Source organism: Hibiscus syriacus, unplaced genomic scaffold, assembly GCF_006381635.1.
Source record: "Hibiscus syriacus cultivar Baekdansim isolate YM2019G1 unplaced genomic scaffold, ASM638163v2 tig00111088_pilon, whole genome shotgun sequence".
Classification (NCBI taxonomy): Eukaryota; Viridiplantae; Streptophyta; class Magnoliopsida; order Malvales; family Malvaceae; genus Hibiscus; species Hibiscus syriacus.
The window spans coordinates 2347138-2408085 of record NW_024062978.1 but is presented as its reverse complement, the minus strand read 5'-3'; the positions used below and the strand labels follow the sequence as shown (position 1 = coordinate 2408085).

Sequence of the window (60948 nt, the reverse complement as noted above, 5' to 3'; positions counted from 1 at the left end):
AACCTTCAGTCAAATCTTCATTTATTTCTCTTAAACCGACTAAAGCCAATTCACTCACAACGTTGCATATAGAAGGCCTGATAAAGGATAGTGGCAGTAATTAATCAAGCGATTGATTAACTAGTACATGATATAAAGTACAGATACAGGATAGGAGTTTCCTTGATGCCAGAAACGGGATACAGATATACGAAACAAGAGGTTTCTCTAATTAAGGAAAAAAAAACGTGTTTAATTTAGAAAAAAGATCAATTTTAATTGATCCCGCATGCTAATTATAAGGTGATTATGGCAACCTGGAATTGCAGGGTTTCTTTCTTGCTAGGCCTGCAGATAACCCTTCTCCTCCAAGTAAGATATCACATTATCAGCCATTTCGCATGGGGAAGCACAGATATTTCCCTTTTGTGGCAATTCTAACTGCAAAATAGGGGGAAAGGGTTTAGCTTCAATTTAAATGTTGGAATATGAGGTTCAAAGAAAACCAAAGTGGAAAGCATTGTCGTTTAGACAATTATTCTCAAGTATGGCCTTGATCTCTATCGTATTCATATTGCCACAAGAACACACTAGCAACTCAGCCTGAACAGTCTTGATTCTCTTGAAGCCATTTCAAGATTTTTGTCAGCTGAAATTTTCATGTTTGGAGCATAAAGGATATTTAGGTGTATCTTTGAACAAGTACGAGCCTATTCCAAACAACAAGAAAGGTACTCCAACAAAATGCATATACCTCACAACTCAGGGGTGGTTCGTACGGATCATCTATGCCAGTAAAACCTACAAAGAAAATATTACATAAACTACTATTAAATATGAGCTTCTACTAATCTTCAGATACAAAAACCAATGGGGAAATATACCTTTAATTTTTCCAGCTCTTGCAAGCTTGTATAGGCCTTTTGGGTCCCTTGCTTCGCATATTTGGAGTGGCACATTCATGAACACCTGTTTGAAGCATTGCCCAGTATTTACTCAGAGCAATGTAGAACATTCTGATGCAAAGTGCTCAATATTTCAGGTTTCTTAAAAGCACATACCTCAATGAAATTTCCTTCTGGCAACAGCGCACGACAGGCATCCCTGTCTTTTCTGTAGGGAGATATTACACTGGCAACGCAGATGATGCCTGCATCAGCAAAGAGTTTTGCTACCTCTCATGTAGGTGAACCGAAAACAAGTTGAAACTTGTAACCATCAGAATAAGAGAGCAAATGGATAAAGCAAAACAGAACTACGATGAGGAATCAAACAGCATTTACCAATCCTTTGTATGTTTTCCGCTCGATCCTCTGCTTTAAAGCTAAGGTCACGGTTTAAACCATGCCGAACATTATCCCCATCAAGGATGTAAGCCAACTTTCCCCTAGCATGCAAGGCATGGCATAGAGCACAAGCCAGAGTGCTCTTTCCTAAATTCATAGACCATAGTAAGAGAGAAGGAGAAACTGTTGCGTAAGATGGTTATCGGATAGTGCAAAAATCGCAACTGATAATTTGAGAAAATAAAAATGAAGATAAAAGAGACACAAAATTTACGTGGAAAAGCCATAAATAATATAGGATAAAAACCACGGGAAACGGTAGAAGAATTTCACTATGAGAAAATAGGAATTACAACTTCTCTCGATCTACCAAGGAGAAAACAATGATAATTATCTATTGATAAAAATGAGAAAACAACTTTAAAAAAACTCTCTAAATTCTCTCTAGTATTGGAAGAAAACTAGAATGCTTTGGGATGGTTTTGAAGCTAAATGAGCTAGGACATTTATAGTTGAAGCTTAAAGACTAATTTGTAAATATCCTAAATTACAATGACTAAAATTAAGATTTTACCATTATCCAAATTCAACTAAAAACCAAACAAACTTTCGGTGCATTAATATTGTTTGACTATTCATGCTAACTTGCTTGACACTTTCGGTGACATGTATTTTCAACAATCTCCTACTTGAAGATTTGATTGGAACAATCATATCTTCACACCATTCTTTCTACCTTGTACCTTCATGTTGCTTACGTTTCTGTCAGGCCACAGGAGGATCGACACCAGGTAAATTTATCAGCATTGATTGCCTTCATCATGAAATCTGCTATGTTATCTTTGGTATGGATCTTCTGCATATCTATCGTCCATTCTTCCACCTTTTCACGAATGAAATGGTACTGAACTCGTATGTGCTTTGCTCTTGAATGAAATGTTGGATTCCTTGCTAGATGCAAGGCGCTTTGACTATCACAAAATAGAGATACATACTCTTGATTGTGCTCAAGCTCCTCCAATAGCATCTTTAACCAAATTGCTTCTTTACTGGCTTGTATAGCTGCTACATATTCTGCTTTTGTTGTGAATGTAGCCACAACTAACTGCAATTTTGAAACCCAGCTTACAACTCCACCAGCAACTTTAAACACATATCCTGTAGTAGATTTGCTTTTATCAAGAATCAACATACCCATTGATAAGTAAGTTTGATCCTCCGTAACATAATGCAACATTTGAGGTCCCTTTGATGTATCTCAGGATCCTCTTTACTGTATTCCAATGCTTTTTGCCTGGATTTGCCATGTACCGACTAACTACTCCCACTACTTGTGCAATGTCTGGTCTTGTGCATATCATAGCAAACATTAAACTTCACACTGCTGATGCATACGGTACTCGAGACATCTTCATCCTCTCTTATTCACTACTAGGACTCATACTGAAGGATAATTTGAAGTTAATAGGAAGAGGGGTAGAAATTGGCTTACAATCTTGCATGTTGAATCGTGACAAGATCTTCTTCAAGTAATTCTTTTGTGAAAGCCAAATCTTACTATTACTTTTGTCTTGGTGAATTTGCATCCCTAGAATCTTGTTTGCTGATCCCAAGTCTTTCATTTCAATTTCCCTAGCCAGTTGTGCCTTCAATTCTTCAATATGATCTTTATTGGGTCCTGCAACCAATATGTCATCCACATACAACAACAATATAACAAAATCGTTATCGCTGGACCTCTTGAAATAAGCACAAGGGTCTGCATTAAGTATGTTGTATCCAAGGCACATAATGAAGGAATCAAATCTCTTATACCAACACCTCGACGCCTTCTTTAGACCGTATAGAGATTTGTTCAACCTGCAAACCAAGTTCTTCTTTTCTTTTTCTTCAAAACCTTCAGACTGGAGCATGCAAATCTCTTCTTCAAGATTTCCATGAAGAAAAGCTGTTTTAACATCTAGCTGCTCTAGATTTCCTAGATTTTGGATCTAGCTTTGAAATTTCTTGGGAGTTGTACATCACGTACACAATAATTTCAAATACATGGAGGTTTGAATAATCAGATGGTTTACTAGCCCACATCTTCATTGGTGTCTTTAGCTCTATTGCAGTTGATGGAGCTCGATTCACCAAATAATAGGCGGTATTGACTGCTTCTGCCCAGAATGTTTTTTTCTAGGCCTGCATCCCTCAACATTGCTTTTGTATTCTCCTCCATTATCTATTCTGAAACACTTGATCTTATTTCCATAATCAAGTTCCACCCGCACTTTAAAGTTTTTGAAAATTGAAAACACATCTAACTTCTTCTTAATAGTGTACACCCAATATCTCGCGGAGTAGTCAACAATAAATAAGACAAAGTACTTTGATCCACCTAGGGATATAACTGGTGCTTGCCATACGTCAGAGTGAACCAATTTTAGAACACTTTTGCCTCTAGAATTTGATGTGTTGAATTTCAACCAGTGCTGGTTACTTGTTATGCAATGCTCACACAAAGTAAGTGATACCTTTGTTAAGCCCGAAAGTAGCTTTTGTTCCACAAGGACTTTCATTCCTTGTTCTGACATGTGTCCAAGTTTTTGATGCCATAGCATTGTAGAATCTGAACTACATGAGGCAACAGAGGCTTCTGCTTCTAGCAAAGTCTCTCCCTTTAACATGTACAAGTTTGCTGTTATCTTTTCGCCTTTCAGCACCACAAGCGCTCCACGAAACACCTTCATGATTCATTTATGTGTTTCAATCTTGCTTGCATTATTATCCAACAATCCATAGGATAATAAATTTTTCTTCAGGCCTTTCACGTGTCGCACATCTAGAACAACTTTAATTGTTCCATCATACATCTTCAATTTGATGGTTCCCACGCTAACAATCTCTAAGGCATGATCATTGCAACTATACATAGATCCTCCTGAGACAGGTTCATAATGATGAAACCATTCTCTTCTTGAGGTCATGTGATATGTTGCTCCCAAATCAATGAGCCATATATCTACATATCTCTTTCTACCTTCCACGATGGTTGACGCTTCACAACATAGAGTATCCCTATCATCTGAAGTGTTTGCGGTATTGCCTTGTGGATTGGAGTTTTTATTTAGACTCCAACAATCCTTCTTCAAGTGACCCTTCTTTCCACAGTTGTAGCACTTTAAATTCTTTTTGCTTCTCGACTTCGATCTACCATGTTTGTGACTGCTACTTTGGCCACGTTCTGTTGATCTCCCTCTCATCGTTGTCAAAGCTTCTGCTTGTTGTAGATTTACTTGTTTGTCTTCCTTGTTCTTGCGCCGATTTTCTTCTTGTAGAACAGCAGCTGCAACGTCATCGAAGACTAGACTGGTGACATTACTGTTTGTCAAGTTGATGATGAGTTGATCATATGAATCAGGTAGACTTTGAAGTAGAAGTTCAGCACGTTCTTGTTCTCCTATTGTACATCTTAGAGATGTAAGCTGAGAAAATAAAGTGTTCAGCGTGTTTAAGTGCTTCGTCACTGAAGTAGATTCCGACATCCGGAGAGTGTACAATTTCCTCTTAAGGAAAATTTTATTGTGCAACGATGTGGCCTCGTACAGTTTGGTGAGATGATCTCATATCTCCTTAGTTGTCTTCTTCTCCTCGATGCTTGACAATACTTCATCTGCTAATGCTAGATGAAAGTTTGTCATAGTATTCCCATTCATCTCGAACTATTTGTTGTCATCTATGAAATCTACCGACCTTTCACTGATAGCTGCTAGACAACCGTCTTTCCTCATGATGACCTTCATCTTCAATTTTCACAGTGAGAAATTTCTCCCATTGAATTTTTCAATATCAAATTTTGTTTCCATAGCTTCTATTACGGATAACTCACACTATTTCACTATCGTGAATAGTTCTCTAGAGCCTTCAACGAATGAGCAATATCTTCTTACTTTCTTATGTTGGAGGATTCACCTTTTGGTGGCAACCACAAAGACAATAAGCATATATTACACACTCAAATCTGGCTCTGATACCAATTGTTGCGTAAGACGGCTATCGGATAGTGCAAAAATCGCAACTGATAATTTGAGAAAATAAAAATGAAGATAAAATATACACAAAATTTACGTGAAAAACCCCTAAATAATATAGGGTAAAAACCACGGGCAACGGTAGAAGAATTTCACTATGAGAAAATAGGAATTACAACTTCTCTCGATCTACCAAGGAGAAAACAATGATAATTCTATTTTGATAAAAATGAGAATATAACTCTCAAGAAACTCTCTAAATTCTCTCTAGGAAGAAAGCTAGAATGCTTTGGGATAGTTTTGAAGCTAAATGAGTTAGGGTATTTATAGTTGAAGCTTAAGGACTAATTTGTAAATATCTTATATTACAATGACTAAAATTGAGATTTTACCATTGTCCAAATTCAACTAAAAACCAAACAAACTTTCGATGCTTTAATATTGTTTGACTATTCATGCCAACTTGCTTGGCACTTTCGATGGCATGTATTTTCAACAGAAATACAATGTGATAAAGTAATGTTGTTTGAACACACTCTTTAGTTTAGTACAGAGAAAGTAACAAAGAAATCTAAGTTCTTGATTTTGACGATACAGGTTCATCCACAGCTAAAAGACCAATTTTCGATTTTTTGGCAACCTTCAGTTTTTGTTGTTTTAGCATGTAAAAAATACTACTATAGCTAGTATAAGCAAGAAGCCATCTTATATACGCAGGCAAAGAATAAAATAAGGTACAAGTTCATGGAAGAAAAAAAAGGTTAGCATGAATTTACAATTCAAATGTATTGTTTAAACAAACCTGATCCACTGAGACCCGTAATCCATATGATACAACCCTTTTGCTGAAGTAACTCTTGCCGATTAAATTTCCCAATCGGACTTTTGTGCCATACAATGTTTGTTGTCTTGCCATTAGTAGCTATCTGGTGGAGATATTCACCTAGTTAGACGTTTGAAATCAGAACCTTAAGTGGATTCAATTGGAAAGAAACCATGTACTAAAGAAATCATGAATTTGCTCTGTCATCATTGCCACTAACTCCATGAAATGGCCAAAGTGTTCATACGAATATCATAAAACAATGTTTCCCAAAATGAGGATTTCATTACTAAAAAACTATTAATTATCAACACAGCATATAAAGATACTGTAAAATTATAAAATTTCAAATATGAAATCATAAAAATTTAAAATTATCATATATTTTATATTTTTTCTATGCATTTTCTATTAAAAATATGTTTTCGTCACCTGGAATTTTAGTTCCCTTAACATAAAATCTTGTGTCCGTCCTGCTAAAGGTGCGGGAATTCAGATGTATCCAGTTGATTTATTTGGTACTATGAGAAGACAAGAAACCAAGCTAACCCGTGTAAACAATGTAGGCAATTACTTCACTTTTTTGAAAAATTATTACCAGACTTTCAGATGAAGTTTGGGGTGGTTCTTTAAACCTCCTTTTCAATCTGGAATATCTACCATTTCACAAAATTGTCAATGAATTTCACTTGGCTATGACCAATTTACAGCAGAGTCATAAATGTTAATGCTTGCAAGTCTACAAAACCCAATTTAGCAAAGTCATAAATGTTAATGCCTGCAAGTCTACCGATTGTCTTTTAAATATACTCCAAATAGGAATTTTCTTTTATATAGAAGATTTGGTCTTTTATAACTAAATATATATTTTAATTTTCTTTAAAATGGAATAAATATCGTTAACCAAATCTTGACAAGAAAAATAAAATTAAACATAAGATCAACTACGACTTTTTTTCGTTTTCTTTAAAAAAAATATCAGAAATAGAAGCAGCGTCATCATTCGTAATCCGCATAAACGATTCCTCCGTTGCCTGAACCAATATCAACTTGGCATTGTTGCCGCTACTCAACCTCAAAGAAAGCGACAACGCCGGCAATGGAAACTTCACGAATCTAACCTTGTCCTCCGGTGCCAAGCGACCACCATCATAACTGGAGGAGGTAAAACAAATCGCCGGCCGTAACGCCTTGAGTACAACCATCTTTATTATATATTTTTTTCTACACGATGGTTGCAAGTTGAAACAGACAAGCAGGAGGAGTTAACGGCAAAGACGTGATTAACAGTCCAAATATGAATTTGATTTCCTGATTTATAAAATGGAAAACGGACGCGGCAATGGCTGGGATTATATTTTTTAAAATTCAATTTTATTTTATTAAATTTTGATTCCACGTGTAATTCCCTGTTTTCTTCTGCTCCAGAGAGAGATGGACACGTGGACAACGGAGAGTGGAGGAGATCAAAAATTTCAGGTCACGGTCATAATTGTGCAGACTCCAGAATCCAATGAAATGATAAACTATTAATATTTATTTTTTACAAAAATATATTTTTCCATCTAATTAAAAATTACTATTTTTTTTATCATTTTTTAATGTTTTTACTATTTAACATTTATTATTAATAAATATATAAAAATATATTTCAAAACTCTCAATAACTAATTTTTAAATTTATATTTGATAAAATTTAATTATTTAAATTTGAAAGAATAAAATAACATACAATAATTTTTAATTTTGTAATTTATATTTTAGAGTAAATTAAGTGTCAGTTTAAAGGCGTTTTTTCCGAAAAATCACCGGTGATCAGTATATTTATCGATCTAACACCGGTCAGATTATATTTCCCGATCTAACACCCGTAGCAGTAAAGCGGGGTCCTTGCCCCGCACTATATACTGATTTGGCGCCACGTGAGGTATAGTGTGCCCCTATACCGCGCTATACGCTGACATGGCTTACACGTGGGTATAGCGCGGCCTCTGGTCCGCGCTATAGCTGTTTATCTGACACGTGGGGTATAGCGCGGTACAGGGGGCGCTATACCTTTAATTACCCCCCAATTCTCCCTATAAATACCCCCATCATCTATTACTTTCATCACACCATATTCTCTCAAATTCTCTCAAATACTCTCTCTATTTAAGGTATATTTTATAATATTTTTAATATTATGTATTTAATTTATTTAAGCATTTTACTTTATTTAATATTTTACTAATATAATTTTTTTACAGATATATAATGGAAGGTGGTCTACTTCGCTTGGATGGAAATCATATATCTCGACACTTTGCTGATACGGTAACATTTTAACGTTTTAATTTAATTTAAATTATTTGTAATAATTTGTTGATTTATTTAATGCATGATTATTAAATTAAGAATTAATTTGTGTAATTATTTAATTTTAGGAGAAGGACCATGTATTAGATCATTTTATTAGGAATCTTAAGTTAGTGACACCTAGCCGTGTCTTGTCGTATTTAGTAGAGGCTGGATTTGGTTATATAGGTAGATATCAAGGTCACTGTAAGATAGAACAAGACCTTATTTCTGCCTTAGTAGAGCGTTGGAGGCCGGAGACCCACACATTTCATCTTTCGTGCGGAGAGTGCACGATTACACTTGAGGATGTTGCTATGCACTTAGGGCTTTCGGTGGATGGAGATGTGATATCAGGGATCTCGTAGGGTTCCTGGACTACTTTGTGTTGGGATAATCTAAGACGTGTACTGGAAAGTTTTATCGGAGGTAGGATACCGTTAAATTGGTTAGATGCCAATTTTCGGGAGTTGAGCGCAGACGCCTCTGAGAATGAAATTAAGATGTATGCACGGGCATGCATACTGCAGTTGATAGGAGGGTTGTTGATGCCGGACAAATCGCGCAACCCAGTTCACTACATGTGGTTGCGACATCTTAGCGACTTTCGTCTGGCCGAATCATTCAGTTGGGGCTCGGCAGTTTTGGCTTTGTTGTACAGGGAGATGTGTGGAGCCACTGACTACAGGCGTAATGTTATCGGCGGATGTCTCCTGCTGCTGCAGTCTTGGGCATGGTATCGATTGCCCTTTTTATGCCCCGTTGTGAAGAACTCATTCGTATTTCCACTACTTCTGAGGTAATTATAAAACTAATTTTGTATATTAATAATTTTATACAGTGTATAATAATTTTTTTTCCTTGAATAGGTTGTCTACTGATAGGAAAAATCATCAGGAGCTACCTGATGATTTAGAAAAAAATTAGGGTACTAATCGATCAGAAGGCTGGCACACAGATATGAATTTTAATGTTTAAAAATTGATTTTAGATTATAGTTATATAATTAGATTATTATTTTGATAAAAAATTATATAATATTTGTTTTAGTTTGAATGGGTGACATATTGTACTGATGATGTGAGGGCGATGATCCTACCTGAGTTGAGGGGTCCATCAGATGTTTGGATGGCGATGGTCCCTCTGATCTGTTATGTGACCGTCGAGTGGCACACTACTGATCACGTGCTCCAATAGTTTGGTTATTTTCAACCAATTCCGGAAGCACCTCGAAATATGGACGAGTTGTATAGCTTAGATAGACGCGGCAAGACAAATACAAATTGGCTGGTGAGACATCATGAGTGGGTCGTGTTATGGGAGGATCGACATCGGCGCCTTCCCCGTAGAGAGCCCATTTTACTTGACCTCTTGAGTGTTGCTGAAGGTTATTATGAGTGGTTCAACAGTAATGGGAAACCGTTTCTGCTTCCCGATGATGCACGAGGGCATACCTTTCCACGACGTCGACAGAGATGTTCACCGACATAGCACCATCGTCCCCCGACTCGTGGACGGAGAGCAGGTGCTTCCTGTTCATCCTCAGCTGCACCAGCAGGACCTTCACAGCAGCTACCGTAGCCATATATGATGCTGCCGCCTTTACATTACCAGATATCGTCGCCACCGTCACAGATGACCCCTCCTAGAGGCTATTATGGGTCTATGTTTGAAGATCTGACTTGGGGTTCATATACTGGATATCTGACGGGTTCAGCCTCATCACTCATGGCCGCAGCACAGACACCTCATGTATAGTTTTCACACTCAGCGATGTCTGGGTTTTATGAGTTTTCCCAGTTTTCGCAGGCCGGTGGGATAGTCAGTCATACACCTCCAGGGTCCTTATTCTATGGAGGTGCTTCATCGTCATCAGCTCCTCATCAACCTAATGTACCTACTCAGGACGACGACGACGACTGTGATGATGATGACAGCGAGGAGTCAGAACCAGTGATACGAAGAAATCCTCCTCGAGACCGACAACCACTGCCCTGCGGAACACATTCGCGTCGCATGCATCGATAATTTTTTTTATTATATTTGTATTTACTTTATTTTGTTAAATTGTAATTTTTTATTATTTCTCATTTAAAACTTACTTTATTTTGTTAAATTTGTTTGACTTTTTTTAATGTATTTCAGTTAATTTTGTTTATTACCATTTAATATCAGTTATTGTAATTTGGTTATCATTTACCATTTAATTCTTATTGTAAGTTTGTTGTATTTAAAATTATATTCAAATACCAAATTGTTATTAGATTGATAAAATTTAATGATTGTGTTCATTTTTTAATCTTCATTAGCGATTATCGAATGACATTAACTTGAAGTAAATGCAAATCAAAGTACAAGAATTATTATTTGATAAACAAATACATCATTTTCTCATCAATTGTTACTTGATGGCAACAAAAGTGGACATGTTTTTCTAGTGTGTCATAGTTTCTACAATGCCCACATCTTCTGTCTTGTCTAGATCTTTCTTGAATATCCATATCGCAATGAATTCAATTGGATTTTGGATGACCACGCTCCCTCAATAAACTCGGATTTGGTACAATCGGAAGCTAATCTTGAACCTCATCAGGGTCTTTGTCATTACCTATGGGGGGAAACTCAAATTTGTATACCTTAAAAACTTCAGATAGTAGGTATACGGGATCCAAAAAATGGTTATAGTCTTGACGTGTATGCGAGCAAACTGCTATCACATGATAGCATGGATACTTCAGAGCTTGAAAAAACCCGCAATCGCACGTTCTATCCCTTAGATTTACTCTTAACGACACAGCTTTAATCCCTTGAAGAGGTCGCGACAACTCTGTGGCACGAAACATTTCATGCCTTCTAGAGAAGCTTGTTACAGACATTCCATTTGATGCAGCAATTTTTTTCTGTAGATCTGCAACTAATCTAGGGTGATAGACATGACCGCCTTGCATCCAGGTTTGAGCTTGTCCCCTGAGCTTTGCAAAAAGCGCCCCAAACGAAAATATGTAGTCTTTACCAAAGCCGCTACTGGTAAGTGACGTGCACCCTTTAAAGTTGAATTGATTGTCTCTGCCAAGTTGGTCGTCATGTGTCCATATCGATATCCACCATCATATGCGTTCGTCCACATTTCTTTATCGATGAGGCTGATGTAATCGTATCCTTCTTCGTTCTTCACCCGTAAATCTTGAAGCATTGATTCAAACGTTCGAGGAAGTAGTTCGTAACCTGATCAAAAAATGTATAACTTACTAACTTGCTTTCTTTGCAAAATTAAAACGATTGAAAGAAAACAAACTACATCAGTTTCACTTACTCATGCGCATAATTAATTGACGCTCATCATTCTTCTTGTACATTCCATGATAGTTCGCAGCAATGTGTCGGAAACAATACCTATGTTGGACAAAGGGTGGTTGCCACATTAGACCCAAAGACTCCATTGTTGCTTTGATCCCAGCTCCGCGATCTGAAATGACACAGATGTTTTCCCTCGTGATAATATGTGCACGTAAATTTTGGAGGAAAAAAGCCCAAGAATCTGTATCTTCTCCTTCGACAAGAGCAAAATCAACTGGAAGAATGTTGCGATTACCATCTTGGACAACTGTCAATAATAAAACTTGCTTGTATTTTTCATACAAGAAAGTCTCGTCGATCTGGATCACAGGCTTTTAGTATTTGGCAGCATTAACGCACTATGGGTAACTCCAAAAAACCCAGTAAAATTGGCTTCGATCGCGAAGAACTCGATCATTATGGTATGCATAGGAGGTTTCGAAGTCCACAGTTATCCCAGGATTCAACGTCCGTACCAGCCTAAACCAACCTGGAAGTTCGTTTTAAGATGCATCCCATTCGCCATGAAGTTTGACAATGACATTTTGTTTTGCCAACCAAGCTTTTTTATAGGAGACAGTGTACCCATACTGTGATTGTATAGCTGAAATCAACACTGCAACAGCTATATGAGAGCTTGTTTTTACCATGGGCATGATGGCTTGGCATATCATTTCAGAGTCCAAGTTGGGATGATCTTGGTTGACCCCTCCAGCACAACATGTGTGAGGACCATTGTATACTGTTAGTTCCCATATGTTGTTTTTCCTCTTCATTTTCGATACGCGAACCATCCAATTGCATCTGTTTTTGCGTCAGACACAATAGCATACATATTTTTCGGTTGTCGATCGATTGACTCTGGACTGAACATAATTACGTATATTGTAATTTTTTTATAGCCATCACCGCTTCTTCTTTGCTTGAAAACTCCATGCCTAAACATAACTCACCATTATTTATTGATGAGCAATATCCATAGTCACCGAGATGAGGCATATTGGCCCGTACATTGCACTATAATCAACTTCATACATGTGTGCAGGAGGGTCAGTTTGTGCCACATTTCCTGGAACTTCATCATCATCGGAGTTGAATTGCGGTGATTCTGGGTGAATGAATAGTCCAGTCTCAGTACCATCCGCACCAGGCTCACGAAGCGGTTCTTCTGATGGAGATGATGGTTCCTCCATGCTCTCCACATTTAGGTCGAAGAACCTACTACTTGCACGCCTTCCCCTTGAACTAGAAGGCATATCGACATTGAGATCGAAAAAGCTCGCAGTCGAATGCCTCCCCTGGAGCTTGAAGCCATCGTGTCAAATGGAAACTGCACAGATGGTTGCGTCGATGGCATCTCCATATGGTATAAGAAATTTGCAGATGAATGCCTTCCCCTTGAACTGGACGCGGTGTTGCCATACGAATTATTCGTGGACCCACCTCGGTACATATCGTAAGGAGTTGTGGATGAATGTCTCCCCATTATGGCATTAAAATCATTACACATTACTGTAGTCGGGCTGTCAACTTGATCTACTTGTTCAGCCAGCCCATAGTGGGAGCTTAAAGATTGACCCCGAACAGCACACACTTGAAAAAAAGGTGCACACATCTCAATAGCAGCGTCTGAATAATTACTTTGAGCTTCAACCATCATTTGAACATCATCATTGTTCGAAAGTTTAAACGATGTATAAGTTAATGGCAACAATGATGTTGGAAATCTGTACTCCAACGACGACATTCTTCTACTACTTCCAACATGAATCTTCCTCGAAATCTTCGTTATCAGCTCCTTAAGAGTTATGTTTCTCTTTAATGATATTTTAACACGCTCAATTGATACGAAAACAACGTCGGTTTCATCTTCTCGAATTTCACCATCATAATAAACAATAGCTGAAAGTCGCGTCATTCTTTGAGTTTAAAAGTGAAGCAATATTATATCTGCAAAAAAAATAACTGAAACAAATCTAATTAAATAAATTATATATGAACGAAAATATAACACAATAAATTTTTTACACATCAACGTAAATAATTTAAATAATATAATTTTATATTATTACCTGTACCGCAAAACTATTTTAACGTATGCTCATGCTTTTCAATTTTACAAACACAAAAATTAATTGAAAATAATTAGTATAATATTTTTTTCAAATAATCATAATAAACAATAAGTATAATAAAAAAATTTATAAAAAAATTTATAACGAAAAATCGCACGAACTTCTAAATCAAATATGAGAAAATTACCAGAATTATTACTCATTGACGGAATTGTTGTATTAATTTATAAGTTAGAGGAGAGAGATGTGAGGAGATGTGAGAAACTTAACGGGGAGCGAAGGGTATTTATAAGCATATAAGGCGTAGTACCTGCACCGCGCTATATGTAATTATTCAGATAAAGGTATAGCGCGGACCAGGATCCGCGCTAAATATAATTCATACCCAGGTATACGTGACGTATAGCGCGGATCAGGGTTCACGCTATCGTGTAAGTCATGTCAGCGTATAGCGCGGTACAGGGAGCACGCTATACCCCACGTGGCGCCAAATCAGCATATAGCGCGGGCAGGGAGCACGTTTTACTGGTACGAGTGTTAGATCGGAAAATATAATCTGATCGGTGTTAGATCGGTAAATATACCGGTCACCGGTGATTTTTCGAGAAAAACGCCCAGTTTAAAAGGTTATTATTTAAATATATTAAAACGTAATTATCATTAATTTAGAAAAATAAAGAGAACTATTAATACTTTAAAAACTGTATAAGTAATAATAATAATTTTAAAAGTATAGTATTAAAAAAATAATCGTGATTTTTTCAATCCACGTTAAGTTTAGAATTTAGCAACATTTTTAAGTTTGATCTTCAAATTTAAATTCTATTCTACATCACATTCGATTGAGGTTGAGATAAAAATAGATATTGTTTTACTGATGTGAGTTAAAAAATATTTATTTACGAGTTTATAAATTTTAGGCTTAAATGTCTTATTGTCCCCCGAACTATCTCATTTGTACTAAGTTGTCCCTTAAAAGTATTTTTCGAGACATTTAAGCCTTAAACTTCTAAAACCAAACACTAAACTCCAAATCCCAAATCTTAAACCTCTACTATAAACCATGAACTATAAACCTTAAACTCAAAACCCTAAATCATAAATATCCAACATTAAATCATAAAACTTTAGTCTTAAATCCTAAATTATAAACTCTAACCCTAAAACTAAAACAATATTATTTATTATGAATTAAAGAACAATTTATGTATGACTTATAAATTTTAATTAAATTTAAGTTATTTATTCGTTTAAATCTAATGACTATAAATTGTTGTCAAACTTATTAATTTTACGTAGTGTAAGTGGACTCTAACCTTATATATATATATATATATATATATATATATATATATATATATATATATATATATATATATATATATATATATATATATATATATATATAATCTAAGTTAAGTATAAGATTATATCTATTCGAAAATAATTTTCAATCATTTAATATTGAATGTTCAAATCTAACATTTATGATGCTCAAATCTGAGACCTCAAATAATAACATCAATTTTTTACCATCGATATCATTTGGTTCATGCAATTCAAATATATTTTTTGAATCATATGAGATGAGTATATATGATATAATATATGTTTTTTTAAAATTTAGTTTGGGTGCAAGTATTCAAACATATATTTATTACAGTATTTAATTAAATTTATAAACTCATAAATAAATATTTTTTAACTCACAACAATAAAACAATTTCTTTTTACCTCAATCTCAAATCTTAAACCTTAAACGTCTAAAACCAAACCCTAAACTCCATATCTCAAGTCCTAAATCTCTACTATAAACCTTGAGCCATAAACCTTATACTCCAAACTCTAAACCCTAAAACTTAAATCTTAAATCCTACGTCATAAACTCTAATCCTAAAAGGAAAGAAATATTATTTTATTATGATTAAAGAACAATTTATTTATGGTTTATAAATTTTAATTAAATTTAAGTCATGTATTCTTTAAATCTAATGACAATAAATTGGTGTAGAACTTATTAGTTTTACATAGTGTAAGTGGATCCTAACCATATATATATATATATATATATATATATATTTCATTAATCTAGGATAAGTATAAGATTATATCTATTCGAAAATAATTCTTAATCATTTAATATTGAATGCTCAAATCTCTAACATTTATGGTACTCAAATATGAGACCTCAAAAAATAACATCAATTTTTTACCTTCGGTATCGTTTGGTTTATAGAATTCAAATATATTTTTTGAATCATATGAGATGATTATATATGATATAGTATATGTTTTAAAAAAGGTTAGTTTAGGTGCAAGTATTCAAACGAAAATAACATTTCCTTTTACTGACATTATTTAATAAATTTATAAATTTACCTATATTAAAATATATAGTATTTAATATTCTGATAATAAATTTATAATAAATTTGAATTTAAAGGTAATAAAATAAATAAATATTCAAATTAATAAAAACCGTAAGCATTATTAAAAACAATAAATAGAGACCAAACAAAATAGCTGGTCCTGCATATACATTCTTAAACGTTATATAGACCACAACACACCTAAATATAATAAATGCACCTATTAGAGAAGTTCATACATAAATTTTCTCTAGTTGCTTAAACACTCTCATAAATACTCGATACACAACTAAACAAATAATGGTGAAAATATTGGCAAAATATATAAAAACATATTTATTGTATACAAGTTATTAATTTATATATTTCTAATTAAATTTTGATCACTTTATTTATGATATCAAATTATTTAATCTAAGTTTGTATATTATTATAAATTAGTACTAATTTATTTATATTAGACTAATCATGCTTTTTCAAAGATATAATTAAGAATGAGTATAGGTGTCGTTAAAAACTTTCCTAGTCTTACATGGAGGAAAAGAGTACCAATACAAATATTATAACAAAACAACTTATAACAACGTCAAAGTGCCGGTCACTTTCTTACGCTCCCGGAGTATATTGTATGAGAACTACCAATTACGGTTATGGATATCGTCCAAGTGCCATTTCAAAAAATGAGTCCCTTAAATCATGTTTATTCAAAGAAAAACATCTTTATAAAAATTAAGAAAAAAACCTTTAAAATTTTAATTAAGGTGTTGATCTAACATATAATTAAAAATCAGTAATAATATCCTTAATTCGAGATAAAAATTAATAATATTTCAAAACTAATCGTGAACCTTAAGTCGTTAGTGTATAGACTGAACAATGATTTCCTCCACTATATTCACAACAACTATACTTTTACTAACGAGAAACGATGTTGTTTTTGATTTGAGTAACGCCAGATACGACCTAGAAGCAATCATCGCGTACTCTTCTTAACGACGATAAATTAATGAAAGTAATTCTCATTAATACATTTCAAGTGTTTATTGTTCTAGAGAAACTAGAAGATACTATTTTTATAATCCCATTAAAAATAAAGTGTTTGTTGCTTAGAAATATCATTTTCTTAAAAAATATTTCTGAAAGAATTACTGAAAATAAGGTATAATTCAAATAAATTCGAGAATCATAAAATGATATTAAACTGTTTTTAGATATTCGAAGTCAATAAATCATTGTTGGTGCACTTCCGGTAACACAAATGTTACATGAATATATTTATTTTTTGGTAACAAAAGAGGAGCTGTGCTATCAGTGGATAAAACTATTCCTCCGATCCCGATAGAGGAAGTCACCAACCTCGTCGGGCGGGTCATTAAGCACAATGATTAAAGGAGATCTTGTTCTACCTAGATGAGTCATTGCGTCGGCTACACAATTAGCCGCATGGAAGCTGTGGGAGATTCGGCGGAACAGAGTTGGTTCAAAACCCGGAGTGGTGGATGAGCTTAGGAGATATTAATTTCTCCTGACTGATAATCATATCGTTGTCAGTGAATCAAAATAAATCCCCTCTATTAAAAGATCATGATAGATTTAGACTAAAAGAAATGATAAAAAAAATCATGAAAGTCTAAAATACATCCCGTATAAGATAATCATATTTGGACCTGAATTTTTGTTTTCAAAAAACAATATATTTAGACCTTGATCGATTGATTTATTGTGTGCAAATGGATTTTTAAGAAGAAAATGGTCATGGATGTACGTATCATGCTTATTCGTTGACCTAATATGTGAGTTCACCGAATCATTCAAGTTATTGTTTAGTGAAATGTGAGGAAATAGTTCGATATGTGCAATAAGTGGTTTTGAAACAGAACTCCTCCAATGCGACGGAGGTTTGGTATACCAAAATAATTGTACCATTGTAAAAATGGTTCAAAACTTACAATATTGAATCATGGAAAACCTAAAGTATCATCAATCATCCATCCACAGCCATTGAGAACTACAAAATGAATATTAATCATCTGTGGAACTATTTATTTGCCACCCCTTTTCAATCACCAGGAAAAAAAAATCAAAAGTACTAAATCCCAAAAGCATCATTGAATAGAAAAAAATATGTAATTAGGGTTTCAGAGCAAGTACCAAACCAAAACGGGGACTTTTTTCCAAGGCCTTTGTGTCAAGCTCACCAGAGATCGTCAACAATGACTTGGGTACGACTTCGTGCTGCAGCAGTGCTCCAAGCCTCCCATGATTGTTGAGCTTCGCTTTAATCAGTGTGAGATGATCAACAGCATATGCCCCTCCGACAGTAAAAGTGTTCTCATTCGTGGAAAACCTTCGGGTGATTTCACCCACAGCAGCACTCTTCTTCTGCTGGTCCAGGTAATGCACATACGAAGCTTTCATGCTGTCTCCCTTGTCCCCACTGAAAGTAAAAAAGATGCGAAATTAGGGACAAAAATTAGAAAATTTTCACTCTGTTTCACTTTTGATATCTATTGGAGTAAATTTGTAAGTTCACAAAAGCTTACAGAAGTATCGAAGCACACGAATCTGGTTTTGTCACACTAATACCAGCAGTGTACTTCGTGAATTTGCCAGAGGTGGTATCATAACCTGCCTCTGCACCAAAAGCAATAGCAGGTGTCCCAATGGTTGCTGTGACATCAACACCTGGTTTCTGGTTCAAACCAATCGTTGTTGTAAAGGTAGCATGGTCATGGAAATACTGAACCTCCAACTGCAACATAGATGGCAAATTCGAAACTTTAAACATCAAAATCATTATGATGAAAATCATTTCTTCATAGGAGGGACAGCTTTATACCTTGCCAGAGTTATAGTCAGGTACTTTGAATGATGCAATAGTCTTGGTGGATGGAAGAATCTCAGTGAATGTAATTGTTGTTGAAATCTGGACAAGTGATGTAAAAATGTAAGATGCTCCGCAGGATTAGGCTACATGTTATTCAATACTTTCAAAAAAAGGAAGTGAAAATCATAGGAACCCACATTAGAATCAGTATCGAATTTAACATCGAATTGAGTGTTCTTGTACTTGTATAATGCAGCAATATCCCCAGTTGAAAGGCCTCCCTTCTTTAGAGCAGTTGATGTAAAAGCCTGAATATAAGGGGACAAAAAAGAGAATAAATTGGATGAAGATTCACTAATCACAGCAGACATACAAACCACCCAACAATTCGTTGAAAAAAGTACAAACTAAAACTTTTGGCTCGGTTATCCATTGCATTCAGTTGGAATTACACCTTTTGAATCAAAACAAGGTAACATAGAAAACCAATTCAGACAAAATCAGTCCCTTCTCAAGTTAAACACAGCTTCACCCAAAAATACTTTGAGCACATGTGTAAAATGTAAATAAATTAGAAAGTAGCAATTATAATCAGTGTTCGAGTAGAAAGATAAAGCTGACTCCTGAAGAATTCAAGAAAATCACCCTAATATGGATTCCTTTTAGATGGAAAAGAATAAAGAACAAGAATATCAATTTCAAATGAACGATCTACATTAATAATTAGACCTTTTAAATTACCCAAATGCACAATTTATGTTAAAAGAGCTTGAAAAATAACAATTGGATTAAACATATATAAAATTGCATAAAAGTTGCGAAAGCGTTAGTTTTACACCAGTACAGGCCCCTCTCTATGTATATCAAGTCCTAGAAATCAGCATCTCTTTATAAAATAAGCTATCAATCCCTAGCTACTACATAAAGATCAATTAAAATCCAAGGTGCAAAACAGATTATTTTGGCTTACCACTCCAGCGCCAGTGTAACTAGAAACAGTGAACTTCTGATCCGAGGTATAGTCTTTAGTCAACAGATCTGAGCATTCAAAACATAGAGAAATGAAAACAGATAATTAAAACATCGAAAGATCGCACGGTAGAGAAGGAAGGTTATGGAGGACTCGATTACCTTTGGCTTTCTTGCCGATATCGACGAAGAGTGCTGGTCCCTTACTCATGCTTGCACGAAGCCTAGGAAAGATCTAAGAAATTGAGACGAAGAAAAATGGTGAAATCGAATCGCTTTGAAGGACGAACTGCTTATTTAGTGGCGGAGACGAAAATGAAGATGCAAAACATTTTTCAAGTGGGTGACTATCTGCTGTGGCCGTTCTTGGAACTGGCAGTGTTTCTTGACCGTTCGATTTGATTGATACTTTGATCAAATTCAGGCATGTTAGGCTGGATATGAACAAAAACAAATCTAACCAATGAAACAAAAAGTTTAATTAACGATTTAGCCCCTAATGTATAACTATTTTCTAAATCTACATCTTAAAATACTTTTGTCTCAATTTTCCCCATAAACTACCATTTTCATCCCACTTTGCCCCTATAGATGCACAAACCAGCGACCTCGATGATAAATGAATTATTATTATTTCTTAAGGTATCGAGTTTGAGCATCATGAATGTCAAGGGTCTGAACGTTTAACGTCAAATGATTAAGAGTTATCTTTAAATATATATTGTCTTGTACTTATCCCAAATTAATAAAAAATAGTATAGGTGCCCCATGATAACATGCTACATGTCACATTCTTATTGTCAATTTAATTATTTTGGAGTAAATTAGGTTGAATATGATAGTTTAGGGGTAAACTTAAACTAAAATAATTTAGAATGTAAACAAGAAAAGTGATATACTTTTAAGGGATAAATTGTGAATTAAGCCTTTAAAAGTATAATGAAATATGATGGTGAAAATATTGCACTAAAATAATTAAAAAAGAAAATAACCTCAGTGACCGAAAATTCCTTATAATATACGATTTTGACCAACTTTTTTTCGATTTGCCAAAATGACCAACAAAATCGCAATGCGATCTCTAAATCGCAACGCGATCTCCAGTATCGCAAATCAGTTTCCAGATTCGCAACGCGATTTTGACTATCGCATTGCGGTTTTCCAAATTCGCGTTGCGATTTTGTAAAATCACAATGCGAATTTGTAAATCGCAACGCGATTCTGACTATCGCAACGCGATTCTGACTATCGCAACGCGATAATACATAATATCAACGCGATTTTGACTATCGCAACGCGATAATACAAAATCGCAATGCGATTTTCAAAGTGCCATTAGTATCGCAACACGTATTTTATTTTCAAATTCCAAACACGAATATTAATACATCCCGTAATCGCAACTCTTAACCTAAAAACCTAAATCACAACTCATTCCCATCTCCATTCTCACTATCTACGGTGACATCCGTCCCCATCTCCGACGAAATCCGTCCCCATCTCCGACGAAATCCGTCTATCTCCATCTCTCAGAGCCACCCTCACAATCATTCACGATCAGAAATGGAAAATCAACCAAATCAATCACCGATGGTTAGTTTTTTTAATTATTTTTATTTTGAATTTTTTGCATTATTATTAGGTTTTTCATATTGAAATTGATGATAAGTTTACTGGTAATTTCAATAATAGATTAACCATTTCACTTAGATTGCTTATTAAATTCATTCGATTACTGCCAATACTGCTAAACTGTTTAGTCTTTAACCCTGTAAAGTTAGTATTTGTCTTTGTTTTGTCTTTTGGTTGAAGTAATGCAATTCATTCAAGTTTCAATGTTAGACAATGACTATTTGAAACCGAGGATCGCAACGCGAAATGAAAATCGCAACGATAGTCAAATTCGCGTTGCGATAGTCATTTTCGTGTTGCGATTTTCATTTCGCGTTGCGATTATCTCATTGCGATAGTCAAATTCGCTTTACGATAGTCATTTTCGTGTTGCGATTTAAGTTTCAGAAACTATTATTCTTCTGTAAATTGAAACTTGAATGAATTGCATTACTTCAACCAAAAAACAAAGACAAATACGAAATTGTCAGTGTTGCAAATTTAAGTTTAAAGAATAAACTACTACTACTCTTTATTGTTTTTGGTATATCTTCACAGTGTAGTTTTTAATCTAACTTGGTATGTTTATTATTTTTGTAGAACTTTTTTTCGGCTCAGTTGACCTTAAAGAATAAAATAAGCTTAGTCACTACAATTGCGTCGAAGCTTTCACCTGTACAAAGAACATTGTTTGAGGATACTTGCTTCGGGCCATGGCTGAAAGTACAACATCCGGGTGGAGATGCTATGTTGACCCATTTGTGGCTTCAGACCATGACTAGTAATCTACCCGAGAGTATAAAACGTGATAATGAAGAGATATGGTTTCATTTTCCACCGGCGTATACGTGTTTTGGGCGGGAGGAGTTTTGCTTAATCACTGGTCTACGCTTCGGACACGATGATGTAGGTCGATACACTAGTCATATTACCCGCCCATCATGGTTATCCCGGGTTTTTCCTGAGCTATCAATGGAGAAGTCGAATTTATACGTCAATGACTTGACGAGATTATTGAATAAGAAAGATGGTTTTACTCGGATAGATGACATCGATGTTGTCCGAGTATGCCTTTTAGTACTTTTGCATGCCGACTTTTTAGGCAGAGAGGCCAGACAACATATTTCTAAGGACCTAATATTATTGGTAGAGGACCTAAATGCATGGAACCTGTTTCCGTGGGGTTCGTATCTATGGAAAGCTACCTGGAATAAGTTGTCGTCTGCCTTTGATGGCCGCAAAAGTTTGTGTGGCGATGGTTCTAAATACACTTTGTCAGGCTTTATTTGGGCCTTTAAGGTAAGAATTTCTATATAATGTTTCCAAAATTATAATTAATTATTTAATAATTACTAATGTTTGTGCATTATATTGTTTTTGTAGATTTGGATATTTGAGGCTTTTCCCGACATGCAGACATATGCATTTAAAACTTCAAATGATATTCCTAGAGCTATTTCTTGGAAGAGAAAACGGCGGCTGTTGATTTGGGAAGAGTTACTACGGTATATGACAATAAATGATGTAAGTTAACACAAATACTACCATATATATAAACAAGTTATTACTAGTACACGTTTAACTTTGTTTGAGCTTTTATATTGTTAGAAGGCCAACATACCATTATAATGGCTGACACCCACAGAGGTTGAGCTTGCCACTGATTGGTGGCAAGCTAGTAAGCGTTTTTTTGATGGCACGGATGATGAGCAGCCTCCACTTCGAGAGCCATCACCTCACCCAGAGCCATCACCTGATCGACCACACTATATACCTCTACAACGAGAGCCATCACATATTCCGTCACATCATCGAGCCTATTCTCCACCATCACCTCATGATAGGCGACCGGCAAAGATGCCACGACATTTATCTCCCTGTTCTCCACCTTCACGGGATGAGTTAGGGGAGTTACGTGATGAGGTCAATGCCTTACGTGAGAAGGTCGATACTTTACGCGATGACAATGGTGCATGGCGTGACGAGGTATCTACTTTACGTGGTGAGGTAGTGGCTCTACGTGAGATGGTAGCATCATTGCAGAATGAGGTTTATACTCTACGCAACGAGGTAAGTTTAAGATTTTTTATATTTAACTTGATTTACTCGTAATTTCACTTAGATTAACCATTTCACTTAGATTAACCATTTCACTTAGATTGCTTAGTAAATTCATTCGGTTGCTACCAATACTGCTAAACAGTTCTAAAATAAACCTGTGAAGTTAGTATTTGTCTTTGTTTTGTCTTTTGGTTGAAGTAATACAATCCATTCAAGTTTCAATTTCCAGAAGAAGAATAGTCGCAACACGAAACTTAACTCGCAACGCGAAAATGACTATCGCAACGCGGAAATAACTATCGCAATGCGAAGTTGACTATCGCAACGGGATAATCGCAATGTGAAATAAAAATCGCAATGTGAAAATCGCAATGCGAAAATGACTATCACAACGCGAATTTAGTTTCGTGTTGCGATTTTGGTTTCGCATTGCGATTTTTATTTCGCATTGCGATTATCCCGTTACGATAGACATTTCCACGTTGCGATAGTCATTTTCGCGTTGCGATTTAAGTTTTGTGTTGCGACTATTCTTCTTCTGCAAATTGAAACTTGAATGGATTGGATTACTTCAACCAAAAGACAAAGACAAATACTAACTTCACAGTGTTGCAAATTTAAGTTTCAAGAATAAACTACTACTCTTTATGTTGTCCTTGAACATGCACTAAACCTATATGATGTCCTTTTAAATGTTTATAAGTGCTTACTTCCGGAATATTATCTGATGCATTTTGTGAACTATGATAGAGTAATGACTTGGGTGAATACCGTGCAAGTTTGAAACATATTTGTCTTTGTTTTCACTGTTTAATATCATGTCTGTTTATTTACTGATTTATGTATTAATTTATTTTTAGCGGCCCGATAAGGTGGATGCTTTACGTTGATTTTTTCTTGCACGACGGGGTTCACGCATTAGACGGCATGCACGTGCCATTACGTCTCCATTCACCCCAATAGTGCGAAGACTCCATAAGAAGAACCTGTCATCGTTCAAGAGGCCCCTCCTATCGTTCAAGAGGCCCCTATCATCTCTCAAGAGTCCCCTCCCACCGTTCAAGAGGCCCCTGTCATCGTTGAAGAGGTTCCTCCCACCATTCAAGAGCTCGATTCATACGGCGTAATATGTCAAATTATTGAGAAACCCCCTCACGTGCCGGACATGATGGATGACTGTTGGTTTTTGTATGAGTTACCGGCCAATACCATTTCGGCAGATGAAGTGGAGAGGAAACAACTACATGAAACAATTCTGGATAATACCCTTTGGGCTAAGACTGCAGTTGATTTTTATCTACATGAGCGGAGCCAAGGGTGTTACGCTGACATATACAAACTCAACGATGATATGCATTTGTTGATTGATCGGTCTTGGTGGGGTGTGTTATTAGGGGTTGAAGACAAAGGCTATTTCGATGGGGGGTAAGTCTTATATTTTTTCTTATATTTCATTTTGATTAATTTTTTTAAAATTTATGTAATTCACTAATATATGTCTTTTTTTGTGAAACAACATATTGATGCATGGGTGTCACATCTTCTAATAGTAAGGAAATTGAAGAAAAATAAAAAAAATACGCGATATATAATTATATCAACGTCTTTTCACGTAGTTCACTTGAAGAATCAACGACAGAAATCATATGTGTTGGCTAATGGACAAGCTAAACTTTATCCTGAATGGTGGGAGGTCGATAAATAAGTGCGCAATTTGAATTATTACTTATGATTGCAGGTGTTTATCCCTGTTTTGGAACGATTGGCTTCTCGTCGAGCTTCAGCTCCCATCCCTGAAGAAAATAATATATGACAGCATGATAAATTACATATCATTGTCTGATTTGAGAGATATTATTAAGGGATGGAGCTCTGATTTGGCTAAATTCTTGGACGCGATTAATTATTGGACTTATTCTGGAAACAAGAAGCCAAAGAAGTTCAATGTTACAGTTATCAGAGACGAGACCGCGCCACAACAAACGCCGGAAGCCATAGGGGATTGTGGTCCTCTCGTATGCATGTGCTTGGAGCGTTTGATGACAGGAAGTACACAGTTTCTACCTCCCACCGATAGAGATAGAGGTGCAGTAGGCTTGTGGTTTCGGTATTTTATGGCTAGAGCGATATATGCGAGACACTGCCTACCTGCATCCGCATTATGAAAGTGTCCATAAACAATTTGTAAGTCAAATGCAAGTGTTGTTAAGTACCTAGAATTCAATAATAATTTGCTATTTGTTGGTTTTAGATGTGTAAAAAGTGTTATTTGAGCAAATGTTTGGTTTCTGCAGGTTAATCCTGAAGTGAGCTGCGTGAAATTGATGTATAAGTGCATAAACAACTGTCTGGGGTACACTTTTTTGATTGTTTAATTGATTCTTAAAAGTCTGATTTGTTTAATTGATGAGGAAAATAAGAATTATTATCATTTTTTGCTTGTTTAATTGATTTATAAAAATTGATTTGTAAAAGTTGATTTGTTTAATATTGATGTGTAAATAATTTTTATTTGTGCTTGTTTAATTGATTGAAATGTAAAAGTTGATTTGTTGATTTCAATCTGCATCATATTGAAGGCAAAAGACCTGTTGAAGCCAAAATTGCAACGCGAAAGTCAATTTGCGTTGTGATAGTCTAATACGCTTTGCTATTTTCTCATTGCGATAGTCAAATACCAGTTGCGATAATCAAATTCGCGTTGCGATAGTCAAATTCGCATTACGATAGTCAAATTCGCGTTACAATTTTCTCGTTGCGATAGTCAAATATCCGTTGCGATAATCAAATCCGCGTTGCGATAGTCAAATTCGCGTTGCGATAGTCAAATTCGCGATGCGATTTTTGCATTACGATAGTCATATTCGCGTTGCGATTTTTGAGTTACGATAATCAAATTCGCGTTGCGATAGTCAAATTCGCGTTGCGATATTCAAATGAATGTGTAATAAGTGATAACAACTGAACATATCATATCAATGTTCAAACTCAAGTTACTAATACATGCATAACTGAAAATGTTAGAAGTTTACACATAAAATACACATAATAGTCAAATTCGCGTTGCGATATTCAAATGAATATGTAATAAATGATAACAACTGAACAGATCATAGCAATGTTCAAACTCAAGTTACTAATACATGTCTAACTGAAAATGTTAAAAGTTTACACATAATACAACGTTTGCATTTAAAAATCACCTAAGTTAATAGTCCCAAAAGGTGAAGCCGGTTGTGATTGGGATTTTGATTGCCTTTTTCTTGACACCATATGAGCTTTGGATTTTGATGAGGATCCATATTTTGGTAGAAGAAAAGATGATTGTGATGGCACTGGTGATCCACATGTCAACCTTGTATGACCACTTTCCTTACACCGACTACATGTCGATCTCTTCTTCTCTTCACCCTTAGACGGTATACGATCGTGACTTTTTGGTCGGCCAGGTAGCCTTCTGTCCATGGCTGGTGGCAAAACTGTTTGTAAGTCATCTGATATGTCCCACTCAGAAGGATGTGGAATAGGGTAGATAATCTCGACATAAGTCTGTCGATATACTTCTGTAGTGTAGCAATCCATAGCGTATGCTCTTGAATCATCTTGGTTTAGATGAAGAGCAACTTTTATAACATGCCCACACGGATAACCAGATGTTTGTCATTTCATACAACTACACGTCTTTGCATTTAGATCGACAAGCCCATTTAAGTTATTATCCAGTACTTCAAACAAAGTGTTTGAACATGGTTCAACTCTCCATGACGTTGACTTCATAACACGTTTCGTTATCTTTTTTTCAGTCCATGGTGTAACACAATGTTCCAATGTTCCTGTAAATTTAAATAAATAATACTTAGTAAAATATATGATAAGTTACGAATTTAAAGAAATAATACCTGCATGGTTTCTTTTCTTGTAGTACCACTGTTGAATAGAGGCTCGCAAAAACTCCATTAACATAGTAATGGGTAATTTCCGGGAATGATGACTTAGAGCGTTGATTGATTCTGCACTATTAGACGTCATGAAACCATATCTTGCTCCAAGTTGATGTACTCCTGACCATCTTTCAAACCCGACATCTTCTAGTATTTGAGTACACTGAGGCAAAACACGTCTTAAACAATTTATATGCTTATTAAAATCCACTTCCCGATAAGCTTTTACAGCCTTCCAGTATGTCCATTTGTGATTTTTTATACCAGCAGACCTTGATTTTAGATTTCTATATAAATTAACACCACAAAGTCCATAAAAAGCATCTGGGAAACACCTTCTAACAGCGTTGTCAATTGAGTTTGCCCTATCGGATATGATTGTCAGATTGCTAATAGGACCTATGCAATCCCTAAGATTCCTCATAAACCATGTCCATGAATAAGAGGTTTCATATTTGCCAATCCCGTAAGCTATTGGCAGTATCCCATTGTTAGCATCCATGGCTACTGCTAATAAGTTTACTCCAAGGTATCGACCTTTTAAATGTTCTCCATCAACTATAATAACTGGGCGCATGCAAGTAATAAATGAACGAATCTACAAAATCATATACACAAGAAATATAATCATTTAAATGTGAAATGCATGTAACTAACAAAAATGAGTCAACAAAATTATATTGATTTACTAACCGTAGCACCAATGGCGATAAACAGCAACTCAAAGCGTCAATCTCTATCTGTTTTGATATGAGTTACCGACCCAGGATTTTTCAGCTTTAAATTGTGACAATAAGCCGACAGTTGGGCAAACGATGCTTCTGGCGACCCCCTCAACAATTCCAAGGCATAACATTTGGCTCTCCAAGCTTGATAATATGAGATACTAATCTTGAACCGAGCATTCACGTCAGTCATTATTTCATGTCCCCGATATACCCTGCCATTCAAAAACATTAACTCAGCCAGAAAACCACCTAACACCTTTTTGTTTGCCTGTCTATGGTGAGGAAAAACTTGGGTTCTTGAACATGTATGTTTATCAATAAAAGTCCTAACTTGAAACATTTCGCAATCTTTTATCCTCTTTGCAATCATACGCCACGTACAGTTTTTGTCAATCATACACCTTGTTTCGAAACGATCTTTGCTTGATTTGTTAACTTTTACAAAGCTATCTTCAAGTCTTCCTTTGTATCAAAACAATCATCTTTCTTGATACGAATAATTTTTGTGTAACAATCAACTGCTATTTTTACCAACTCTTCTTCCGGTATCTGAAGTAATTCTGGCATATTCCAGTTATACTCCCGTGGCATTTTCTTCGGGGACCTTTCTTCGGGGATTTCTTCTTCTTCTTTTTCTTCTTCAGGTTTTTATGAATTACAGAATGGATGTTCAACATGTTCATTCACAGTCGTAACTTCCTCCTCATTATCATCAACAACATCTTCCTCGACAGCGGCTGTTTCATCATCAAAATTCGGGTATTGACCAATATCAAAATCATTACACGCAGGGTCTGTTTCTTCTTCTGAAACATCATCAAAATCCGAGTATTGACCAAGATCAAAGTCCGGGTATTGACCAAGATCAAATTTAGAATACCGACTAGTACTCACAATTTTTTCTGTTAGCTCATCATCGTCTAACTGGTTAATACGAAAATCGAAATTTGGTGTTGAAAGTTGATTGAGATTTTGATTAGGGAAATGTTGTGGGTTTTGAGATTGTGTTTGGTATTGGAAATGTGGTGAAACAAAATTTTCTTGGTGATGAAATTGTGGTGGAACCATTAAATTTTGAGCACCATAAACTGGGGTTGAAAAACTTAGTTGATTACTACCCGCTACTGACCCAACTTCACTACTTCTAGGTTCAACAACATACAATGTAACATCATCTTACGAAACACTAATATAAGCAATGAATCGTTCAACATCTTCATTGTCGGTTAACAAATAAACTTTACATTTTCTCTGATAAGATAACCTAAATCCACTTAAGGGCTCTAAATTCAATTTATTTGCAACACGTAATATTAGAGTTTCATAAGTTAATTTTTTTAATGACAGTTTTAGTTGAAGATTCATGGGTAAAGGCATATATTGTAAAACACCATGAACGTTCTCCCATGACCCTCCAAAACACAAATCTATCCAAACATGATCAACATTAGATGATTTCATTATTGTAAATTAATTTACTAAACAAATGAGCTGCGAAACTAAAACCTGTTGCCGGATGGGGAAGGATGTCGTTGGATATAGGAACGGATGTCGCCGGAGAGAGTGATAGATGGAGATGTAATGAGTTGCGATTTAGGGATTTAGGTTATGAGTTGCTTCTGCTGCGTAGTTATATACCCAAAACATTTATGTTGCGAAACTAAAACTTGTTGCAAATTTGAAATTCAGTGTTGCGACAGTCAGAATCGCGTTGCGATAGTCAGAATCGCGTTGCGATTATGTATTATCGCGTTGCGATTATGTATTATCGCGTTGCGATAGTCAGAATCGCGTTGCGATTTACATATTCGCATTGCGAATCTGGAAACTGATTTGCGATACTAGAGATCGCGTTGCGATTTAGAGATCGCATTGCGATTTTGTTAGTCATTTTGGCAAATCGAAAAAAATTTGGTCAAAATCGTATATTAAAAGAAGAGAAAATCGCCTCAGTGACCAAAAATACCTTATAATATACGATTTTAACCAACTTTTTTTGGATTTGCCAAAATGACCAATAAAATCGCAACGCGATATCAAAATCGCAACGCGATTTAGAAAATCGCAACGTTAAAAAGAAAATCGCAACGGTCAAAAGAAAATCGCAACGCGAGCTTCCAAGTTCGCAACGCGATTTAGAAGAAAATCGCAATGCGATTGATAGAATCGCAATGCGATTTATAGAATCGCAATGCGATTTATAGAATCGCAATGCGATTTATAGAATCACAATGCGATTGAGAGAGTCGCAACGCGATTTAGAAGAAAATCGCAATGCGACTGAGAGAATCGCAATGCGACTGAGAGAATCGCAATGCGATTTATAGAATCACAATGCGATTTATAGAATCGCAATGCGATTGAGAGAATCGCAACGCGATTTAGAAAATCGCAACGTTAAAAAGAAAATCGCAACGGTCAAAAGAAAATCGCAACGCGATCTTCCAAGAATCGCAATGCGATAGTCTACAGTGTCGTTGTGATAGTTAAAAAAATAGTTAAAAGATTTTTGTTTCTTAAGAATTTTCTCTAAAAAGATAGTATCCGCGCGGACGTGTCGAAGACACGTATTACCACGACCACGACCACGACCACGACCACGACCACGACCCGACCCGAGACGAGACGGCGGCGGCGGCGGCGCGCGAGAGTCCCCCTTGTCCTCTTTCACTCAACAAGGAAGTGCAAAATACAAGCCTTAAATACCATTCCCAATAGTATTTCCAATACTATGTGGGATTGAGCATTACGAACACTTGTTCCAAATATCATTATTCTTCATAAGTTATCATCCATTACAATATGAATTAGTCGTGTTAATGAACCAATATACCTCATTAATATATGGTATTGTTGAACAAAAGAATGATGATGATGATCTTATTAAAGACCATCTAATACGAAAGAATCCAATGCATAACCGATACCTTATTGTGAAACTAATTCACATAGAGGTTGTACGTGAAAAAAAAATCTTTTACTTTTATAGTAAATATCTATCTCAATAATTTTAATATAAAAAATATATTTTTTATTTAATAATAGAATTATTTCATGTATTTATCAAGTTATAATTTTAAATACTTATTAAAATGAATTAATTTATTATCGATAATTCATATTGTAATGGATGATAACTTATGAAGAATAATGATATTGGGAACAAGTGTTGGTAATGCTCAATCCCACATAGTATTGGAAACACTATTGGGAATTATATTTAAGGCTTGTATTTTGCACTTCCTTGTTGAGTGAAAGAGAACAAGGGGGACTCTCACGCGCCGCCGCCGCCGTCGTCTCGTCTCGGGTCGGGTCGGGTCGTGGTCGTGGTCGTGGTCGTGGTAATACGTGTCTTCGACACGTCCGCGCGGATACTATCTTTTTAGAGAAACAAATGTTTTTTTATTTTCAACGTTGCGATTCTATAAATCGCATTGCGATTCTCTCAGTCGCATTGCGATTTTCTTCTAAATCGCGTTGCGACTCTCTCAATCGCATTGCGGTTATATAAATCGCATTGCGATCCTATAAATCGCATTGCGATTCTATCACTCGCATTGCGATTTTCTTCTAAATCGCGTTGCGAACTTGGAAGCTCGCGTTGCGATTATCTTTTGACCGTTGCGATTTTCTTTTTAACGTTGCGATTTTCTAAATCGCGTTGCGATTTTGATATCGCGTTGCGATTTTATTGGTCATTTTGGCAAATCCAAAAAAAGTTGGTTAAAATCGTATATTATAAGGTATTTTTGGTCACTGAGGCGATTTTCTCTTAAAAGAATTTTTCGGTCACTGAGATTATTTTCTCTAATTAAAACATGGGTAAATTACACGCTTACTCACTAAATTTCACTTGCTCTCCTATTTCACTCACCATACTTTCAATTTTTTCAATTTGCTCACAGAACTTTAGACATTAAACTTTTTTTTATCACTCGACCATTTTCTTTCTAACCGTGTGATGATGTGGCAATCAACACTAAAACGATGTAGTTTTGGATTCTATAAAAAAATAAATTTAGATCAAAACGACATAGTTTTAATCTAAGTAAAAAAAAAACTTTTTTCCCATTTTGGCTCTTTCCTTCATCGTTCTTCTTTCTTCTTTCTTCCCTTATCTCTGCATTTCTCCCCTAATCTCATTTGAACCCAGGTTCCGGCCACAACACCGACAACTATTCTGACCACTTCCGACCACCTTTACTGGATATCAATGACCAAATAATGACTTCGAAATTTGCAAAAAGAATTGTGCTACCATAATATATAATTTTTCAAGAGTCGAAAGAAGAAATTAAAGGGATAATACGAAATCCGATTGCATCATACGGTGCTTGAAGAAATAAATCCAAAGGGAAAGTCATTTTGGATCAAAACAATACCACAAAAAAGAATGGATTCTAAGCAAGTTGAAACTAAAATCCAAATGAACAAATCTCCAATCTTCTTCACAATCTTTCCCCATTATTAGAGGGAACAAACCAAAAAATAATGGAATGGAGATATAACCCAGAAAAGATGAAGATTAATTATCTCAAAAAAATAAATAAATAAACACATGCAGTGAATAAGAAAGCAACTAAAAATCAAAACTAGAAAAGGGTATCCTAAAAAAAAGATTAAATAGTTGAAGAAAATTTGTGCCTCAAACTTAGAGAGTGGAGTGGTGATATGGGTCTTTTATGGGGTATTCATTATTTTCGGAGGAAGAGAGAAATTTGTTTCTCTTTCTCCATTGTTGAAAAATGTTTATTATTTTTTTTCTATCAATCTGTTTTAACTTTAAAGATAGTAAACGTGGAGTAATAAGAGAAGAAACAACATAATAAAGAAGGAGGAGAAGGCAGGAGAGGATTTGGGATTTTATAAAGATAGTAATTTTGAAATATAATAAAACTAGAAAAAAAATTCAAAAACCATAGAAATGGAGAGAGAAAGGGGGAAGAAAAAAGAAGAAAGAAGGAAAGAGTAAAAATGAAAAAAAATAGTTTACCCTTTTTTCTGACGTGTCATTTATAATATTTTCAGATGATTAAAAAATTATTTATGTATTTCACGTCATAATGCCATTACAAAATTAACGACGGACTGACAGAAAAAGTTCAATATATAAAGTTCAGTAAGCAAATTGAAAAAAATTAAAAGTACGATGAGTGAAATAGGATAGATAGTAAAATTCAATGAGTAAGCGTGTAATTTACCCTTAAAACATCAATTTAGCTCTCATAAAAAACATACATATCCAATTTAGTATCTATAATTGAAAATTTAGTCTTTATAAAAATTATACATATCCACTTGTTATTTTTAGTTACATGGCTAACAAACCTCTATAATTGTGACACATATTATTCATTATGACTAAATTGATTATTTTTTATGTTAATGGTTTAATTTAATTTTTATGTCATATGCTTAATTAAATACATGTTATAAAATTTATAAAAAGTACTTATAAATATTTTTAAAAATATTAAATTTACATCAATTATAGAAAAAATTTAAGAAAATATATTTAGAAAATTATAAAAAATAAAATTATTTTTTATGAAAGATTGTTTTATCGAAAAATGTTTAGCAAATCAATTGGTGTCAGTATTATATTTAGTCTTCAGTAATATCACATTGATAAAAATATGTTAAGATTGACTTTCAAATAAATTCAATAAATTTAATTTCTTCAAAAATTTTAAATTCCTTAAAAGTAAATCTCCTAACATTAATAAAGTAATACTGTTTAATTAGTTTATAATACATAATTATGTATGTATGTATAAGACTTGTTTTTTGTGACTTAAACACAGTGTTTTGAAAACCGGACCGGAGCGGCCAGTTTAACCAAGAATCGATGCCTAGTCCGGTTCAATCTACACCGGTTGAACCGTTACTAGTGAACCGACCAGAACCGTTGAACCGTTCGAACCGGACCGACTGAAAACTGGAAAAAACCGCCAATTTTGTTTTTAAAAAAAAATTAAACCAAACGACGTCGTTTGTTAAACGAGCCAAGTCGAACTCGAGTATTGCTGAGTTCGACTCGAACTTGAAAACTTTAAAAGTAAGCTCAACTCAACTCAAACTCACGAGCTAAAAATTATCAAGTTCAACTCAAACTCGAAATATAATATTGAAACTTGAACTCAAAAAGGGTTGAACTCAAAAAAAATTTAGAAGCTCGATTGAAGCCTAAAATTCGAGCTTGATTGAAGTGAAAGAATAGTTCACTCAATGCTCACCAAAAGGCTCCATGATTTTGAATGTCAAATTACCTCTATTATTTATAGAAGTTAGTTGTGATGCTCTTCTATGTTTCTTAGCCATGTGGGATTGTTTTGTTCTCATATTTTTACTCTTTAGACTTTTGGGATGATCTTCTATGTTTCTTAGCCATGTGGGATTGTTTTTTTTTTAAAATTAAACCAAACAATATCATTTTGTTATGATTTTTTTAGCCCCAAATTTATTTTTTAATTATAGTTATATAATTATATTTATTATTTAATATGTTTTACCTTAAATATTATGTTGTAGTTGTTGAAAACATTTTGATGTTTCGATATAACAAATTAAGTTAAATGAATTTTAAGATTTTACAAATGATTTTCTAAAAGTATATTCGATTTAATTACTCGAATATCAAGCTATTACTCCAAGCCTTTCAAGATCAATTTTAAACCTTACTAAATGTGTAAATTTGTGTTTTATACTTAAACTATTTTTAAACAAATTTTCACAAAGTATTTTGAACCAAAATCAAGTCTAAAATCAATTTTTCAAGAGCATGCACCGATGCATCAATCCATGCATCGATGCATCAATTAATTTCTTGAATATCGAATGCATTTTATGCATCGATGTACATACCATGCATCGATGCACTCAGTGCATTTGATGCATCGATGCACAAGACTATGCATCGATGCACAAGACTGTGCATCGATGCACTCAAGCTTTTTCAAAACATCGAATGCATTTTATGCATCGATGCACTCTTAGTGCACCGATGCACTAAGGGTCCAACGGTCAAAATATTTGAATTTTACACTGATGCACCTATCATTAGTGTGGATAGCTAAGGTAGTGGACGTAGACTTTGGTTGAAAAAGTCAAACCACTGTAAATCGTTGTGCAATTACTTTCAATTTTCTGCAAAAGCTTCCACCAAAATTTTTATCACCAATTCACCCCCTCTTGGCCGATTCTATCGATCGATTAACTCAACAATAGTTAATTTGAATCATTTTGTTTCACTTGATTTTATGGTTTTTAACTTATATATGTTATGACTTGCTTTTGAATATGACTTGTGATATAAAAAATTATTTTTTATTAAATATTTATGACGTCGTCCGGTTGAACCAGTGAACCGGTAGTATAGCCGGTTCGCTAACCGGTCCGGTTCTGAAAACTATGCTTAAACATGAAAATCCATTAGAAATGATTGAATAATGAGAAATGGTAAATTGGGAAGTCCGGAAGTCCAAGTGAGTTTGGGAGAGGGAGCGGATGCGTTCTTTGAAAAAAACGCATGCCTTGACCGCCGAATCAATTTGAGGGGGAATTATGGATCCAAATATCTCTCTACTCATCATCTGTTATTTTTGCATTGCAAATATTACCAAAATGTAAACTTGAAAATAGTCCACAAATCTCACTAACTCGAATAAAAACAACATAGTCCGATTTGATGTACCATTTGATAAATATGCATAGGAACCATATACTAAAATACAATTGGATTTGGTGTACGATGCCAGACTGGGTATCCTAAGAACCCCATTAAAGCATGTGGACTGGCTGAGCCACCCTCTGACACCCAATTTACCATTTCTCATCAAACCAAATTCCTCCTACCTTTGGTCCTACTAACATCAATCAAAGGGCCCAACCTCAGGTATTAACATGCGTGTAGTTTTCATATATATAGTGAAAGTTGGTGTAGACTGGAACACCGTGACCCTATTTTACCAACTTTCCAAACTGTGGAGTTTACTCACAAACATTGTTACCATTTTTCATTATCTTTCTTAATCCATGCATTGCATAATCAAGACCGGAGCTCCTCTTTGATTCCTTTATAACATACTTTGGAATTGGGGGGGTCTTTTATGGCCCTCCAATCTTGGTGCGGTTTCAGCCTAACCGTGAAAAGTAAACTACCCACTCGTGAAAAAGTAAGCCACAGTATTACAGGCAAGCCCAATCATGATTCACTTTTTCCTCTCTCTCGCTTTGATAGCCCCAAATAAAATACTGTTATATCTTCTGCCACATTTCCTTACTCTAAAGAGAGTTTATCATAAACTCATTTATAAAGTCTAACAACAAATAATTTGATCTTATAATAAACATCTTAGACTAGTAATGATTTAAGTTTAAGCTTTACGATTCTATATCAATCCAACTATAAGATAGTTGATTATCAAATATACGAAATATATGATAAAATACTCATTGACATTCAAGGAAAGGGAGGGAAAAGAGAGAATCTACTCCATCCTCTACTTCCATAACATACTATCATGGTTCTCCACTCAAATAAAAAAGAATGAACACAAGTTATCAATTTAATTATTTTTCCCGGTGTTCAAATCTTATAAACCATTACCTCACTCGTTATACATCAACATTTGTGCAATGAGCTGAATTTTTTTTGTTGCTATAAAAAATTGATTAGTAGACATATAACGACGTTCTCATATTCTAATCACCCAAATTCTGACCTAAGAAATGTATCAACTCAATAAGGACAAGATGAGGACATACAATCTCTGTCAACTTAAGATAGTGTGAAACAAACACAAATATTAACAAAGGATGTTAACTATAAAAGTGAGTACATAAGATCAACATGCGAATAATAGAAGAGAGGAAAACAGGTAGAAAACATCATCCAAGGATGTAAGTTTACTTTGTCTCACTAAAAAAATTAAAATAGGAAACAAATACAAACGAATTTAAAAAAAAAGTGTGCAATCTTCTAGCATTCTCTTGAAATGAAGTTCTCTTCCTCCTTTAATGGCTTTTGGATTATTGTCAGCTACATAGTTCTTACTGTAGGCCAAAGCTATCCCCTTTGTATTTATTTATTTACTCTATCCCTCTCTTTCTTTTTTAATCTTGTCGTTTGTCACAGGCTAAAAAAAATCTTTTATTATTGGAAAACGGAACCTTCAAATCATCCAACAACAAAATCATAATGAAATACCACAAAAACACTGATGAAACTGGCTATAACTAAAATCCAATCCCAAGAATCAAAATTTCCTCTCCTTTTCTTTAATCAAAGTAATCCAATCGGTAAAAAAGATGGCTGACAGAGTTTCATTGATCAGACTCTTTGAAAGTAAGTTTTCTCTTAGTCCCAATCCTGACAGCAGAGGAGTTCTCAGTAGCATGATACAGTGAAGAATAATTTGAGGAAATTGCAGATTTTGGAGTCCTGGATTTTCCCATCTCTATTTCATGCATCATATTATAGCAGGAAAATACATGTTCCTGCATCAAAATATCCAACGGAACATTCACCATAGAGCTCCAAGTTACACAAAATATGAGAAAAATTATAATACAAAGTAATAGCTCACAGTTTCTAGAGATCCCCATAATGAAATGAAATCCATCTTGAGCTCCATTGTTTTTCTTGTTAATCTTTGGTCACAAGAAGCGGCCAACACAGCCGCTGCAGCAATAACCGATGACCGATGCTCGACTGAATTGATATCTGTATCAAAAAAAATCAAGCATTAACATAAGCAAACAAAGGAAAGTTTCATAATGGCATTCAAAAACTAGATTTTTAGATTACCTTTTACTATAACCAAAATATGCTGCAGAGCTTTAGAGACTAATCCTTTGGGTATAGATTCACCATAAAATTTATGGATGAAGAAAGATAAATAAGAAAAGGGCGTTACACAGGTCATTTTCCATTCCAAAGTAGTGAGTACCAATAGCTCCATTCTTTGAATCGTTTTACTTTCGAACTTGTAATCTTGTGTGGGAAATTCTGATAAAACAGGTACTCTGCACTCCTCCATTTTTGCTGCTATTGATAAACATGCCACCGACAACAATTGTATAGCCCACAATTTCCCATGCTAACCAGTACAAAAAATTACATTGTTACAAACGCAAAGAAGAAACCTTTCGTTTAACCATTGTCTGAACAATAAAAAAAATAAGCTTACATCAATGGATTTCTTTGAGAGAAATCGATCAAAGTGTACTACAGACAGATATGCCGTATGGATTTGAAACCCAAAGAGTGTTCTTTTCTGTATTAAAAAAAAACCTTTTTCATCAAATCAAAAGGGGAAAAGGAACCACAGAGAATAAATTAAGAAGAAATAAGAAGATACAGATTACAGACATTGAAGATCCATTCAATGGCATTTAAGCGAGCAAATCGCAGCCAGTTATCTCGATCGGTAATCCGATAAACAGTAGAGGATGTAGTAGTAGAAGTTTCTCTTCGAATCAAACTCTCAATATACTCGTCATCCTTATCATTAAAGTAAAGAATTTCATCTTCGTCTTCTGGCTCTGTTTCGAAACAACAAGCTTCTTCTTCTGTTTCATGACACAAGAGGCTAGAGCAAGAAAAGTAACTCCCAAACTCTCCCATTTGTCTCAATCAAAATCCTTGTTACATAACAAAAAAGACACAAAAATCTCAACCAAAAGAAGAAAAACAAAATATGGGTTCGGTGGTTTGCTTCCTACAACAACCGGTATATATGTTCCACGTTTGAAGAGATTAAGGAAAATTCTACAGAAAAGGGAAAAAGAGATTTGACTTGGGATGACTGGGGGACTGAGGGGAGGAACCGGGAAAAGGGTAGTTGATGATGCGATTCGCGGTTTTGGTGCCGCCAATATTAGCGGATGTGGTATGTAATACTCCAATGTTAGAGAAAAATGAGGCGTTATTTGGCAGTTACATTACTGTACACTGCAGTGTAGGAAACTAATTTTGTACTTTATTCAATTAAATTTCTGCATCTTTTGGGGATTCTGCTACTAAAATTATTATTATTATTATTATTATTATTATTATTATTATTATATAAGCCAGGGCTATTGGAAACAAATGAAAATGATATCTTTTTAATTTTTTATATAATAAATTTTATTTATTTACTTTAATATTTTCACGTTGCTCTTTAATTTCATTTTCATATATTGTATTTTTATAGTCATTTATATTTTTATCAAATACTTCACAAAAGTTTAAGCTAAAACGATTCTTCCTTCAAACATCTTATTTAAAATAAAAAATAACCGATACTTTAACTATGTAACTTTTAATTTATACAAATTTATTATTATAATGTTACGTGTCCTAACCCTAAAAATAATAATATCATGTGTCCCATTTAAAGTTCAAGATTAAGCTTTTATATTTTAAGATTTAGAATTGCAATTTTATACAAATACAATATGCACATTAAATAATAACTTATTAAGAAATTAAATTAACTTATATCCGATTGCTTTAATCAATTTTAACCGAATTTACTTGCCCTACGTGTTTCTGATCTAAGTTTACTATTCCATACATTTTCATTAATTATTTTATTGTAATCATTGTATCTATCTATCTATATGCATGTTTTCTTAATTATTATAGCTGTGTGTGCACTTTTCTGCAAAAAGTTCCAATTTTTTATTCATGATGTAATACATGAAAAATGGAATTAATAATAATATAAAAAACATTGTTATACTTATACTCTGTTGTCTCTATCCTCGTGTTATTATTGTAACCTTTTATATTGTATATAATATTTGTCAAATCTATTATAATAATACAAAAAAAAAATCATTAATAATCATGAAGTGAGATCATTTTTATCAAACACTGCAACTAAATAAGAATTCTTATCATCCAAAAACACTTTTTAATACAAAATGATCTTGGAGATAACCTGTTTCAATAAGAACCTACATCAATGTACAAGGCTATATAAAAAGAAAAATAGTAGAGGGAAAAAGCATGGGGAAGGGGCAATGCCAATGGGGGAAGGCCAAGAGAAGGGTTTGATTCATTAGAAGAGATAATGATAAGAAACGTGAAGATAGTAGCAGGAGGCAGTAGGGAAATAAAATGATCCAACTCTGTGAGTGCGGTGAGGAGCGTCTTCACGTGCAAAAAGACTGGACCATTCTGGTTTTTTTATGTGAAGAGGAAGACGCTCCTCCCCCCTCTATATGCTAAAGTAATTTCCCCTTGTACAATATATATCACACCTTTTTCTTCTTTTGAAAATTAAATAAATTGATATAGTTTTTGAAACTTGAATTTCTAATTAAATTATTTGCTTGGCTCTTAGAGCTATGAGGAGTTTGAAAGCTTGGAATAAATATCCATGGGAAGTCCAAGATGGTCAGTAATCGATTTTTGACTGGTTTCTTATATTTTAGATATTGTATTTCTATCTATGCTTAGCCTACAGGTTCTACGTATTTGTGGGAAAAATCATGACATCGACACGGTACCTTTTTCAGTTTTTTTTTAAATCTTCTCTCGACATTAGATAGTTATATAATAATATAAGTATGACTTCTGTTAAAAAATTATATTTTTCAGATTATTATGAAAATTTAATGTTGAAAAGAAAAAAAATACACTAGAACGAATTTTGATAGATTTTTTTACTCTCCAAAATGTGGTAGATTATGTTGAAAAGAACAATAAACTATGTACATTAGATTAGACTTTCAGAAATGCACATTAGGGAAAAAACTACAAACTTAATACATTAACATGAAGTAAATAGGACTAACCTTACAAACACCATAAACATTAAATAAAATCATTAACATAGCAGTATTGATTAAGAAGTTTTAATCTTTGTAATCAGTAGACTCGTCAGAATTAAGATTAAGTTCTTTAATTTCCCATTCTTTTTGTTGTTGTCGTTCACGTACGAATTGGAACCATGTTTCTGGGTCTCCATCATCTATGTTTTTTTCTTAGTCATTTGTCTGAGTTGGTGGGATATTCGAGCTAGAAGCAACATCCTCAATGGTATGAGCAAGGTCAAGATCATCGAACTCTACAAATAAATCGACATTAGAGAAAGAATGATAGTAATATGTCTCAAACATTCTAGCAAGGTCTACATTATCGCTTAGATGAAACCTCGTGTATGATAGTGAAAATCTATAATATAAGGAAGGTACTCTTCTACTGCTTTCGAGTAGAACTATTGTTTGTATACTGAACTTCAACTCGTGTAGTTGAATGTTTTTTCGGGAAACACATAGTTATAGATTTGCAATCGTAAAAAATAGTTGCACAAATAGTTGACATGTTTGAAAAAACTCAAGCTTTGGAAGTGAAAGATTGAAGGTGTTTTGGTTTTTTTTTTGCTTCAATAGCTGAGTAAAATGGCTTTCAAGTCACAAATATTAATAGTTAATGAAGATAATTAAATGAACATTGAAAAGTTGGTGAAATGGATCATTATTTGGCCTATGAGAAACACATGTTTTTTCTGATATGAAGTGATAAATGCACCACAAAAAAGTTTTCTGATTTGAGTTGATAAATCAATGAAAAGTTGCTGAAGATGATAAGACACCACTATTTCACCCGTTGTCTGAAATGTTGTTTAAATTATGCATTGATAGGCCTCTGAAAAGTTGCAGAAGATGATAATACTCCACTATTTCACTCGTTTTCTGAAAAGTTGTAACACCCCGAATTCTGGGTTAGAAGTTTCAATTATTTTTTTGGGACTTTGAATATATCCTATAGTTGTAGAAAGCCTTGACCCAAAAATAAGTGAAATTGGGCCTGGATTAAGCCCAATAGAAAAAAGTGTATTTTTAGTTTGCACCCAAACTTAGAGGGACAAAGGGAGTAGCTAACTATTGTTCAAAATTAAAGATGAAAACCAATTAAGAATTTGTGATCTCACGTCTGGAGCAAGCTCCCTATTTTTCTCCACAAACTTGTCTCTTTCTCTTATTCCCCATTCATCTTCCTCTTCTTCTAAACCTTGGCAAAGGTTCTAACTTTGAAGATTGTCAAGCCTAGTTCAGGATTCCAAGATAAGTTTTAGAATCTACTCACCCTAAGCTCTAATCCAAGCCTTCAAACTCAAGCATTGGCCTTAGTTTTCAAAGTGTGTATTTTGTGGGGGTTTAAGAAACCTAAAGGTTTTGACTCGTTTTCAGTGATTTCTAACCTTAGGAAGTGTTTTTAAACCTCCCTTAACCTCCAAATATAGTTAGTAACCTATAAGCTTGATTTTTTGTTTAGTGAGAGAAGTAGAAGAGACCTATCAAGCAAAGGGAAATGAGAAACTTACCTTGGGTTGAACCTTGAGCACCTCTAACAGCTTAGGGATCAAAGGTAACTCACTTCAGACTCATCTATACCATATGTATGTCAATTAAATATGTTTAGTAGGTTGCATGACCTAAGTTGCATTTTCATGGTAAAATTCGAAATTAAGTGTTTCTAACATGTTTATAGCCTCTTTATGATCCCTATAATCATACATAAGACATTAACAACAGTTGGGTCCCTCATTAGGATGTTTAAGGTCGAAAGATAGCATTTTTCATGCTTGGAACAAGGCAATTATAGGCACGAGTATCAGTACTATAAGAACAATACCGATATTGTTATTCAGACGTTGAAAAATCAAGGAGTTTAGGAATGAAATATCTTTACTCCTTCATTTAGTATCGATACTGGGAGTCAGGTATTGATACTAACAAGGTAGTATCGATATTGAGATCACTTAGCTGATTCTAGTAGGCAATTTTGGTATCGATACCTAAGGCGATATTGATACCAGTACCAATACTCTACAGAGGAGTATCGATACTCAGTCAATTATCAAAACATGAAAGTTAAAAATGGTATCGATACCAGGGTCATTATTGATACTCATGGGTCAGTACTGATACTGAAGGCTCAATATCGGTACCCCGAACAATCTTGGATAAAGAACTCAAGAATTTTAAGAGTAGGTTTTAGGGGTGCCATTCATATCAGAATGCTACGAGATAAAACTACAAATGAGAATGTTAAATTAACTAAGAATAGTAGAAACAACACTAGCTATGACAAGATAAAACTAGTCTTGTTTGACACCCAGGACACAACCACGACACCTGGGTCACTCTAGCAATTACAGTCGTACAGTTGAATATCCCAATCAGTGCTAAGGCACTTATTGCCAGTGCTAAGGCACTTATTGCCAGCTGGGCACAAATGCCCCAAGACTCGACAAAGTGAGTTGGTCGGGTGTACGTTTATGATACAGTTTCTGGATCACACCTAGAGTACCTTCGGGTATTCAGGCAAACTAGAGAGGTGTGTGGGCTCCGAGATGTAGAATCCCTCAGTCGTACCATTATGTACACCACAATATAGTAGACCGATATCTTTTGTACATTTTCATGTGCCATTAACTATCGTATTTAATGAGTGCATATAGTATAGTGCAATTTTTAGTGAGGCACTGAGCTCATAAGCTCAACATTCGAAATGTGTTTCCGTGCGCATATTACGATATCGTTCGCGGGGAGTTATCATCATTAGACACTCTAGTACAGCAGACCAGAGTAGCCGAGTATTTCATAGTATGTCTTAAGTCACTTTTAGAGGACAAGTAATATTATAAACCCTTGTATATTCAGTCATAACTCTTGATTCAAAACTCAGCGTTGTATATTTTGAATATTTTAGGAGCTCCCCTGTATTTGTAAAACTTAAATATGATGTTTTTATTTCTTTTAGTATGAATGGATTTTTATCGAATATTTATAATCAATCATGTTTAAAAGAACATTTTTTTAGGAGTAACCATTCAAGTGGTCACATGTGATATCGTGATCCAGTGAATCTTCGGGTCGGACTGGATTAGGGTGTTTTAGTGGTATCAGAGCGTCAAGTTTAGTCGGTTACGAGTTAGAGTCAGCTAGTATCTGTATGTGTACATGCCTCTAGAGTGTCATGAGTACTTTTACGACTTGAATGATGATAAAACCTTACTCTGTCCAATTTAAGAATGATATACAATCTAACCCACAATAAGAACGGTAGGGTAGAGAGTCACGCTTCCCTAGTAATAGATTCTGGGGTCGAGTTTATCCTGAATTCAGATAAGCAAAATACCCCAGCGAATCTGTGCTCAGACATATAGTTACATCCCTACCTAGTACCTCAACTGCACCACCTCCCCCACCAATACCCTCAGTCCATCCAACAACAATACCTTAGGAGTCACTCCGTAGATACAAGACCACAAAGTTCCTTGTTTCATGATATGATGGACCTATAGAGGTGGACCAGTAGCTCCGAGAGACCCTCCGCACCCTCTGGAAACTGTGAGGGTAAGCTCGAGTACATCACCGCTCGAGTACATCATTAATTAAATTATCTTTATTAAGTAAGTATTAAAAGGGTAAATTACACGCTTTATACCAAAATTATCACTTTTATTTCTTTTTAGTATCTAAACTTTAATATTTAAAAAACCCATTAACGACAATGCTTATGTGGCATGACATGCCATTTTTTTTATTTTTTAGTTACAACATCACCTATGAGGAATAAAAAGATAGACATCATTCTTACTCCTAGTATGAATTATACTTGAGCTTCTTACATAAGAAACAAATCACTCAACCATTGAGCTAAGCTAATCATTTGCTTAAATTTCATCACATTTCCTATATAACTTATATAACAGTATTACCAAAAAATCAATATTTTTCGATGATTATAAAATTCAAATAAGAGACACTTTGCGGCTTGTGCCGCTTAGTTTAATTTTTTCTAAATTTTCTATCGCTTGCTTACTTCCCTCTTTCCATTTTCATTAATAGGTAGTGGCACTGACCTCAGGGTTGGTTGTCAATCGCTAATCTTTTTTATTTTTTTATATTTTAGTTTTCAATAAATCCGTCTTTATGATATATATTTATATGTTTTATAGCACATTTTTCTATGTCTTTTAGCACGTTTTGATATTTTTTATCAATCGTTTGACTGTTCTTTTCATTTTATTTTATTTTCTCAGGGTTGGGTTTGACATTATCTTAACTAATCAAGATGATGCTTATTTATTATCATGTTGACCTTCCCTGGTTTGGTTCGATTAGACGTGGTACGCGGTTTGCGTTCGGAGATAGTTGTCCCATTATGCTTGACTCTAACCTGCGATTGTCGATTGTCTTTCAATACCTTTATCCCTTGTTGTGGTTCTTTTGTCGATGCAGACAGATCTTTTCGTATCGATCTTCTGTTCAAATTTTTGGATGAATTTTTAACTTTTTCGTTGTATGGTCCTTATATGATCTCAACTGGCTAATTTATTATGTACTTTAATGGTGTGTTATAGCATTCAACGTAAACTGTAGACTCATCCTCTTTTTAGTATCATTTACATGAAGACATATGTTAATTATCTCTTAAAAATACTATAATAAAATGCGTCCTCATCCAACGTGACACTAGATGCGTTAGGACAATATATTGGAGGATAAATTGAAAAGAAGAAAAAATATATAAGAAAAAACAAATGATTTTTATTTTGAAAAAATCCTAAGTCGGAGAACCATTTTGTAACTTTTAATAGTTGTGAAACTCAATAAAGAAACACCTTTTGTACTTTACCCTTCTTGTCAGATGAAAGTTAATTAATTTTTATTATTTTTTCTTCATTTTAATCTTAATAATGTAGGTTTTATTTAAAACACATTAAACACACATTTAAGTTTTCTTAAATTTATGACACATAAATAAAAATATATTTAATTAATTTTGTTTCTTTAAATTTGGACGTTATGTGTAGGGATAGACATGGGTCGGATTTCTGCCAACTCGACCTGACCCAAAAATATATACCCTTCATTCGACCCAAAAAATATATACCCTCCACTCGACTCGAGCCCGATCCAACCCAAAATAATAATAAAAAATATTTTTATTCAATAAAAATAGTGATTTAATTGAAAAATAATATATATAGGGGTATTATTGTAATTATTCCTAAATATATAAGGTAAAATTATATTTTTTTCGGGTCAGGTTGGGTCCGGTATTTTTCACCCTAAACCTGAATCTGACTCGACCCGAACATCACCTTTAAAAATCCCGACCTGACCCGAGCGAACCCGATTTTTTTAAAAAAAACTAACACAATCAGATTAGATCAAGTTGAAACCCGTCGCGTTTGGGTCCCATACCTAATTACATATATAAAAATATGTCCAATCATCTATGATTTCCGATCTTTCAATTATTGGGTCGGGCCGAAACCGTCGAATTTGGATCTCATGCCCATCCCTAATTACGTGTATAAAAATATGTCCAATCATCTATGATTTCCAGCCTTTCAATTAAAGTCTTGCCATTTTATTATTTAATCTTTAGAAATAGTATAGTTTGATTAAAATGTCGCATTTTTTTAGGGGTGTTGAAAATACCAAAACTTAGGTTGTGTTTGTGTGGTTCTTAATTGAATCGTTCAGACTTGAACGCTGAATCAGTCCGATTCAGCACGTTTGGTTCGCATAAAATTATGGGTCTGAATGATTTAGAGTTGTTGATCGATTCAAAGTCTAAAATCACGCTTAATCATTCAGATGAACGCTAATACCCTTTTTCTCACACTCTCTCTTTATCGTTTACATTCGCTCATCAACAATAGCCAATCTTCCCACTCCTTCTCGAGGTAATATGAACTATGTTTTCCTTTTGGACTTTGTTTTTAATCATCTCAGTTATTGGTTTTTCTCTCTTCTTCCTTTCTGAAATTTGGAGCTGAATTTTCCATTGTTTGATATGTTTCTTTGGCTACTCTGTTTGACCCTTTTCCCCCTTTTCTTTTTAGGGATTTGGTTTAGTTCATGTTTTGACAATACCTTTGATTGTCGATGGTTCTCAACAATCCCGTTTCTAAGGTAATGTTCTCTTTAGTCTCTTGAATTCTTCTTGAAAGGAAAAAAGGAACTTTAACTAAAGACTTATCATTATCTCTTAGTTGAGACATTGGCGTCGGTACATGTCCAACAAACCTTGTGATTAGTCTCTGTTCTTGGCATTGCTATTTGCGTGATATAAGTATATAATTGAATATTTCTCATACCTTAATAGACCATATAAAGAGTAGAACTTTGAAGTTTATATATCTTCCACATGAATAAGGGAATTCACCTTCAGCTTTGATCATCCCTCTATATTTTGCACTCGAAATACCCTCTAAACAAAGTGTTGAAAACATTTTGATATTTCGATATAACAAATTAAGTTAAATGAATTTTAAGATTTTCCAAAAAGATTTTCTAAGTATATTCGATATAATTATTTGAATATCAAAACATTACTCTAAATCTTTCAAAAGTCATTTTTAATCCTTACTCAAGTGTAAAATTAAGTTTTAATCTTGAAACAATTTCAAAATAATTTTACAAAGTATTTCGAACCGTTTCAAAGCCAAAAATTCCAGATTGCTCAGAGGGAATCGATTCCCCCCAAGGGGGTACCGATTCCCCCTGAATGGTTTGGCTCCGAGAATTCCAATATGCTCGGAGGGAACCGATTCCCCCAGGGGGTACCGATTCCCCCCACTATTCAACGGTCAAAATATTTGAATTTTACACTTAGGGAACCGATTCCCTATGAGGGGTACCGATTCCCCCCACGCTCCAAACTATTTTATTAATTGATTTCACACTAAAATGACTATATTATCTTCATTAATGATCCCCAACGTTAAGAAGTGATTCAAGGTGTATTTAAGCAAGCTTAGAAGCCATTGATCAATAACAAGAAACATCAAGCAACTAGTGTAACATCCTCCATGTCGGGTGAGTGATTAATTTGCAAAGTTTCAACATTTGGTGATTTAAGTAATATGATGGAAGAGTGTAATGATTTATTTGAATTATTTGGTGTAGGATTTAATTATAAAGAAGGGGAATTAATAGGGTAAAAGAGTAATTGAGTAAATGAATTAATTAAATATTCTTTGGGGATTATATTAGAACCACGTTCCAGAATTCTCTCATTTCTTCTTCCTTCTTCCTTATTTTCTTCTCTTCCTTCTCCCAACGTGAAGCTTGCAAGTAAAGGTAAGAAACTGAACCTTGGTAGTTTCTTTGATTTTTAAGATTGGAATTGAAAGTTTGGATGTTATATAAGCTAAAGGAAAGCTTATATGACATTAAAACTACAAGATAAGTGTTTTAGAGATAGATTTGGAAAATGAGTTTTTAGATGAAATTTTGATATGGATGAGTTTTTTATGTTTGAATAAGATTTTTGACTTGTCAATAAGCTAATTAAGAAGTAGGAAGTCATGGAATTGAAATTAGAACAAGTTGGAATTGGAGTTAGATTCTTCAATTCTATATGGATGAGTAGTTTTCTTAGTTTTAGAGGTATTGAATGGATAATAATTAGTTTAAGTAAGTGTATGAGAGCTAAGAGGATTAAAGGAATTGAAATATGTATGTTTGAGCTGAAATGAGACGATTTCTGGGCTCAAAATAGGATTTCTGGGTTAGGGGAATCGGTACCCATTCAAGGGGAACCGATACCCCTTCAACAAATATGAATTTCCAGTATACTAGAGGGGAATTGATACCCCCAGGGGGGAACCGATACCCCCTCAACGAATATGAATTCCAGAATGCTAGTGGGGAATCGATACCCCAGGGGGGGGAACCGATTCCCCCATGAGAAAAAAAAAAGAGAAAGAAAAGAAAGAAAGACTAAGCTATAAATTCCTTAAATTAGTAAGCTATTAAAGCTTAATTTCAAGACATAGACATCTGATGATCATCTTGAAAATTATGTTTATGTAGATACCGAGCCTACTCGAGTTCGGGAACAATCTACAAGTAGAATCGATCGAGGAAAAGGCAAAGAAGTATAGGTGAGTGCATATGCATAGCATGATTATAGAAATATACTCCATTCTAGACTTGTGATAAGTCTAGATTTCATATCTTGGTACATGAGCATAGTCGGTATTATGAGACATGACATGAATTCATAAAAAATGCATTATATGACCTGACTATGTGGGAAAAGTTATGAGCTATGTGAAAAGGTAAGAATTTACATGTCTACGCGTTATAGACTACTTGAAATGTAAAAGCCCATGTTATGTAGATGAGAACTATAGGTATAGTTGGCATGCCAGTATACTCGGTTCTTTAGGACATATGTATATCCTTTGGAACCTGTGTGAAGTCTTGAAAGACACATACTTGATCCATAGTATATGTATATGATTCTTAAGGAATTCTATGTGGTCCTTATGGACATCATTATATGGCACTACGGTGCAATTCTACGGGCACTTCGGTGCAATTCTACGGGGCACTTCGGTGCATTTATACGAGCTGTGGTGACAGCATAGTGCACAACCTCACATTACTCAAATACCTTAGGTTCTCAATATGCTATCATGGGCCAAATAACTTATTAATACAGATTCATAAATGTTACAGTCATACGCTTACATGTATGGGTATTGATGATGTATACTACATTGATTAAGTACATGTTTGCATTTCATCTCATATGATCATGACATTTTCATTACAATTGCCTTATTATTATTGCCTCACTAAGTCGATGACTTGGCGTGTGAGTGTTTCACACGTAGGATCCGAGGAAATAGACGAGACAGGTGAAGCAGCTTGACAGTATTACTCCTGCAATCATCAGATCAGAAGCAACTTAATCAGTAGGTCATTTTGTTATGTAAATGGAAGTTGGCATGTAATTAAAGGGTTAAGTTGTGTATGCTCTGAATATTTTGGTAAACTTATATTACAATATGTATATTATTGTATTTTCTTAATATAAGTACAAATATTTTACTATTACTTGTTAAGAGTTGTGTTTTAAAGTCAATGTAGTATCTCTGACTCATATCCGGGTCGGGTATGGGTTGGGGGTGTTACATTTAATGGTATCAGAGCTATGGTTTAGCCGATTCTAGGCATAAACCAGAGTCTATAGAGTCTTTAAATGGAATACATGCCAACAAATAGTGAGAACTTCTGATCTGGTATAGTATGAGTATGCTGTTTTGCTAATAGAACAATGTGTTTATTCTTATTAGATGTCCGGACATAATAGCTCCCGAAGTGAAGCGGGAGAAGATAGGCATGCTGAAAGTAGTAATTCACCTGCCCTGGCCAGGCAAGGTGAAGAACAGGCATCTCAAGGAGTGCCTGTGCAAGATCAAGATACGTTCTTCAGAACGTTAGACGTTATTCTGACGCGTCTTCAACCTTCTGCTCCACTAACTCAAAGAATTAATGTAGCAAAAGAGTTGAGAAGTTTAGGAGCTCCCGAATTTAAGGGAGAAGCTGAGGAAGGTCCAGTGTCAGTGGATCTGTGGTTGAATGATTTGAAAATCATGTTAGATGGTCTCCACTGTTCAGAAGTGGAGAAATTAGATGGAGCTGTATCTTTATTGAGGGGTCAGGCGAGAATATGGTGGACGAACGTCACCATGAGAATGTCAACCAACCAGTTGACTTGGTCTTTGTTTTTAAAAGAATTTAAAAACAAGTATATTGGAGATCAGTTTATCCGCCAAATGAAGCAGGAATTTATGAATTTGAAGCAGATGAGCCGCTCTGTGTATGAGTACGAATGTGAGTTTAATAAGCTGAGCAGGTTTGCAGCTGAGCTTGTGCCTACTGAAAAAGATGCTTGCGAGTGGTTCGTGGAGGGCTTGCGCCCTAGACTTAAAGAAATGTTGATAGTATTAAACTTGTCCTCGTTCCAGGAGGTGATCAATCATGCAAAAGCTCTTGAAAGGGCTCAGAATGAAAGATTTGGGGACTCAAGAGTTCAGACATCAAAGAGGAAGACTACTTATTCTGGTTCAACACCAACAAAAAGGGGAAGAGACTCGGGATTTCGATCACAAACTAGATCAGAATCAGTTGCATCGTCTGCTAGGGGAGCAAGTCAGGCAAGACCTAGACAGACGCAGTCAGTGGAATCCGGTGCTGGGAGATCTACTCCGGGTCAAGGGAAACAGTGTGAGCACTGTGGGAAAAACCATTATGGGGCTTGTCGTATGGCTGCTGGGACTTGTTTTCGATGCGGAGATGCCGGACATTTTGTCCGGGATTGTCCCTTGATTGTTGGTGAGCCGGCACCATCTGGAAGAGCTGGTTCTTTCTCACAAAGAGGACGAGGAAGAGGCAGAGGAAGGAACCCGTCTGAATTCTCTGCTCAACCTGAAGTTCGATCCACTGCTCGAGTATACAACCTAAAGACAAGTGAAGATTGTGATGACCCTGATATTATAGCAGGTACTTTTCAGTTGTATGATAAATTAGTATTGGTACTGATTGATCCGGGTTCTAATTATTCTTATATTACAAGTAAGTTAGTAAAGGAGTTGGGGATTCCCTTAGAAGCTACGAGTAATGAGATTATAGTAACAACTCCGTTAGGCCATAGTGCCCGGGTGAATAAAGTCTGTAAGGGGTGTCCCATAAAGGTTCAGGGAATTGAATTCCCTGCTAATCTGATGGAATTACCCTTTGACGAGTTTGAAGTGATTCTGGGAATGGATTGGTTGTTCCGTTATTATGGAGATGTTAGTTGCAGATTGAAAAAGGTAACTCTGAAAAGTCCAGAAGGAACAGAGATAAGTGTGAGCAGTGAAAAGTTTAATCCTTTAGCAAATGTAATATCAGTGATGTCTGCCAAGAAATTATTGCTACAAGGATGTCAGGGTTTTCTTGCAAATGTGATTGATTCAAGAGCTCAAGAGAAAAGGTTAGAGGAAATTCCAATAGTTCGAGAGTTCCCTGATGTTTTTCCTGCTGAATTGCCAGGATTACCTTCGGATAGAGAGGTAGAATTCCAAATTGAAATAATGCCGGGAACAGCTCCGATTGCAATGGCACCTTATCGAATGGCTCCGAAAGAATTGCAAGAGTTAAAGAATCAATTACAAGAATTGCTAGAGAAGGGATTTATCCAACCAAGTGTATCGCCTTGGGGAGCTCCGGTGTTATTTGTTAAAAAGAAGGATGGATCAATGCGCCTTTGCATTGACTATCGACAGCTCAATAAGGTGACCATCAAGAACAAGTATCCTCTTCCGCGCATTGATGATTTGTTTGATCAACTAAAAGGAGCTTCAGTATTTTTGAAGATCGATCTACGTTCAGGTTATCATCAATTGAAGATCCAGGAAAAAGATATTCCGAAGACGGCTTTCAGAACGAGATATGGTCATTATGAATTCATCGTAATGCCATTCGGAGTAACGAATGCACCTGCTGCTTTCATGGATCTTATGAACAGGATTTTTCAGCCCTACTTGGACCAGTTTGTTGTTGTCTTTATTGATGACATACTGGTGTACTCGAAATCCCATGAAGAGCATAGCACACATCTGAGGATCGTCTTGCAAATTTTAAGAGATAAGAAGTTGTATGCCAAATTGTCCAAATGTGAGTTCTGGTTAAAGGAAGTAATTTTCTTGGGGCATGTGATCTCGGCAGTTGGGATTAGAGTAGACCCTCAAAAGGTTAAAGCTATAATGGATTGGGAAGTTCCTAAGAATGTGTCTGAAGTTCGGAGTTTTCTGGGACTTGCCGGTTACTATCGAAGATTCGTTAAGAATTTTTCGATGATTGTGATGCCTCTAACAAAGCTAATGAGAAAGAATGTACCATTTGTTTGGACTTCTGAATGTCAAGAAAGTTTCGAAGCTTTAAAGAGAATTCTGACGGAAACTCCGATATTGGTTCAACCGGAATCTGGCAAGAATTTTGTAGTATATAGTGACGCATCCCATAACGGGTTGGGGTGTGTATTAATGCAAGAAGGAAAAGTGGTAGCGTACGCATCGAGACAGTTGAAACCACATGAAAGGAATTACCCCACTCATGATCTAGAAATGGCTGCTGTAGTATTCGCTCTCAGGATTTGGCGTCATTATCTTTATGGGGAGCGTTGTTACTTATATACGGATCATAAGAGCCTGAAGTACCTGATGACTCAAAAAGAATTGAATTTGAGGCAACGTAGATGGGTAGAGTTCTTAAAGGATTATGATGTGATAATTGACTATCATCCCGGAAAGGCTAATGTGGTAGCAGATGCTCTGAGTAGAAAGACGTTTGCAGCTTTACGAGCTATGGATACAAGATTATCTTTAACGGGAGACGGTGGTCTTTGTGCAGAATTAACCCTTAAACCAGCATGGTTGGAACGATTAGGAGAATTGCAATGTAAAGATGAAGTGTGTTTGAAAAGAATTGAGCAAGTAAAGAACAAAGAGATTAAAGACTTTGAGATTAAGTCAGATGGAAATCTATATTGTAAAGGAAGAATTGTAATACCCGACAATGACGACTTGAAGAAGGAGATATTAACAGAGGCTCATTGCAGTCCGTTAACGATGCACCCGGGTGGAACCAAGATGTATATGGATTTGAAGGATCGATTTTGGTGGTCATGAATGAAGCGAAGCATCACAGAATTTGTGTCTAAGTGTTTGATATGTCAACAAGTCAAAGCCGAGCATCAAGTTCCATCAGGATTATTGCAACCGCTTTTCATTCCTCAAAGGAAATGGGAAAATGTTACGATGGATTTTGTTTCGGGGTTACCCTTGACCCCGAACAAAAGAGAATCAATCTGGGTAATTGTTGATCGATTAACTAAGTCTGCGCATTTTCTTCCGGTTAGAACGGATTTCTCTATGGAAAGATATGCAGAGTTGTATATTAGAGAAGTTATTAGATTGCATGGAGTACCTGTTTCCATAGTCTCTGATCGAGACCCTCGATTCACTTCTAGATTCTGGAAATCTTTGCATGGAGCATTGGGGACTCGTTTAAACTTTAGTACGGCTTTTCATCCTCAGACTGATGGGCAATCAGAGAGAACTATTCAGATATTGGAAGATATGTTGAGAGCGTGCGTAATGGAATTTAAAGGATCATGGGAAAAGTATTTACCGCTGGCAGAGTTCGCTTACAACAATAGTTATCAGTCTAGTATAAATATGGCCCCCTATGAAGCATTATATGGAAGAAAATGTCGTACTCCATTAAATTGGTATGAACTCAAAGACCGAAGTGTTCTTGGTCCGGATTTAATTCAAGATGTAGAATAGAAAGTTCGAGAAATTCAGTATAACCTCAAAGTGGCCTCTGATCGGCAAAAGTCCTATTCTGATCTTAAAAGGAAAGAAATTGAATTTCAAGTTGGAGATAAAGTGTTTTTAAAAGTGTCTCCATGGAAGAAGGTGTTGAGATTTGGTCGGAAAGGAAAATTGAGTCCTCGGTTTATTGGACCATATGAGATTGTAAAGAGAGTAGGACCTGTAGCATATCAACTAGCTTTACCACCTGAGATGGAAAAGATACATGATGTTTTTCACGTTTCAATGCTTCGAAGATATAGATCTGACCCTTCTCATATCGTGACACCAGAAGAGATTGAGGTTCGTCCTGACTTGACTTATGAGGAAGAACCGATTCAAATTTTAGCACATGAAGTTAAGCAATTGAGGAACAAGATTATTCCTTTGGTCAAAGTGTTGTGGAGAAATCACAAAGTAGAAGAAGCAACATGGGAGCGTGAAGAAGATATGCGACATCAATACCCTTATTTGTTTGTGCAATGAAAATTCGAGGACGAATTTTCTTAAGGGGGAGAGATTTGTAACATCCTCCATGTCGGGTGAGTGATTAATTTGCAAAGTTTCAACATTTGGTGATTTAAGTAATATGATGGAAGAGTGTAATGATTTATTTGAATTATTTGGTGTAGGATTTAATTATAAAGAAGGGGAATTAAGAGGGTAAAAGAGTAATTGAGTAAATGAATTAATTAAATATTCTTTGGGGATTATATTAGAACCACGTTCCAGAATTCTCTCATTTCTTCTTCCTTCTTCCTTATTTTCTTCTCTTCCTTCTCCCAACGTGAAGCTTGCAAGTAAAGGTAAGAAACTGAACCTTGGTAGTTTCTTTGATTTTTAAGATTGGAATTGAAAGTTTGGATGTTATATAAGCTAAAGGAAAGCTTATATGACATTAAAACTACAAGATAAGTGTTTTAGAGATAGATTTGGAAAATGAGTTTTTAGATGAAATTTTGATATGGATGAGTTTTTTATGTTTGAATAAGATTTTTGACTTGTCAATAAGCTAATTAAGAAGTAGGAAGTCATGGAATTGAAATTAGAACAAGTTGGAATTGGAGTTAGATTCTTCAATTCTATATGGATGAGTAGTTTTCTTAGTTTTAGAGGTATTGAATGGATAATAATTAGTTTAAGTAAGTGTATGAGAGCTAAGAGGATTAAAGGAATTGAAATATGTATGTTTGAGCTGAAATGAGACGATTTCTGGGCTCAAAATAGGATTTCTGGGTTAGGGGAATCGGTACCCATTCAAGGGGAACCGATACCCCTTCAACAAATATGAATTTCCAGTATACTAGAGGGGAATCGATACCCCCAGGGGGGAACCGATACCCCCTCAACGAATATGAATTCCAGAATGCTAGTGGGAAATCGATACCCCAGGGGGGGAACCGATTCCCCCATGAGAAAAAAAAGAGAAAGAAAAGAAAGAAAGACTAAGCTATAAATTCCTTAAATTAGTAAGCTATTAAATCTTAATTTCAAGACATAGACATCTGATGATCATCTTGAAAATTATGTTTATGTAGATACCGAGCCTACTCGAGTTCGGGAACAATCTACAAGTAGAATCGATCGAGGAAAAGGCAAAGAAGTATAGGTGAGTTCATATGCATAGCATGATTATAGAAATATACTCCATTCTAGACTTGTGATAAGTCTAGATTTCATATCTTGGTACATGAGCATAGTCGGTATTATGAGACATGACATGAATTCATAAAAAATGCATTATATGACCTGACTATGTGGGAAAAGTTATGAGCTATGTGAAAAGGTAAGAATTTACATGTCTACGCGTTATAGACTACTTGAAATGTAAAAGCCCATGTTATGTAGATGAGAACTATAGGTATAGTTGGCATGCCAGTATACTCGGTTCTTTAGGACATATGTATATCCTTTGGAACCTGTGTGAAGTCTTGAAAGACACATACTTGATCCATAGTATATGTATATGATTCTTAAGGAATTCTATGTGGTCCTTATGGACATCATTATATGGCACTACGGTGCAATTCTACGGGCACATCGGTGCAATTCTACGGGGCACTTCGGTGCATTTATACGAGCTGTGGTGACAGCATAGTGCACAACCTCACATTACTCAAATACCTTAGGTTCTCAATATGCTATCATGGGCCAAAGAACTTATTAATACAGATTCATAAATGTTACAGTCATACGCTTACAGGTATGGGTATTGATGATGTATACTACATTGATTAAGTACATGTTTGCATTTCATCTCATATGATCATGACATTTTAATTACAATTGCCTTATTATTATTGCCTCACTAAGTCGATGACTTAGCGTGTGAGTGTTTCACACGTAGGATCCGAGGAAATAGACGAGACAGGTGAAGCAGCTTGACAGTATTACTCCTGCAATCATCAGATCAGAAGCAACTTAATCAGTAGGTCATTTTGTTATGTAAATGGCAGTTGGCATGTAATTAAAGGGTTAAGTTGTGTATGCTCTGAATATTTTGGTAAACTTATATTACAGTATGTATATTATTGTATTTTCTTAATATAAGTACAAATATTTTACTATTACTTGTTAAGAGTTGTGTTTTAAAGTCAATGTAGTATCTCTGACTCATATCCGGGTCGGGTATGGGTTGGGGGTGTTACAACTAGAATCAAGAGAGAATCAAAGAGAAAGCATCAAACCTCAAGTTTGAGCATTTCAAGCCTATTTTTCATTCAATATTCATTTTGCTTTCAAGAACACTTATTGTGCTCAATTGTATTCATTTTTGAGTGTTCTTTTCTTTGTTCTAGAATTGTGCAAACAGTATACCTTGTGAGGATTTCCTTGTAAGTTTGCAAATTTTTATTGTTCTCTTTGGGAGAGAGTGTTCTCAAGAATTTGAGGTATAATTCTTGAGGGTTTGTAAGGTTACTCTTTTTCCTCAAAAGAAAGACAAATTAGTGAATTTGTGGAAAATCCTTAGTGTGGATAGCTAAGGTAGTGGACGTAGACTTTGGTTGAGAAAGTCAAATCACTCTAAATCGCTGTGCAAATTTCTTTCAATTTTCTGCAAAGCTTCCACCAAAATTTTAATTGCCAATTCACCCCCTCTTGGCCATATTCGTCAATCGATTAACTCAACAATTGGCATTAGAGCCTAACTCATTTGAAGGTTTAATCGCCTCTTGAGTCGATTCGGGAAGAGTTATATTGATAATCAAAGTCATCAATGGCCTCTACTTCAAACTTCGACTCTGGTCTCGATTCGATGCCCGTCAACAAGCATCTTTTCTTCAATGGGGCTAACTATGCCTATTGGAAAAATAGAATGATGTACTTCATTCAAGCAAGTGACATGGGAGCATGGAATGTCGTAGAAGAATGATACTTCAAGCCTCTCACTCATCCAAGATTATGGAGTGAATGAGAGACAAAAATGTTTCAGCTCAACTCCAAAGCCATCCATATTATATTTTGTGCTCTTGGACCAGATGAATACGAAAGAGTTTCATCTTGTACAACCGCCAAAGAAATATGGGACAAACTTCAAGTCACTCATGAAGGTATCGATGAGGTAAAGAAATCTAAAATTAGTATTCTAACGCATAACTATGAAAATTTAAGGATGAAACCAAATGAAGATATCAAAGCTATGACAGATAGATTCTCAACGATTGTCAATGGTCTCAAATCATATGGAGAGATCATTTCAAATGAAAAGCTTGTGAGGAAGTTAGTTTACTCCCTTCCAAAATCATGGCAATCAAAGAAGACGACAATCATCGAGTCTAAGGATCTAACGTCCTTAACACTTGAAGAGCTAATCGGTTCACTCCTCACTCATGAAATGATGCTTGAAGATGAGGTGGACCTCGATAAGATTGAAGAGATACCAATAGAGAAAGAGAAGAAGAAAAACATTGGAGTTGCTCTCAAATCCACAAAAGATGAGAGTGATTCGGATGAAGATGACGATGACGAGGAAATGTCATTGTTTGCCAAACGGTTCAGAAAAATGATGAGACCTTACCGAGGAAGAAAATTCAAACGAAATGAAGGCCTCAAAAATGAACCGAAAGAGAAAGACCCAATCATTTGCTATGAATGCAAAAAGCCAGGGCATGTCAAATATGATTGCCCATAATTGAAGAGAAAGGGTCAATCAAAGAATAAGCACAAGGCTCATGTGGCTACATGGAACGATGAAGAAGGTTCCGATGAAGAGAAACAAGAAGTAGTAAACTTGTGCTTGATGGCATTCGGGAAAGATTCTAAGGTAACCTCTAACTCATCTGATTTTGATGATATATCCTATGATGAGCTATTAGAGGAATATAATGGGTTGGCTTCGGATTATGAGAAATTATTTTTAAAATATAAAAATGATGTTTCAAAATTGAAAAATGAAAATAAACTCATATCCAACACCAACAACGATCTTGAAAGTAAAATTAAAGATTTACAAATCAAACTAGAAGAGTTTGAAAAGAAAAATTTGGATTTGCAAAATTTACTTTCAAAGGTCAATGATGATCATCAAAAGAAAATTGATGATCTTAAAGCTTCTTTTGATAAAGTTGGAACAAAACGTTTTGAAAATAGAGAAAATTCAAAATCCAACTTTGTTAGAAAAAGTTTTAAAAACTACAATCATAGAGGTCCCCAAAGAACCTCTAATGGAAAAATTGTTAGAAGTATATGGGTTCCTAAATAGCTCATTACTACTAAAGATAAGGATATCCTACACAAATGGATACCTAAGGGGACTAGGATTTTGGAAACTAATGAATATGGACCCAAAAGAATTTGGCTACCAAAAATTAGAAATTAATCTATGTTTGTAGAAAAAGGAGCATTGCTACAAGGCACAGGAAACAAATCCAAATTCATGGTACCTTGATAGTGGATGCTCAAGACACATGACCGGAGACAAAAACTGGTTCATTGAGGTTAACGCCAAAAATAGAGGAGAAGTGACTTTTGGTGATGATTCAAAAGGTCACATTGAAGGTATTGGTACTATTGGTAATACCTCTTCCATACAAATTAAGAATGTTTTATATGTGAATGGATTAAAGCATAATCTATTGAGTATTAGTCAATTTTGTGATAAGATATTCAATGTCATGTTTGATATTAATGGTTGTAAAGTCATTGACATTGCATCTAATCAGATTATGCTTGTTGATCATAGAATAGGAAAAATATACATGGTGCATTTAGATTCTATTGATATGACTAATTTGTGCCTAGTTGCTAAGGATGAACATGATAGTTGGTTGTGGCATAGGAGACTAGGACATGCTAGTATGAGTGTTTTGCAACGGCTAATTCAAGGTGATTTAGTTCGAGGGTTGCCTAAGCTTAAATTTGATAATGATAAAATCTGTGATGCTTGTGCTAAAGGAAAACAAAAACGAGTTTCTTTTAAATCCATTAATGACATATCAACTAATAGAGTATTACAATTGATCCATATGGATCTTTTTGGGCCAACTAGGACTATTGGCTTGGGTGGAAAACAATATGCATTTGTCTTGGTAGATAACTATTCTAGATATACTTGGGTTCTATTCTTAAGTACTAAAGATGAAGCATTAGAAAATTTCATCACATTTTCAAAAGTAATCCAAAACGAAAAAGGTTACTCTATCACTAGTGTTAGAAGTGATCATGGCACTGAATTTGAAAATCTTGGATTTAATGAGTTTTGTAATTCTAATGGTATTAGCCATAATTTTTCAGCACCTAGAACCCCTCAACAAAATGGAGTTGTTGAGAGGAAAAATCGAACTTTAGAAGAAATGGCTAGAACCATGCTTTGTGAAAATAATTTGCCAAAATATTTTTGGGCCGAAGCCACAAATACCGCTTGTTATATTGTAAATCGAGTAATGATTAGGCCAATTTTAAAGAAAACTCCATATGAAATTTTCAAAAATAAAAAGCCTAACATTAGTTATTTTTATCCTTTTGGATGTAAATGTTTTGTTTTAAATAACGGTAAAGAAAACCTTGGCAAATTTGATGCTAAAAGTGATGAAGGAATTTTTATGGGTTATTCCTTAAATTCTAAAGCTTATCGAGTATTTAATAAAAGAGCTTTAGTTGTAGAAGAGTCTATACATGTTGTTTTCGATGATAATCCCCTTCCGAGGAATGATTCTTGTGTGAATGATGATGTAGGTATTATAAATACAAATGAAGTTAGACATGACGTTGAAGAACCATCATCAAAGGAAGAAACAAAAGATGAGGTAACTCATGATCCTCTTGAGAATCCAACCATTGAAGAAAGGGAAGTATCTTATCCAAGAGAGTACAACTATGCCAAGGATGGTGAGATTATAGGTGATCCATCCAAAGGGGTAACAACTCGATCTTCTCTTAGAAATATTTGTAATTATGTTGCATTTATTTTATGCATAGAGCCT

General features: G+C 35.0%; 3 protein-coding genes across 3 annotated transcripts; all 3 read right to left on the bottom strand.

The window, feature by feature from the left end:
- Nucleotides 1-282: 282 nt before the first annotated feature.
- LOC120152247 (adenylyl-sulfate kinase 3-like) lies at nucleotides 283-7309 on the bottom strand. Its single transcript, XM_039164509.1, has 7 exons — nucleotides 7083-7309; nucleotides 6081-6223; nucleotides 1254-1412; nucleotides 1041-1150; nucleotides 864-948; nucleotides 734-780; nucleotides 283-420 (listed from the first exon to the last, which is right to left on the bottom strand). Exons 1-7 carry the CDS (start codon nucleotides 7304-7306, stop codon nucleotides 322-324), a joined length of 867 nt encoding a protein of 288 aa, XP_039020440.1. The 5' UTR covers nucleotides 7307-7309; the 3' UTR covers nucleotides 283-321.
- Nucleotides 7310-18135: 10826 nt separating this feature from the next.
- Nucleotides 18136-20305, bottom strand: LOC120152234 (mitochondrial outer membrane protein porin 2-like). The gene is made up of 6 exons (XM_039164499.1): nucleotides 20174-20305; nucleotides 20013-20080; nucleotides 19240-19350; nucleotides 19055-19141; nucleotides 18759-18967; nucleotides 18136-18652 (listed from the first exon to the last, which is right to left on the bottom strand). Exons 1-6 carry the CDS (start codon nucleotides 20220-20222, stop codon nucleotides 18346-18348), a joined length of 831 nt encoding a protein of 276 aa, XP_039020430.1. The 5' UTR covers nucleotides 20223-20305; the 3' UTR covers nucleotides 18136-18345.
- Nucleotides 20306-37628: 17323 nt separating this feature from the next.
- Nucleotides 37629-39084, bottom strand: LOC120152258 (cyclin-D5-1-like). Its single transcript, XM_039164517.1, has 5 exons — nucleotides 38725-39084; nucleotides 38543-38629; nucleotides 38161-38452; nucleotides 37940-38076; nucleotides 37629-37850 (listed from the first exon to the last, which is right to left on the bottom strand). The coding sequence occupies exons 1-5, from the start codon at nucleotides 38977-38979 to the stop codon at nucleotides 37677-37679; spliced, it is 945 nt and encodes a 314-aa protein (XP_039020448.1). The 5' UTR covers nucleotides 38980-39084; the 3' UTR covers nucleotides 37629-37676.
- Nucleotides 39085-60948: the final 21864 nt, after the last annotated feature.

Coding starts and splice junctions, on each gene's coding strand:
- LOC120152247 (XM_039164509.1), bottom strand. CDS start 7,306: ATGGTTGTACTCAAGGCGTTACGGCCGGCGATTTGTTTTACCTCCTCC. Junction 6,224..7,082: donor GATGACGCTGCTTCTATTTC/TGATATTTTTTT, acceptor AAACGTCTAACT/AGGTGAATATCTCCACCAGA. Junction 781..863: donor AAGAGCTGGAAAAATTAAAG/GTATATTTCCCC, acceptor TTTTCTTTGTAG/GTTTTACTGGCATAGATGAT.
- LOC120152234 (XM_039164499.1), bottom strand. CDS start 20,222: ATGAGTAAGGGACCAGCACTCTTCGTCGATATCGGCAAGAAAGCCAAA. Junction 19,351..20,012: donor GTTACACTGGCGCTGGAGTG/GTAAGCCAAAAT, acceptor CCTTATATTCAG/GCTTTTACATCAACTGCTCT. Junction 18,968..19,054: donor CTGACTATAACTCTGGCAAG/GTATAAAGCTGT, acceptor TCTATGTTGCAG/TTGGAGGTTCAGTATTTCCA.
- LOC120152258 (XM_039164517.1), bottom strand. CDS start 38,979: ATGGGAGAGTTTGGGAGTTACTTTTCTTGCTCTAGCCTCTTGTGTCAT. Junction 38,630..38,724: donor CCATTGAATGGATCTTCAAT/GTCTGTAATCTG, acceptor TTTTTAATACAG/AAAAGAACACTCTTTGGGTT. Junction 37,851..37,939: donor TATGGGGATCTCTAGAAACT/GTGAGCTATTAC, acceptor ATTTTGATGCAG/GAACATGTATTTTCCTGCTA.